The 66,303-nt window shown below is 42.8% G+C and overlaps 2 protein-coding genes across 3 annotated transcripts; both read left to right on the plus strand.

Moving 5' to 3' along the window:
- The first annotated feature begins 707 nt into the window (after nt 1-707).
- Nucleotides 708-4,930, plus strand: ABRACL (ABRA C-terminal like). 2 transcript variants are annotated; one of them, XM_082302442.1, is made up of 4 exons: nt 708-798; nt 3,132-3,198; nt 4,380-4,523; nt 4,815-4,930. In XM_082302442.1, exons 2-4 carry the CDS (start codon nt 3,138-3,140, stop codon nt 4,853-4,855), a joined length of 246 nt encoding a protein of 81 aa, XP_082158568.1. In that variant the 5' UTR covers nt 708-798; nt 3,132-3,137; the 3' UTR covers nt 4,856-4,930. The 2 variants fall into 2 exon arrangements, with proteins under 2 accessions (XP_082158568.1, XP_082158567.1); XM_082302441.1 differs by having other exon boundaries at nt 4,380-4,930.
- Nucleotides 4,931-27,956: 23,026 nt separating this feature from the next.
- HECA (hdc homolog, cell cycle regulator) lies at nt 27,957-54,532 on the plus strand. The gene is made up of 4 exons (XM_082276663.1): nt 27,957-28,269; nt 43,293-44,333; nt 47,435-47,589; nt 50,215-54,532. The coding sequence occupies exons 1-4, from the start codon at nt 28,038-28,040 to the stop codon at nt 50,377-50,379; spliced, it is 1,593 nt and encodes a 530-aa protein (XP_082132789.1). The 5' UTR covers nt 27,957-28,037; the 3' UTR covers nt 50,380-54,532.
- Nucleotides 54,533-66,303: the final 11,771 nt, after the last annotated feature.

Raw genomic sequence — 66,303 nt, forward strand, 5'->3', positions numbered from 1 at the left:
GGAGAGCCTTGGTGCGAGCCTTGAGTCTGCCTGGGGCGTTGGCGGCAGCTTCGTTGCTTTGTAGGAGTTAATGCAGCTCTCGGCTTAAATGCCTGAGTCCTTGAGAGAGGACGTAAACGTTTCTGAGGTGAAGAGGAAGCAAGAGAGACAATAGTCAATGCCACGATACAAGACAGAAAAAAATAAATTGCATTCTTTCTGCAGCGTAGAGTGCAAGGACATGGGTGCTGAATGGAAATACAGATACACTTCAACACAACTTTATCGAAAGTAAATGGTGTTAACCTAGCTCGTTCATTTTCCTTGGAAGGAGAACTGATTTTCTAGGAGAAAATAAATGTGGGGGGCCTAAGGAAAGTGGCACGATGTCACCCGGGGAAGCCAGCAGAGATGGGGCGCATGGGGCACGGTACGGTGACGGAAAGTGACTAAAGCAACACGGTGAATTATTGAAAGCTGATCCAGTGGCAGAGAGGGAGCTGCTGACGGGCTGGCCTTGGAAGGCGTTTTACCCAACAAACTCACTAGCGCCCTTGCCGCGGGCACGGCACGGGGAGAGAGGTCCCGGCAGGGCAGAGGGCGCAGCAGCCCCGGCGCGCTCCCACAGCACCGCGCAGGGGCCGAGCCCAAGATGGCCGGGAGCGCCGCCCCGGGGCGGTGGGAGCTCAGCGCGGGGGGCGGCGCGGCCCGGCGGGGGCAGAGCTCCCTCCGCCCGCCCCTCCGCTCCCGCCCCGCCCGGCGCTGCCCCGCGGCTCCGCCGGCTCCGAGCGGCCACAGCGGCGGCGGCGGCGGCATCGGGTGAGTGGCGGCGGGCGGGAGCGGGTCGGGGACAGCCGTCCGTCCGTTCTTTCTTCCTTCCTCTCCTCCCTCCAGCCCGGGGAGCCGTCCCTCCTTCCCTGCGCTGCGGGGGCAGAGGCTCTGCCCGGGCAGTGGGTGCGGCTGCCGCTCGCCCGGGCGGGGCCCGCTTCCCGGTGCTCCCTGCGCAGGCGGCGGCGGGAGTCGGATCCCGCCGGGGTGTGGGAAGGGAGCTGCGCTCTGCCGCCCAGCGCGGTCCTGCCGAGGAGCCATCAGCGCCTGCAAGGGGACAGGTCGGCGCGGTGGGTGACAGATGTGTGGGGGTGTGTGCGTCTGCTCGCAGCGCTTCGGCGCGTTTCCACCAAATAAGGAGAAGTTTAGTTTCCGTACCACGTACTGCCTTGCAGCAGTGTATTGGCATCAGAAATTAAATTAGAGTCTAATAGTTGGTGTGCACCTTTGACAGTTCCTGTGCTGAGTATCTACAGTATAAGGCAAGTAATTAAGTTTTAAAATACCGAGCATCCCAACTCCTTGCTCAGCCATGCTTCTCTGATCTCAAAAGTCTTGCCTAATAATGTAGAATTTAACTTTTTTCATTCTAGATATTGCAGTTTATATTGATGGTGTACATGTATGAAAATAATTAGAAATTAACGTGAATTTAAAGAGCTGAAGGTAAAAAAGAGCCTTTAAAATGAGAAGAACGTCTTCAAAGAGGAGCTAATTATACCATTGTCATGACCAATATCAGAACTGGCAGTCTGACAAATAGTGAGAGTGTAAGCTTTCTAATAGATGGGTCATATTTTCCTTGCTGACTTGATCTATTTAGTGCCGACTCAAGCAAAATCCAGAAGTTTGTAGGATTCACCTAGGGCAGTTGCAGCTGCGCAGCCTTGCTGCCTTGCCCTAGGTAGTGGTGGTCCATTTCCAATGTCACCTGTCAGTCTGCTGCTGTTACTGTGCACTAGTGATGAACCTGTGGTTTGGTTGGGGCTTTGCATGAAACCCGTGCTGATAATTAACCTTGCTCAATTTTGCATGTTAAAAAGAAAAATTTTTTGCATGTGAATTTTGGGTCTTAAAATCAGACTCTGTTGCAATGGGTATTTTGCCTCTTGGATGAATCATAAGGGTTCAGGAAGTGGAACTGTGTTGCTCTTACCTATTTTAATTCAGTAAGAAAGGAGGGGAAGCTTTTCTCTTAGGAAGAGTTTGTGATGCATTCAGATGCTTATTTTTTAACTCCACTTACATACTAGTGCAGAAATCCTGGTTTCTTGAACAACAGAGTGGGTTTCAGTGCTCACTGAACCCCTTTTAGCTAGCTCAGCTCCAGAAGCTCTCAGTGGCTTTTGTTCCAGGCTGCATTGTTGGCACCCGTGGAAGCTGCATTTGATGGTTTGCTTTGTCTGTGGTGCCTAGTTTCTTGTGCCTACCTTAATCCCGGTTTTTGCTTGAGGAGTTCAATGTCTAATGGTTTCATTGTGTTGATGCTGCTTTGCACAGCATAGGTCATAAAACACCGTTCAGGTGTCTGTAGTTGTTAACCTTGGACACTATAGATAGATAGTGTTTTGTGTGACTGCAGTGTTGCCATATGCTGGGCTGCCTAAGGCTAAGCTGTTGCAAGGCATTGGTGTACATTGGTGCAAATTGCTGTGTTTCAGGGCAAAGGGGTGCCCAGGACATGTTTGGAATTATTAGTAGATTTTCAGGATCACTATGAAAGGCAAAAACGTTAACTGCCTCAGGTCACTTGCATAGTTTGGATCAGTTCTGCTCTCAGGAGCTGCTGTCCTTACGGACACCATGTGTGTCTGTAACCAGCAGGATGCCTGCAGTATCTTCCCAGCACATGTAGAAAGCTGTGGTGTGGTTTAAGAAACCAAATCTACCACGTATCCCAGAGAGAAATTCAAAGGCAGATGTTCCATTTTAATTGAGGCCGTTGATGGAAAGTTGCCCCTGAACACCTGTGATGTTAAGGAGTTGCTCTGATTCTGTGGCAGCTTAAGCTCATTCTTTAAAACAAACAACCCTCCTTTTCCTTGACCTTCCCACATCTTTCATATTTTGAGATTGGCTCCTTATATTTGTGTATAGAATGTAACAAGATTGTAACTTCTGTTCTCTTCCCTTCAAATGTGAAGGTGCAGAGGCTCTTTATCTGTTCAAGACTAAAATTCTAGATTATCCTGTAGTCGTGTGTCTCCAGGCTCCTGGGATTTATGAAGTGTTGTGACATCCCTAAAGAACTGAGAACACGGCAGAACAGTGCAAAAGATTTACAGGATTCCTAATAACTTTGTAAAAATTTATTTTACTTTTAGACCACAATGAACGTGGAACATGAAATTAGCCTCTTAGTGGAGGAGATTCGGCGGCTGGGAACCAAAAGTAAGTATTGTAATGTCTCGGTACAGATGTAGTCATGTTATATCAAGCTATGAACTTGGCAAATTTAAATAAGCAGGCTCAGGTAACCTGAAAACCTACATATGCACTTAATGTTGAACTGTACAGTACCACCTATGTCCCATCCTTTAAAGTAGTTCTGTTATAAAGTTAAACATTTAAGCCTCTGCAGCAGAGAGGATGTGCACCTGAAGTCCTGCTCTCTGAATCCTGAATCAGCTGCAAGATTTACCTTTTCAATACTTGCTACAGTCACCACAGAAGAAAGTTGCACCTCCTCCTTCCACCTCCTTCCTTGGTAACTTCTCTACTTCAGAATTCATGCGTTTCAATTCTGCTGATGATTGTATTATTTGGAAGAAGTTGGTCTGTATGCCTAAAACTAATCCAGGAGTTGTACGTGTAGTTCCAAACTTCCTTAAATTTGCTTAGAAGGTACCTTTTTTCTTAAGATTGTTTTTCATTGCTAAAACTCCTTTCTTTACAAATATTTATGCAGTTTGTGGTTGTGCTACCTGCTCCTGTATGTCAGTTCTGGTGCCATTTGTTCAGTTCCACTTGTTTTTCAAAACCTAAATGGATATGTACGTCTTGCATTTTGTATGACTGCATCTGCTTTTTAGGAATAGCACAACTTAAAAATACATTTTTAAATTGTTGCTTTGTGTGAAAATTCACATTGCAGCCTTTTCAATGTGAACCTCAAATACTAATGAGTGAAAAAATTGTGAAAAAAATATTTTCATGTATGGTTTAGATTTAGGTTGGAGGAGCAGGGAGTTGGACTTGATCCTTAGGGGTCTCCTCCAATTTGAGATGTTCTAGGATTCTAGGATTTTAATTATTTAAAACTATTTTCCTCCAAACACTGTGAAGAAGTTCAATAGCCTGTGTTTGTCATAGGTTTCAGGAAGTCATCAATAAAAGTAAACATAGCAGATATGTGGTCCTCGATATGAGTCTCCGGAAGGAAAGGCAAAGTTAGATTAGGCAGGAGTTCTGCCTACTGTTATTCATCAGCATGAATATGGTAATGGGACCATAATATGGTCCCAGATAAATTGGGAAACAGAGTGGGGTTTACTTTCAATGTTCTGTATGTAACCTTATTTCCCCAGTACTCTCCTAACTTGAAGGAAATCTACACTATGTCTTTTATTTAGATGCTGATGGACAAGTGAGTGTGAAATTTGGTGTGCTGTTTGCTGATGAAAAGTGTGCCAACCTCTTTGAAGCCTTGGTGGGAACGCTTAAGGCGGCAAAACGACGGAAGATTGTCACCTACCAAGGAGAGCTGCTTTTACAAGGTGTTCACGACAATGTGGATATCATGCTGCTGCAGGACTGATGCAGTGTTTCAGCTATGCATTAATGGAATTGTTTGAAACAGTGATTTGCCACATCCTCTTAATAAGGCTGATCATTCTAAGGCATTTTAATGTATTTTGTATAGCTTTATAGTCAAAAGAAAACTGTCCTATTTTGGAAAACATTCCCTTTTGTAAGTCTTCCTAAAATGGTACTGTATGTGAGTAATGTAAAAGATGCCAGATCTTTTTCTCTCTTTTTTTTTTTTATTTTTTGTTTTTAAATCTCAGGTAATTCTCTCAAATGTCTGGTGGTTATTTTCAACATCTGAAGAAGAGGACTGGTTATTTAATGTTTACAAATGAAAATGTGCCATGAAAGTATGAAATAAAAGCACATACTTAAATTTGTGTTACTCTTACTGCTTTGGTTTCTCTTTTTATTTGCAATCTGAAATGAAAGCAAACTGAATTCCTGCAAGGAGCGTATTTCTGAACAGCTGGACTGTTCAGAAAACAGGACAGTGAGAAATAATTTTGCAGCGTGATTCAATAGAATGACTGCCCTTCGGATTGACCAGACTCTGCACAAAAAGGCATGAATGTTGAATGTACTTCATTCATCTGTAGCAGTGTCATATGCTTTCATTTTCTCATCTTCTAGACTTGTGAAGGAAGTGGGTGAGGAGCTCCCTGAATGCTCTCATGCAGAGTTAACCGGAAGTTAGTACAGCAGCTTCAGGTTGTGATTCTTTTTCTCACAGAAGTCCTACTTTCTCTGTAAGTAGGAGTGAAAGTGGGAGGGCAGGGGAAGAAAAAAGCCCTTTTGATTGTTTTCTAGCTTACTGCCAATTCTTTTCATCAGGTAAAAGTGCACCCTCCAGTAGGGAGAAAGAGTTGCTGCATGAGGAAGGCAGCTGTGGGTAAGCAAAACTGCTTCCTGCTCTGTGCTTATGCTCCACAGCTGTAGCTCTTAAAGTTGCAGGATGAGTGAATTTCCCTTAGCAGACTTTTACAAGTGCAAAATGCTTGAAAAGCATCTCCTCATTTCCAGATCCAGCAAATGTGTGCATGGTTATGGAATCTGTACAAAGCTGTGTAGTTCCAGCTGCTACCCCTTTCATCTTGTTTTGCTCTGCTTTGTGCAACAGGAAAACAACTTAGATCCTGTGTGCAAACAGATCTGGGCTGCCTCTGCCTGTGCTGGCCCCAGAATCTGGAGAGCAGGGAAGTGATATGCAGAGAAACTTGAGCTGTCTGGGTCCAAGCCAGCTGGACTGGAGGAGCAGAGCAGAAGCTCAGCACAGCTCATTGGCCCCAGTGCTCTGTCACTCTGGTGCAGCACTTCTGCTTCCAGACCTGAGCTGGCGAGTGCCTCCACCCCTGTGCTCCACAGTGCTCCATCCCTGTTGCCAGATAACCACAGATGTTTTTGCTTCTGCTTCTATTTCGCTGCAAGCCTGAGTCTGGTTTGTCTGGATTCACAGAACAGCCGGAGTATGCTGACAGATACCAAGTGCTTTGTGATTCTATGGATGCCAGTTTTGGTACTGAGGGCACCAACCTACCCCAGCCAGGAAGTAGTTCTCGGTACAAGCTCTTGACAGCTCCTTAAGTACTGAAGGGCTCAGCCGTGAAAATTTAGTAAAAACAAAACAACCAAACCAGTAAATATAAGGCTCAGTGCTGAGTTGGAGCCGAGACAGGACTAGGAAGAGACCTTTATGTCTCTCTTATTTTAGATTTATCTTAACAATACTAATAAAAGTGCTCAGGGCTTCTGGGAACACCATGTAGAAAGAGACAGAGAAACTTGGAATTAAAATAAATCTGTAACAATCAGAGGAGAATGTGGCTTGTGTACTGCCTGGGGCAGTTGAGTTTCATTTTCTCTCTGCTTCTGAAAGCAGGAGAGGAACAACAGGAACAAGGATGTATATCCAAGGATTTGCACCCAGTACAAAGTTTAATCCAGTATCTACTGGCCTCAGAATTGTGTAGGGTTTTCACTTAAGGTTATATATACAAGCACTGTTGACTTTCTAATTTTTTTTTTTTTAGAGATATTTTTCAGAGTATATAAATACTAACATTTCTTCCCATGCATAGGACCACACATCTGTTGAGGAAATAATTACCACAGCAAATGGCCTGGACATGAGATGTAGTTCCTGGACCACTTGACACAATAAGAGAAAGCTGGGGGAAGGAAATACCTATTTCTATAAACAGTAGTACAATCAGTGCTCCTCTGCAATGGGTTCATGATCTTGCCAGCTGTGGGTCGAAAGGAAGTTTGCAGGTCAGCCAGGAGCACCAGCCATTCCAAAATAGAAAGTAATTCTGACTATGGGGAAGTATGAAGAATCAGAGATTTTTGACAACAGCATAAGAGCTATCAGTAAGGCTGTTACCTGCCTGCGATAATGCCGGGAAATTACCAAAAGTCTAGCTTGACTAATTCAGTCTCCATCTTCATAAGATCTGAGAGCATGGTGGAACCTTGAAGAGAGGTTAGATGAGCTTCAGGCAAATCTAGCTAATACAATTTGTCACCAGTGCATGGCTTCAGGTGGGACTGTTAGAGTAGCTAAGGGAGTGGAGTGTGTGCACTCACACTCACTCCTCTCAGCTGTTTCCGTACAAAATCCAGTGACTGGAGATAAACGTGCTTTTCAAAGGAGTTTTAACTAAGCTGTGAAGGTGCTGAGGTGCAGGTCTGCATAACCTCTTGTGGTGGGTGGTGACATCTTAAACTTTGCAGCTATTTCTCTTGTGAGCATAGTATTTTGGGGTTTTTTTTTCTGGGAGCATGAGCAAAGTAAGGGTTGAAATACATGCAATACTGTCATTTATGTGCCTCTCACATTGGAATGAATTTTGAAAATTCATGTTGTGTTTTTCTCATTCCTCATGTCCCCTCCAAAGCTTTGCTGGAGATATTCTTTCTGCTCCAAGGGATTTCTCTTGACAGCAATGTCACTTTTGCCATTCACACCTGTGTAAAGCTCTGCCATGAAAAAAACCACTTAAAGGAAAGAACAAGAGGAAGAGAAGCAGGAAGTTCTTACATACTGAAAACTTCTTATATTGCCACTGATACTTAGAGGGTTTTTTTTAATTACTTGGATGTTCTAGAAATAGGCTGAGATTCTCCTCTGCTCCAGCAGCACAAAATATAAGTATGTTTAAACAGTTGCAGAGCTTTTGGTAAGATGACACCACATGAAGCAATTATTGTCACAGGACTGGCCTTATGTCTCCATACCAAAACACTAACCCTTAAATGATACCTTTGTATCATCTCCACCTAGTATAAAAAACAGTTCTAAAAGTTTGTTCCACAGTCTGCAGCATAATTTATGTTCAGCATTACTTGAAAATCCTTTGTCTGCTAACTCTATGATGGGAATCATGCTTTCAAGAACTTAAAAAAAGCCCAGCCTGTTTCTTTTGAAAATGGGCAAAGTCAGTAATTTTGCAAAATTCATGTGATCTGCCTTTTCTCCCAGCAGCAAAACCCATACCAGCTTAGATCTCTTAACAATTTGATTTTCAAGGCAAGATATCTTCAGTATTTTGAACTGAAATGGCATTCTCAAAGAAAATCAAGAGCAGGTTGAAGAGCTGCTCCAGTGCAATGATTTCCAGGAATCTGTGTGGCCCATATTTCCAGGTACCTCTGGTTTTACAATAAGTTGAATGGGTTATTTGAGGTTAAGTGCTTGACAGTGTTTCTAGAAAGCAGTGTTTTTAACACCTAGTTACATAAACTGCTTAATGTAAAATTATTCTAATAAAGTTTTCCTGAGGGTGGCAGTTCAGTTTAGTTCTGCCACTCTGAGTACAGCTTTAGCCACAAAAGCACTGCAGTGCGTATTTAAGCAGCCAAAGCCAGTCTGCTGGCACGTATTTTGAATAACACACCAGAAGCAGCATTATCTTCTGGCGTAGCCTAGATGTCATTGCAGATTATGCTCATCTCTGCAAAAGCACCTGAGTGACTCAAATATCAGCCTGGTAACCTAGAGAGGGAGTAATTTGACCTACAAACGCTCTCCTGCATCTTGTCAGATCAGATCCAGATCAAAACTTCTTTCAGAGAAATGCTCAGAGTCAGAGCTGAGCATTTTCCAGTACAGCATTTTCACAAATATAGCAGCATTATGTCCATGACCTTGCTCCTTTTTGGAGCTCCTTCCTGCACAGCCACTAAAAGCTGAGTGACACTGAGGGTTTTGCTGCCACCTTGCCATGTTTGAAGCTGTTCTCCAGAGAGGCCAATAGTGTGTACCATGTAATTGTATATGCATACTATGCGTACTTACTGCTACAACAGGTACTCAAAACCTGACTATTTTTTCTCAGTGGGAAAACACTCAGTAAAATGACAATTACGTTTGAATGGGAATATAGTAATCTGAATTTCCTGGTCTTTGCTAAGTCTGGTAAATGCCACAGAAGATTATATTAGTAAAATTGATCATCTGTATCTGCAGAATTAGGTCTTTTGTGAAGTTTTGGTAATAGAGGACATATTACTGCCAGGTCTTTATTAGTCAAGAGGCCTTGGTCCATCTCTGCAGCTAATGTTCTAAAAAAGCTTCCTTTAGAAAATTTTATTTTGGAGCACAGCATGATTTTCTTGGAAATCTGCTTTCAGTTTTCTTAGGGAAAAAAAAAGAAAATCAACAGCAGTTGAAGATGCTCACCACCATTCATCAGGACTTCAGCACTATGTAGCAGTTCACACTGAAGTCAAGATACAAACATGGAAATAACTGTGTTGCAGGTAACTTCAGTGGCATTGGAATATTTAAATTCTCGTATGTGACATCTTCAAGGTACCCTGGTAGCTCCAAGTCCACAGACACCTAAGGTTTGACCGGAAAACTTTGCTGGGAACCTAAAATCATGCAAACCTTCCTATACCCAGAGGCACTGCCACCTTGTCTCCATTGAACACCAAAGTGCCTGTCTCAGACATATGACCACAGGGAATCAAGACACACATGCCCGAAGTCCTCCAGGATATGTGCTGGCAAGCAGGGACACTGAGTAGTCCTTAGCTTTATACAAAAATGTCTGTAATTTTCTCCTTAAGCACCCACTAAGACACCTTTCATTATTCTGATGAATGGTTCTGGCCTGAAGGGGGTGGGAGCATCAGCAGTGGGTGGGTGGAGGTTGCTGCCAGGCCCCTGCATGGCACGTGGTGTGCCAAAAAACATGTCAGCAGGTGAAAAGAAATTGCTGTGTAGAAAGCTGTGCCTCAGGCTCCTTGGGAAGCTGGTCTGTGCTTCTGTGTCAAGCAACATCGAGGTTGAACGGCTTGCTCAGAGCCAAGAGTGGGATTCCCTAACCCGTGTCTTTGTGTTGTGGAAAACAATGCCCTTCTGTGTGCTTACATTTGCATTGTGTTCTACTCAAGCACACCCAGCCAGCTGGTCCGATAGCAGGGAACTGCTGTAGTGGGACTTCTCAGAATTGTTTTCTTCTCTATGAACACTTTTGGCAGTTTATAAAGTCATGGAATACTTCAGGTTGGAAGGCACCCATTAGCTTGTAGCACACATCAGCTTGGTTCCCTCTCAGACACCTTGCATAGCGAGAAAAAGAGCTCCCAATCATGCTTGGGACCCCATACATGGATGTGCACCATAATATGGGTCTTGAGAGATTTGTTGACATTACTGAACACATCTTGTCTTAAAAGTATAACCATATGTGGCCCAGAAAATGGAGGGTTAAAACATGGCAATACCACAGTCCCACTGCCTGTACTGAGTTTAGGCCTGTACACAACGTGCTTCCCCTACATTTTTAAAGCAGCCAAAGACAGCAGGGTTTGCATTTGGATGTAAAAGTCAAACCTTCCTCTCTGCGGTCTGCAGCCCGCGCAGTGGCAGGATGTTGTGGTGGGTGACAGCCAGGGGTGAAACACTTCTGCAGAAAAGAAAACAAAACCAGCTCATGTCAGCAGGAGCAAGAGGGAGTAAACGGTATAAACAGTGCAAACTAAATGATACTGCAAGTTCTTGCTTTATGGCAATCCAGACTACTTGTGATCATGCAAGCACATATTTTAAATTGCTATGTTTTGAACAAAAAAAGAAACATCTCTAAAACTGTCTAGAAAACTCAAAACTCCTGACTTGAGCTGTTCCTTGCAAGTTGCATGTGTTGCTGTCAAGTCTCATGACACTCTCCTTTAAATTAAAGAAACAAAACTAATCATCTTTGCATTGTTAGTTACAGATGATGGCAATAATCTTGGCCAGTTAATGGTGTCTTGAGGGTAAAATACAGACAGTTGGCATTTTATCTATTTATAATGATTTTTTAAATGGCAGCGCCATCCCTTCACTCCCACTCTGCCTCTCCCACACACACTCAGTGAGTCAGGCTGCAAGAATATCAAGAGGCTGATGCAAAAATTATATTTTGGAAAGTTCTTTTTTAAAGAATGCTTGAAGTGCTTTTTCTTTGCCTTCCTTACTTTTGTGGTCATATTTCCAAGCTGCTGTCTGCAGTACAAGAGTAATGTTTTCACTAAATCTAAAATCTTGAGGGTATTGTATGGCTAAGGTGGGGCAACAGAAGAAATAATTTTTTTATATATCAAATTTCTAGGAATGCTTTCTGTATTTTATAGAATCTTTATTTTTGCAAACATCTAGAAGTCAATGGGGCAGTTCACATGAGATCAAGCCATGTATTAGGCTGTGGCTATGAATGCAAAGAAGCAATCAGTGTGAAAATCATGAGTTATATTACTGCACTTGCTATCTATGCACGTTCCCTTCCTCAGCACAGGCAGAGTGTGAGCCACTCATGCATCATGATCCTGTGGCTTCACAACCACAGTAGTTGGGGCTACCATACCATTAAACCAGATGGTACCAAGGCCACAGCTTGGACATAAAATCATGCTCTAGACACATTTGTCTCATGGTTTATATTACCAGCTTAACCCATTACCATTACTGTTTAAAAAACCCTACCAGGCATGAGATGTGTTTCAGGTTTAAAGGTTCACTGGGGTGGTACAGGTGTGAAGGCTGCTGGATGATATGGTCACCTGGTTGCTGGAAGGCAGCAATCCAGGGGGAGAAGCCCAGGATGAAACTTCTGAGAAAACAGGAGGTTCCACTGGGTGCTCTGCCCAGTGTTGCTCGTGGTTATGAGAGGCGGCTCTGCTCCAGAGACACTGTTGCCTCTACCATGGATACAGCCATGTAGCTCCTCCTCACCTGGAGGTCCATAGTCTGAGGAGTGGGCATGATGCCTCCACCTCCGACGCCTGAGATGTGCCTTTTGGGGTGACTATCTCTGCCCTAGTTGGAGAAGGTAAAGAGTGAGTTTGTGCCTCTATAACACCAGCAGTCCATTTTACAGGTATCTATTTTCTTTTGTTTTAGTTTTTATCTCTAGGGCATGCCCAAGCAACATAACCCTTCCTGTTATACTGCAAAATATCTCCATCTTTGCATAAAGGGTAGACAAAATAACCTTTCGAATTCTTAGCCCATAAATCCCAGAAAAAGTTCTCATTAAGGCATCTGATCACAGATCCTATCTCTAGGGCTTTCCAGGTAGCACCAGGGCTTTTTGGTGGAAAATCTCCAGAGGAATTATTGTTCCTTTGATTTGTCCAATTACGTACCACTAAGCCACTCCTGACTGGAACATCTGTTTTACTGATGTAATGGTGCAAATGACAGTATCATCTAGACTTTCACTTAGTTGCTTTCCAAATATTTTTTTTGTCAGACTTTGTTTTCCACTATTACAGCAAAAAGTTTTTTAAAAATCCATATAAGACATTGGTTTGCACTGGGTTAGTGGTAAGGTGAGAAAGAGAGATGGAGAGAAATACAGTGCAGGGCTCTTTCTGGATTTCAGAAAGAATGGCTGGCAACAAGTAGATTAATAAAATAGCCCTGTTAATTAGAGAATAAAGACAGAAACATAGTAAGTAATTCTTATGTTGCTTCAAATTGCACTGCATCAGACAGGCCCTGTATGTATTTTCTCTGGGCAGAACCTTCTAAGGAAAAGTTCTTCCTTTATGGTTCTTTGAGCTAGTAAATAATTTCCTTATAAGAAAACAACTCTTTTCCCGAAGGACATTTTCATGAGAATTTCTTGTTGCATTTTCAGATGAGGGCAAGGCCAAATGGGATGGTCTAATTGCTGGTACCAAATGGGAGCTGCCCACAGGCTCCTCTCTTAATAATGAGGTGGCAATTTGTCCCATGGTCAAGGGGTCAATCTGTGCGGCACAGCTGAGGCTGAAGGCCATGCTGGATGTGCAGTGTGGCACAGCACAGGCCTGGGACTGCTCAGGTTTGCTGTGGAGTGGGTGATTGATTCCCTGATGCACAGCAGCCTCCTGGTCAGAAGCCCTACACAGATGAACCTTGGTTGATGATTCTTCTAACACTCCTCCTTCTCTCACTTCTGAAATGAAGTCATTTAATGTACCAGTGAAAATGGGAAGAAAAATTGGGAAAGTACATTCTGACATTGTTTTCAAGTAGAGTAACTGGTCTTTATGAGAACTTGAGTATTTCATGTATTGGAGTGGAATTTAAAAATTGTCCCAATGCAAATTTTGCCAAATACACATTTTCTATAATGTAAAAACTACATTGTATCACATAGAGTTAGGATATCAAAATGTACCTAATCCCACTTGGTGTCTTGTGATGTTTCTGGGCCTCCCTCTTCTTGCAAAATTTGGTCTTTCCTGATTTCCAGAGCTGCCAGGTACTCTAATTTTAGCCCATGTTATACTAACCTGGACACTTCTTTTCCACCCTGTTGTGTCTAAACTGTCAATTCACCGTCCATGGAGCAGACTGAGGTAGCTGTGGTTACAGTCAGGGAGGAAGTGTGCAGCAGTGGCAGGGTTTCATTTTGTAATATTCACTTGCTTTATTCCAAAAGATATGTGATGCCATGATGATTTTTTGCCTTTTCTTTTATACCCCTTTTATACCTTTTTACAACTTCTGTATTCTTAGTGCTTTTTGCCCACATTCTTGGACTTGTTTTTTCAGGTAAGAGACCAAACATTTTAGAAGCTTCATAGCTAGGGATCAGTGTGCCTCAGACCCCAAGGTCCTCTCCAGAACGCATTTTGTAAACTAAGGTAGAACCATCCAGGGGAAGGCTCCTTGGGGAGGGGGGCTCACTTGAGCCTCTCATAGGGGAATCTTTGATAGATATACTCATTAGTGAAACCTATAATGTTATACCCAATCTTTTTGGGGCATACTCAGCATAGGTCATATGCATCGAGATGCACCCCAGTGTGCGCCTAAGGATCCTCAAAATAAATACCAAGGTAAAATCCCTTTTCCCCTTCTAACCATGTATGAGTCTTGATTTTAAGACCAGGAAAAGGCATCACATGCGCTCTCCTTTAGTTTCCTGCCTTTATTTTTCTCAGAAGTTTCATTTCCTACATGGCGGGCCAAATAAAGAAACTTGCTTCTTTTTCTTACCACTGTTCTCCCTTTATGACAAGATCCCTGTGAAAAAAAAAAAGAATAACATTTAATTAAAGGTTATCTTCCATCATACATACACTCCAAGTTAAGGCTCTACAGAAGATGCCATTTATATTTCTAGAGTATTTAACCTCATTCTAAAGCATATCATATAAGTGCTGTATGATGAACATATATACTCATTGATAAGCATTATCTCCATGTTGGTATGCATTTCTACATACAAGTCCTTCACGAGGAAGATGGATAAGCAGGGTCTCACTCTGGATCTGTGTATGAGTTGTTGTTGGTAGTACACTATTCCATCCCTTCACAAAGGGCTTGTGCTCCCTTATTTTTGCAGGATATTGGTGGGGTAAACACAGATGGCCAAAGGACTGTAGCAACCTGAAAAATGCTGCTTGTCATCCAAGCTTGAACGGAACTCCATGGGAGGCAGGCAGCACCCATGTCACCACTCCCTGCTCCAGACCTGCAAAGGCTTGCTATGAGGCAGAGGTAGCAATTGAGCTCCTCCAGAAAAGCTCAGATATCTTTTGCAATAGCAAAAACTAATCAAGCTAAATATGTAACTCCTCACAACCTGCACATACAAGTTCAGTATGCTCTCTCAGATCATTCTTACTGCTAAATGAAGTCATAGCAAAAGGCAGGGAAACTTCTTCCGAAGAATGATTTGGGTGTGCTTTAAAGTTTGGTAAACTTAGAAATGTGTTTTATTCCTTTTCTCTGTGGATACACAATGGCTTTTAGAAGCAAGTGTAATCTTTAAACACATCCTGTCTGGTCCCGTGTCACTAATGACATCTTACCAAGCATCACCAATTGACAGCTGTTTGTTCCTAAATCCTTTTTTAGAGATTTCCTTTCTCAGCATTTCCTATAAGCACAGCACTAGATCTCAGACAGCGCAAGACTTGCATAAATAATATGTAAACTGGATGCAAGCTCCAGTCCTCAAGATTGCCAATGAGCAAAGTTAGAGGACAAGATGGTAAAGATGATAGTGTTTTCCTACTCTCTGGCTGATGTTACTTATAGGAATGAAGCTGCTGTGCTCCCACTGTTTTTCCACTTCCATTTTACCTAACTTACACAATTTTGTGAGTGTTTTTCCATCTTTTTTTTTCTGCTTATTACAGCAGGGCAGTCTTGTGGAAGCAAGAATATTGTCTCTCCAGCTTCTTTCCCCTTGCAGAACAAAGCACTCCTCCACTGTGGCATTGCACTTCACAAAGATGGTAAAATGATGTACAATGTTACTAGATCAGAAAAGGTGTTTGAGCTCAGTTTGCACAACAGCAGGTGATTACATCAAGTGCAAACTGCTGTATGATTAAACCCAGTATTTCTAAACATATGCAGAACTAGAAAGGGTAAGTTCTATTGCAAGTTTTCCAGAAGAAAGTATTTGATTTTGCAGCTTGTACTTTGATGTTTATTGAAAATGTCTCAATCAGAGCTGTAAGATTGGGCTCAATATATTCAAGGTGGTTTGAATCTTTCAAGAGCAAGTCTTTTTTCCATTTCCAAACCCAATGGCTTCAAATCATCACATTCCACCACAGATGAAGTGATTTATATGTCTTAGCAGTGCTGCAAACTGCAGTCTTCTATCCTGGAACTCTCTCCACAAAGTATTAATGTCCCCCAATGATTTCAAATCACTTCACACACTGTAAAAAGGGCTAGGTGATTAACACTCTTAAAAACTCCTTATGCTTGGCAGAGATTTACATTTAAATCCTAGGCACGTGGAAAACCAGGTTGATACCAACCAAAAGATGTATTATTTTGTACCTTTGAACGTGAAAGGTATTTCCTAAGCTTTTTTGCTCTGCTAGTCAGCTAAATGTGTCAGAGTCTGTAAAATTACACTCTGCCTCTCAACTTCAGCAAATTCTCATAAGAAGAGCTGAGAAAACTGGTGGGATTTTTTTTGGCATAAAATGCAAACTCTGCCACTATTACATTATATTTCCCTAAACTGAATACTGTGTCTCACTACCCCTTTTTCTCTCCTTTTTCTTCTCCATGGGCTGTACAGAATCTCCTGTTCAGCATGATATATTGTTTATATAGATGAGGGGGTGGCTCTGAGACCATACAAAGCAGATCCAAAGCTGCATTCAAGGATTAGAGTAAATCCACTGGATTTCTCCCTCCTCCTCCTCTGTTTCCATGATCTGGTAAAATGAGGGGACACAGAGTAAGTGCATGTGAGGTAGGATCAGTGGGTGTTGATGTGTTGACTAGAAGCAGATGGACCTTCAAGATTTGTTGCCACTGGATACAGAAGTATTTGCACAGGTGGAGTAAGAACAGTCCAGTGTGGCAATTATCCTTTTTTTTTTTTTTTTTTTAAATTCAGAACAAGTTATCCTTTCACTTTCTGGACAGAGCTTATTGCCTTCCCTAGCCAGCTTTGAGCACACACAAAATCTGTCCCCTCTATCCTTGTGCACATAAATACCACCTTCACTCATGTTTGTTCTGGCTGGAGATGGACTCCTCCAGTTGGTTCAAATTATTTTCTCTTCCTTATATTCCTTTTGCTCTACCACACTTTTGTTTCCTCATACAGCTGGAGTCCCTCCTGGTAATTTGGACCACCAGGGTTTTGATACTGAGCTAGTAAAGTCCACAGAGACCTAGCTCTTGCTATTAGCCCTCCTGAAATCTGTGTTTGCCCTGTCTCATCAGACTGGAGCTAAATTCTGCTATCAGCACATCGCTGCCACATCACTACAGTCAGTCCCACTCAAGGCTATAATGAAGGGCAGTATCAGCCACGTACAATACTTGTGGTGCAAAGTGCAAAGCTTCTTGATAAAAGGATTCCTTCCTGAGTATGTGGCTAGGGGATTTCAGCAACAACTCTGAGAGCAAACAAGCTGAATCACATAGTTCTTTTGTAGCACAGAGAATTACTGATGTGTTAGTAGGGAAAATCAAATGTCAGTTCCCCCAGAGCACTAGGTTTGTCCAAGCATCTTATTTTCTCTGCTAAGGTTTGAAGGTTTTAAAAATTATTTATTTATTGCATTTTCTTTCTTTGTCCTGTAGGGAGAGGGAAGGTCTGCAAACTGAACCGTACCTGCATGTGTATATCAAGACAGGCAATCTCATGGTCCTGCAAGCAGAGAGTCTGTAGGATGAACTGAGCTATAATAACAGGAGCAAGAAGTTTGTGTTGGCCTGCCTTTGAAAACAATAGTCAGCTAGGGGATCTGTGAAGATCTCACTGTGATGCCTCTGAGATTAAGGAAAGTCCAGGCTGTTGCTTTTATTTTTTAATGGGAAGCTTTTAATCTTCATCTGTGTTTTGGATGCACACATAGGAAATTTTGAAAATTAGATGGAAATGAAATATTAGCTGGTCTTCAAAGCTTGTCACTGTTATTTTTTGTGCCTGCTATTTTTCTAATATAGAAGCAATCAGAATCCCCTAGAACTACTGTATGTGGCTCCTCATTCCCTCACAGCAAAGAACAAGTTACAAGTAGCCAAAAGTTAGGAAGTGCGATGTGCTCCTCACAGAGAGGGTGTGAAGGATACCATGACAGGTGGGCTGCCACCTTCCCCTGTTCCAGAGGAGCTAGCTTAACTCCTATGGAGATCAGTTGTGTTGCCTGAGGGGAGCAGGATGAAAGCTAGCACACTGGAGAGCTTGGATAGCTGTTTCCTGGTCCTGGCACTGGCCCCAGCTCTTTCTGTGACAGCTTGATAACTCGTTTTTCCTGTATACAAGATGCATGTTTTAGTATTTACTTACTTGGCAAGGTGAAATGATGATTAATTTGTCTTGGTTTTTGCAGTCTGATGTACAGAGTGTGATTAGTTGCAATGTGTGCACACATTACCCCCTCAGCAGCATGAGCATGAACCCCAGCAGGAGCAGCTGCTTTCAACTCCTCCTGAACCATGGAGGGAGGTGCCTGGATTTTCCCTTCCTTGGTGCCACACAGAGGTGGTGTTTTATCTTTTATCTGAAGGTCTAGTGCAGGTATGGGTGTTTTGAAATCCTGTGGTTAACCATTCCCCAGATTCTGGGCTGGCCCTATGCATGGTGATGAAGATCCAGTGGATGTGAGCTGGCAGTCTTAAGTGGCCAATTATATTACAGATTGCCCAGGAACATCATCCTCATCCTTTGGTCAGGGCAATACCTCCCATGAAGACAAATTTCAATCTAATTGTAGCAAAATTCTTTGAGTACAATGAGAGATAATACAAAAAGTTTGTGATGATAACAATATAAATCAGCACAGCAGTCAATGGGAACACCCCACAGGCCATTCATCCATACGCTTCCATTAATAGGTGTGTGACTTCATTTTTTTTCCCTGTTTCACTGCAAAGGATTTACAGGTCTGGACATTAAATATATCTGACTTATGTAACAGAGTAGTAAACAACACTGCAATCTAAATTTAAACTCAATACCTGAGAGACCTACTCTTTCAGATTAGAGATAAGGGAATTTAGGAAAACCAAAAAAGCTCAGCCCTTCCAAGACTCTTCACCTCTTCTCAGTGTTTCCAAATACTAAATATCACCTTCACACTTTCTACCCTTTTCATCATGTGTCCGGAGCTATACTCCATAAATTTCATATGGTTTCACTAGAATTGATAGAGCTTGTGGTTCCAATACCAGCTTTGCATTTCCGTAATGCAGAGGCCTATATACGGAAAAGAGAGCAGGAGACTAAATGATCTGCTCCAGAGCCCCCAGTCTTACTTGGAGATTTCAAGGAATGATAGCAAGTTACAGAATGAAAAAGAAGTCTCCATTTTTTTTTCTAGTTTCTCATTTCTGGCTGGTAGAAGATTTTTTTCTGCTGGAAATTACATATGTACAATTCCATTATTATCATTTACAGTGAGTTCATGCATGTTTCCTGGTGTGAAACTCTGTGATATCCAAACCACTTTTCCTTTGGAAGTTGAAAAAGACTTCTTACAGCAAGAGAGACCTTTCAGCCTGTGGCAGAAACAGTGATGGCTGTGCCAAGTGGAGATGCTGATGGCAGTTGTGTACCCCCTTTGTGTTTTTTATTGCTTTTACCCGTCCTCATCCTGCCCAAGTCATCCCAAATATTTCTTGGGGCAGAAGTGTACTGAATTTTTACCTAACAGAGTCCGCTCCTGAAAATCACAAACCTCAGATGTTCAAAGCAGCAGTCAAGCCCAGAGTAATCAATACCCTCATATAAAGGGTATGTTTCTGTGGCAAAGCAAGTACATTGGGCAATCTCTTATCTTCTCCTTTTTGAGTTTTAAGATTGCCATGCAAGCTTATTTTCAACTTTTCACTGAAATTATCTGAGGTGGCCTCTTTTAGTTTAATGCTGTGCCCAGCAGTGGGGGCTTTGAGAGAGGCCTCAGTTTGCAACACCCAGCGCCTGGATTGTGTCTCCATGCAAGCAGCGCAGGGGGACCCAAGAGGGAGGAGTCAAGCCAAGCATAAGTTACGGTGTGAATAAGCACAGGGAAGATGGTGCTGGGAAAATCTCCTGGGATCTTGCTGTTCTGAGTGCTGGCGGTTGGCCATGCCAGACCCCCTTCTGAGAAGCTGTCTCCAGCTTGCTGGTTTTGCCTTGCTCAAGGAAGTAAAGTTTTGTACATTGTCTGTAAACAAGTGGAGCAGTTTACAGACAAAAACACCTGCTTCTCTTATCATTACTCTTCCTAACAGAAAATTACTATAGAACCTTGAATTTTGGCTAGGCATTGAGGTTAAAACAAGAAAAGAAGAGAAACACTAATTTAAATACCAAGGTCTGCTTGGTTCTCTTCAGGCATCCCGCGAAACTAATTTTCTTTTCCTCCTTACCCCCTGCCTGAGGCACCCATTGTCTATAATTCAGGATTCACTTGGGAATGTAATTTTTCTTGAAAGCCATCCTTCCTTGTTATTTCTGATTATTTTTTTTCCCTTGGAACATTGCCATTTTCAGGAAATACTAATGATTTCTGAGTTTGATATGATTTGGGCCAAAGCTGAAAATGAAAGAGAGGAAAAAACCAAACTGTCCTTGAACTGGGAATATGGCCTTTTCAGACAGCTTCATCTAACTGCTGAATTGCTGTATACATTTTTGTGTAATTTCAGGAGAGCATTCTGAGAAGTTGTTCTGTAAATGCATAATGACATTGATTTTTCAGTGTAAGGCTTGACTTTAGTAATGGATTTCAAGGAATTTTACAAAGAACATCCATATCATGGCCCTTATTCTAAGGAACATGAGATTTTAAACTAGGGGGGATGATTCGCTCAACATCATACCATAAATGTGTGGAATTGCTGGGAAGAGAAGGCAGATTTCCTGTAAGGAAAGTCAATATTCACAAAAAATATCCAGCAGTCCCCATCCCTGTATCTCAGCATGAACTGGTGGTTTAATTGGCTATATACACAGTTTTGAGTCACTAATACAGAGTTTATTGGAATTGAAGCTATTTCTGAGTGACGTCTCTCAAGCTTGCAGTTTCACTTATTTGTGGATTTTAGTACTGTGTTTACAGCATCCCATTTGTCTTGTTCTGTTGGCCTATAAAAGAACAAAATGTACTACTCTTCAGACCTGAGTCTATGCAAAGAATGATGCACTATTGGCAGACAAAACTGGAAAAATATGAAATAACTAAGCTGCCTTTGGCATCTACCGATTCAAGCTGGATTAGTAGAAAAAGAAAGGTCAAAGTACTGGCAAATTCCTTCTTTCATTGGAGGGATGTGAGCAGAAATCTCAGAGGAAGAAAGTACATTCTTCAATGTGGAATTTTGATAATATAACAGACTGAGCTGAGAATGAGGGGGAGGAAAATCCAATCGATTTAAGTAAAATGTAACAGACATAGAGCTATGAGTAGGTTTTGTCTCCGTTTAATAATAATGAAAAAGGTTTGAAAGTAAAGTAATTAGTTGAAAATTATGAATTAAAAAAAAATTAGTTGGAAGAGATCTGTGAATGATATCACGGCTAAGAAAATATTTTCTGAGTTTAATTTCTCTTTTTTTTACATTGTTTTCATAGAGCTGCAAATTATATCTCTTCCTTTGTTACAATACATATTGTTCAAAGCCATTTTTAAAAACCTTGCCATTAATCTTTTGGTGAACAGCAGAGCTTGAAACCAGAACCAGAATTTCCCTGAAAACCCAGTCAGTCTTGTTTGCTTTTTAAGTGGAAAATGATGGATTTCATGTTTCTGAAAGCAAATGACTGGGACCTGGATCCTCAGTCCCGGCTTCAGAGGCCTCATGACATTTAGTACGCAAATTTTTTCTTCTTTTCTATGCCATCAGTTCATTATGAACTCCTCTCCTCTCTGGGTCCCTGTAGTCAAATGCCAGAATCAGCACTGTCCTAAGACCTCCAAGCTGCCTGGAGCAGACCAATTCCTGTGATCACAAGCACACCCAGTGAATAGGCTCCCTGTTGGCTCCAGGATCTTTGTAGGGCTGAAATATACTGTGGGCTCTTCTTTGGCATCCATACATTTTTTATCAGGCACTGGCTATTGCTGGTGCCTTAAGTTACATTTAACCTATATGCTGGAACACAGATTTTGGTGGATGCTGATAGCAGGGGAGTGATTCACTACCTGGCATTATCTGACTGTACCAGTCAGCATCTCCCCTGAGTCTGGGGGGGAAAAAACCCTAAAAGTTCACACAGACCTATAAGCTATTCTGTGACAGATTTAAAGCCTGGAACATGTCTTTCTGTAAAATATACTTACCCCTTACTATACTTAGGCATGTTCTCAGAACAATCATTCGGGATTAGCTCTTGAAATAAAATTAAAGTTGCAGCAGCAGCCATAACCAGGTTGTTACCAGCAGGACCCACACTGGGTGCATGCTGAGGGTAACAGCTGGTGCAGAGAAATGAATAGCCAGCCATTGTCCCTGCACCTGGCCGGTACCAGCTCCCACAGCCGGAGATGATAAATAGGGCAACCATGGAGACGATTGGTGTATTTTTCTGGAGAGGAATGAATTAAATCATAATTGTGGCAGAAGTGTATGATGTGTAGGAATTATGTATAAATGAGATGTGATGAACAAGATCTTCCACTTTCCCCCATCAAAGAAAGCTTTTTAGTTCTCTTGTCTTAGGGACAGAAAGACATTGGGGAGAGGGTCCTTTCACAAAATGGAAAAGAGGGGAATTGCCAGACAAGGAATGCAAATGAGCCTTCCGGCACACTGGACGAGACTCTAATCCTCATTATTCTTTGTGGGTGCAGTGGAGATTTCAATTGTTGCTTTTGTTAGCTAAATGCAACTGAGACATGACTTGTACAGGAGGCCCATCTGTTTGTAAGAATGAGGATGGTGGGAGAACAGCAAGCGCTGAGCTCAGCCTGCCCTGCTGCTTCCAGCAGCGGGCATATGCCACTGCTACAAACCTCGGTGATGTTTTCAGACATGGAATGTGGAACAGATCACTGTTACCACCGTGAAGGGCTTTACCTGGTGACTGGGAAGGGACAGGTAAGCCTGCTGCACTGGCTATGCTTAGGAGGCTGGAGAAAGAAACCTTGTCCCTGTGCTGCAGCTGCCCTGGTCCCATCACTGGGAAATAAGGTCTGGAAATAAGTGGGATTGGATTTCAGCACAAGGAGAACATCATGCTCAATGCTTTGCTTTGGAGTCAGGACCTTCACCTTTGATCACAAGTGCTCAAACTCCCCTGAGTTCAAGGGACTGCATACACCACCACTTTCCTTAATTTCATGTACAGCTCTACAGAGCTTTGCAGCTTCCCTACCACAGATGTCTAAACCAATCTTCCCATTCAATTGAGTAGCAGCAATTAGTAATAGCAGAACCCATCTCCTGAGATCTTATTATAAATCTCCAAACCCCTGCATTTACACATAATTAGTGATAGCAGGATACACTAATCCCCTGCCTGTTGCTCAACCCAGGGATGGCAAATATTTCCCCGCTGGATTTTTGGAAACTCTATTGAGTTTTTCAAAAGTAAACACCACAAAAGTGGAATAAAGACTCCCCCATCCCTTCTCCTTCAACAACTGTTGCTATATCACCATCCCACAGTCGCAGAGAAAACTTGCCCATGTGTGGCTTGGAGCCTTTGCAGAAAATAGCTTCTATTATTCAAAGAATGAGTAACAGCTGACACATTATATGTTATGTTTCCCTTTTTTTCCCTTAAGAAATGGCAGAAAGAAATGCAAAGTAACAACTTCTTTGTAGTAAACACTCATGGAGAACTGGAAAAATTTCCCGGTTATTGATAATTTTGTGTTTTGCAGCTTCCCAAAAATCAGGTGTTTTTCAAAGATATGTTACATTCCCATGGAAAATCTGTACCCTGCCTGTAATCTCAGCAATAACTGTGTGAAATTGATATCTTTTTCTTCAGCTTCATCACCTACCAACTTCTGAACAGCAGCAGTCAAGGTGAGAAATGCCACCAATTTTCCCTCAGTAGTTGCAAAAGCTATGAATGTGGTGGTCTGGAAGCAAAGCTCCCAAGACTTGAAAAATACTTGTGGCTTCACAAGAGTCTGCATTCAGCCAGTTGTCACAAATTACTTCTGAGCTGAGAAGCTCCCATTTTCCCTGACAAACTTCACTGGCCAACTGTGACAAGCCTGTCTGCCACTATTCCACACCAGGGACAGAGAAAGATGCTTCAGGAAACCCAGCTTTTATATTGTATTAAAAGTTGGAAGGCTTCACATAACTTAGGGAAAATGGTAAGTGACTTCTAGGACCAGAACTACTTACAGACACTGGGTTGAAGAACCAAAATCACTTCATCTCTTGCTTTTGGAATTTGAGCCAAAGCCATTGAGGAGAGGGGAGCTGCAGCACAGATATTTCCAGGCACTCAGCAAGGGGCTTTACTAACAGGGGATGGGAGGTGAAAGTGGCACCAGTGGAAATCACGGATGGGGGCCACAGAGTGAGAGGATGAGTGACTCATTTCTATTCAGAGTGGGTATTTATGAATGACAACTAACTGGAGTCCAGATAGGAGTTTTTAGTCATCTAAAGCAGCTGGGTGAGCAGTAATCTGTTATCTGGAGAGGTGATGGTAATAGCTAGCAATAAATAAAGTACTCCACTTTATCTCCCACAAAGGATGTTTTAGTTTTATTTCTTCATTATGGGTAGTTGTATTTGATCAGCTTGAACCTGGACGTGAATGAACATTTGTTGTGGAGAACTGCAGAGGTCTGAGTTTGAGTTTTCACTCTTTTAATCTAGTTATTTCTTTTCAAACTTATGCTTACATAAAAGCACCTACATAGAAAGTTTGGAATACAGGTTATTTGTATTAAATATTTCTGACATGAAGATTCCATAATGATTCACAGTATCTTCCCATTAGCTCTTTCTCACACTTTTTGACAGCCATGGACTGGAATATCTCTCCCTCTGTCAGCAATTTAAGTAAAATGGCACTATTTTATCTTCTCCCATTTCTTGTCAATTGACCCTGATTTCAAGTGTCTAGTCCGTATCTATTGAGAAAGTCTTGTTTGTTCCTATATCATCGTGCTGATTAGGTGCAGTAATTTATTTCTGTTATTGATGTTTTCAAACTCATTTTTTAAGCTCAAAGGAGATTACACCAAGAATGAAATACTAGCCATTAGCCAATACCTGTAAACCTGAAATATATTGCTTAGGGGAATTTTTCTTCTCTGTAGAAAACAGACTTAGTACATTTTCTCAGTCTCTTGATTTTTCTATGTGCAGCTCTCTTGAAGTATACAAATGTGATGCTATTTACACTACTGCAGCTGGGTCTTAAGGTGCCTTTTATGTTCTAAATCAAAATTCAGTGAGATTTAACAATCTGAATGGCTGCAAATCAAGTATGCTAAGGTCAGCTTTCTGGGATTGTTGCTAGGTCTTTGTATAGGGAAAGAAATAAAATATAAAAACCCACAAACAAATAAGAAGAAAATGCAGTGAAAGGCAGCATGTTTTGCTAACATCTTCCTTGTTTACTTATGAAAGGAGATTGTATCTATTCTGATAAAAGAACTTCTGAGGAAGTACAATAAATGGAAAAGATCGAAGCGTGAACAGAAATCTGGTTAAGTTTTCCAAAATTTGTGTGAATGATATAACAAATTACCTGATTTTTAAAATAACCCGTTTCAGAGTGAACTGGTCACAACTACTGTGTGTACTATATATAGAAAGAAAAAGAGATACTTATTTTTGAGTTATGAAAAACAAGGCTTCTGCAAAGGATTAGATTGTGGAGATACAATTTACTGATAATTTGCAGCACAGTTTGGTGTAGACTTGCTGCACTTGTCAGAAAGATGCATCTCCAGGACAAGTCCTGGCTGATGATGTGCAGTAAGGACTTGCACACCCAAGCAAAGCCACCTCACTTCCATGGCACAGGGAGGGGGAGGGACTCTGTGGAGAGGCTGGTGGACAGTAGGGATCCTCATTACCCCACAACCAACCATGGGTCTAAGCAGGACATGTTCCAGGGGGACCGTGCCAATCTCGTTCCCCTGCCAAGGCGAGGGACATCAGGCTGCATACGTGGTAGCATCAGCACTTGCCAGCTTGCAGAAGAATTTTTTCACCCCCATTACAGCAGATCTCTGTGACTACTGAAACTGCCATGAATTACTTGATGTCTGCACTTGATGTCTGCGATCTCACACTGAGAAGGTCTTCCCTACACACAGCACAACCCTTGCAAGAGCATAAAGGCTGGCTGGACAGCACCAAGATTTGACCTTCCAAACCAGGAAGCTTAAATTTTGCAAAACTGATATTTGAGATATTACACTCCTGTACCCAGCTATGGAAGTTACTCCTTCAGCTCTTCTGATTCACAGCAAGGAGCTGCTGTCTTGGCTCAAACTGGACTATTTAGTCTGACACTCCACACCTACTCTGGACATGTGAATCAGGTCCCTATTTAACATCCATGGAGTTTTCACTGTTTTAGAGGAACTTGAAGACTTGAAAAGTTTTCCTTGGAGGTCTGACCCCCTGTTACAGCAGGCAAGCACCTTTATGTGCCTGAGAAATAGTGGAAAGGACCCTTTTCTTTTTTTCCTTTGTAAACCTACAGAACTAGGGGTAAAATTTGCTCTTGCCAAAACAGATTGAAGTCTTTCAACTGAGGTGGCTGCAATCAGGATTTGCCCAGACTTGTAGCCTCAGAAATTGGCCACACTTTCTCCATTCCTCTAGTTTCTAGATAGAAATGCAATTTAGAAGCTTCAAAACTGTGAACTAAGGTAGGCAGGACATTTAGCTAGGGGAATGCAAGACCCTGAAAAGTACATAATTTCAGAACATTTCCCCCAACACAAGGACTGTTTTAAAATATCTCTGAAAGGCTGATGTCTGTAGGCAAAGAAACTAGGCTATTTGACTTGAAACTTCATGTGATAGTTGCTTCAAGAGTATTTGAAAATACAGTGGCTAATTTTCTTCAGGAACTAAGGCCCTGGCTACAGGTACAAGATAATCCAAATGTATACCACTTCTAAAAGGAAAAGATTTGGGAACTGTTCCAGTAAAACAGTTTGCCAAGTTACGTCAGACAAAATTGTGACTTACAAAATGCAGCACTTTCCCATTAGAGAGACCTCACTTATTTTGACCCATCCACTTTGACTTGATCTGTGGAGCCCAAACAGGTCAGGCATGGTCTTGTCCTCCCAGTCACAGACCAGTAACCATAACTGCTCAATTTCTCGCATGCCTGTGTACTTCTTCCATAAGGAAGTAATGGAAACCTAATTTCCAGGATCTGGATGAGAAAGAAAAAAAGTTAATTTATGTGCAAGGAAAAGCTTGCCAAGCTCAGAATAACAGCTCATCCTAGGAGTTGGTGTAATGTTCTTATGATAGGCTGCAATTTTTTATTCCCAAATTGAATAAGCTGGTGGGTACCAATGTGAGCATATGGGCAGGTGACACCTATGAGCAGTGAGCTGCTGCTCGTCAGCCAGGAACAGGCACGTCACAAGTGCTGCTGTTTTGCAGCTGACGGGCAGCATCTCGCGTCCCTGCGTGCAGGAATCCCGTGATTATCAGTTACCAATTTTCCGCAGTGCCTCCCACCGAGCCCGGATTCCTGCAAATGAGGCTGCTGCCCCTCGACAACGCCTCTGTCGAAGCACGGTGCTTCCAGCTCTGCTCCATGCGAGCGCAGCAGTTTGAGTCTTCCTGTAGCTCATGTCCTCAAGGTTCGTCCCCGCTGTCCGTCGCCCACGGAGATAGCCCTACCAGGAACCACATAAGCTGAGAAATTCAAAGTCAGGGCTGTGCTGCTGTAAGGCTTTGTGCTCCTTAACCCGCACCCCCAAACCCCCGAGACCGCATTGTTTCGGTTTCCTTCCACTCCCTTTTTATTCCTGCACGTTCAGGTGACATTTTCCAACTGTTTCCCGCTGTCTGGACATTCACAGCGCCTGGCACGCCGCGGCGGGAGCGCGGCCCTCAGCGCACAGCCGAGGCCGGGGTTGCGGCGAGAAGCGCCCACGGAGACCCCCGCCCCCGTCGCCCGTCATCCGGCCCCGGCTGCGGGGGCACCGGCTACAGCTCCGGTTCCCGCTCCAGCTCCCGGCGGCAGAGCGCAACACGCCCCTCCTTGAAAACACAGCAGCCCCCCGCCCATGCCGACGGGAGCGGGGCTTTCCCTCTCACGATAAGCCCCGCCCGCCGCCCGCGCCTGGCTCAGCCCCAGCCCCCCCTCGCAGCGCACGCTGCTTCCCACTGCCGCCCGCGCCTGCTCCGGGAGGAAGAGGGGCGGCGGTGGCGGGCGGCCGAGAGGGACACGCCTTTCACTCTTCCCGGCCCGGCCCCCCGGGCCCCGCCGCCCACCGCGGGCGCGGCGCAGCGCAGCGCGGCCGCCGCCGCCCCGCCATGAGCCGGAGTTAGCGGCGGCGGCGCCTTCCGCAGCCGCCGCCGCCGCCCGCCCGCCCGCCCCGCTGCGGCGGCGGCCGGGCCCGCGATGCCGAACCAGAAGGGCGGCAAGGGCAAGAAGAACAAGCGTGCCAACAGCAGCGGCGACGAGCAGGAGAACGGGGCGGCGGCGGGCGGCGGAGCCGCGGCGGCGACGGGCGGCGGTGCTGCGGGCGGCGGCGGAGCCGGAGCGGCGGCCGCGGGCGGCGGCGGCGGAGCGGGCGGCGGAGCGGGCGGCGCGGCGGCCGCGGGCGGCTCGGCGCCCGGAGACGTCAAGAGCGGTGAGCGGCGGGCCGGGCCCCGCGGCCTCTCGCGGTGGCGCAGGCGGCGGAGGGGACCGGGGGGGGGCGGCGCGGGGGGACCCATGCGGCGGGGGCGCGCCCGGAGAGAGGGGGTGTGCGGGCGGGTGCCCGGGGCGGCGGGTCGGTGTCGCCTGGGCCCTGCGCGGCTGCCGCCGGCGGGATCTCCCCGAAGCGGCTGCGTGTCGGGGTGTCCCCGCCCGGTGACCCGCTGCAGGGCGGGGGCCGCCCGGCGGCGATGCTGAGAGCGGCGGGAGCCCGCCTGCCCCGCGGCGCCCGTGTGCTGTGGCTGCGGGCGGCCCGGGAGCGCGGTCCGGGGGCAGAGCGCATCCCCGGCGGGCGGGAGGCGCAGCGCTCGCCGGCAGCGGCCGCGCCGCGGCTGATTCGGAGCTCCTTTGAAAAATCCCCACTTTATTCCGTCACGATTAAAAATGGAGTCCTGCTTTTCGGTCAGTTTTGTTTGCGTTGTACAGCACTTGGGTTTGTCAGGGTAACGTGCTCACTTCGCATCAACCATTTTATGCTGCCTTTGGTCCGTGGGTTGGATTTTGGTTCGGAGCGGTTTTGGTAAGGTGGTGTCTTGCAGAAACTTGCACTGCTATTCATGTTTGTTTTGCTGCAAAAGGATGTGTCTAAAACTAAAGGGAGGCAAAGATTTTATTTCGGTTTTGCTAAGCCGAACAACCACACCTCTTAGGTCTGCTTCTAGGTTTACAAACTGCGGTGCAGAGTCCGTACTCTTCAGTTTTTTCCTTTCCCAAGCTCGATTTCAGCTTCTTACTCTCCATGCATTTCAAAAAGTAGGAGGGTGGCTGCAGCTGGTATTATGCTTTGTGGCGGTAGTTTTGCCTGCTGCTGGTAGAAACGCAGTTCCAGGTGTCTTAGTTTGGTTTTCAAGATGTCTGATTCCCATGTATTATTTAATGGAAACTTTTCCTTGGAAGTATTATCAATTAATTACGAATCACTTCAGCTCATGAGGTCTTTGCCAGACTGCTTTTTAAGAGTATTTCTCCAGAGAATCATGGAGAATGATTAGAATTTCCTTTTTGGGTTTGTTTCGGGTTTTTTCTTTACTATTTGCTTTAAGTGAGTGAACAAGGAAAAAAAAGAGAGAGGTTAACAGGAGTTAGAATATTTCTAGAGTATTTTTATCATTAACTTCAGTATGGTAATGAAATATGTCCAACATCCACATTGCATGTTGGCTTTTCTTTGGATGGGGAGAAACAGTGTTTTGAATGTTGGGGTTTTTTTTTGCTCAAGCATAAGTGGCAGCACCGGTGTGTTTCTGGTGTGGCTGTATTGCCTGGGATGATGAGGTGGTGCTCCATCTGCAGACGCCACAGGAGGTGATGCCAGTGAATGCTGGTAGTGGTACAGCTTGCTAGCTGGACGGATTATCAGTCTTCTTCAGCTGTAAGACTATGTGTCCCACATGCTTGGCATATCCTTCCCCTGTGCTGGCCAGCTTCCTCAGAAGTTGAGGCTGCCTTTGTGAGATCTAACCTGAGGCGCTGCTTTATCCTCTCTCTCCCTGCTTCCATATGACTTCATTGGTCAGAAACATCCCTTGACTCTTTCACCAAATCCCTCACTGCCCCTTTTTTTACCCCCTCACAACAGAGGTATAGCCTTGGCTTCAACATTTGCTGTACAGTGCCTGGTCAGCACACCTGATCTTTGCTTTGACAGGATCATTGCATCTCATCATACCTTTCTTTTCTGATAATCATAAAGGCTGGAGGGGTAGATGTGGTTGCTAGCTTTATTTTACACTGGCTACTGCCCATCAGGTAATCCTGAGATGTAAGTTTTGTGAATTGTATTCTCACTGTTAAGTGGAAAGCTTTCCACAGTTTTGGTTCAGGTTGTGCTACAGAATTGGGAATCTGGCTCTTGTGCAGGGAACAGATTAGACAATGGTAACAGATTCCCGCAAATCTTCAAACCCAGTGGATCTGACATGAAGCTCTGTAGTGTAGCCACAGCCCTGGAAGCAAGTAGCCCATTACTAGACTCCAGACATTTATAAGCAGCTGTGCACTTGAGGGTTGCTTAATCACTAAGCAGTTTATGGAGGATGTGGCCTGCTGCAGTGAGCAGTGGGGTTAATAGAGTTCTGAGGTACACAGTCAAGTCTTCACTGTTCATGGGAGACTATCTGGGTTGTGGATTAAGTCTGCTGGGTGCAGGGAAGCTCTTAGCTGTGCTGCTTTTGGTTCATGAAGCTGCGTGCTGTGACTCCTGCTACCCAGGCTCACTGGTCCTGTGAGACCATGGGTTTCTCTCCTTCCCTCTCTCCTCTCTCCTCTCTTCTTCTTCTCTTCTCTCTCACCGTATGCAGCCCTAGCATAATTTGTGTGTGTCTGGTATTATTGCTCTCCTACTCTACCTGTATCCTGAAAAAGCAGTAGATGATCATAATGACATAACCTGTTTTCTTTCATTAATGTGACAAGACAGAAGTATGCGGAGGTGAAAGCAGCAGATTTAACAGTTGAAAATACCTGTGCAGGCCTTGGCTTTGCATGATGATGTCAGTATGATGGAGTAATTACACAGTCACATTAGGACCCTGCTTCACTCACAAAGAGATAGTGATTCAGATACGGGTTTTTTTTAAATCTTCACACTTCCTTACGTGCTCCATGTGTTGTTTCTGCCCCTCATACATGTGCATAATGAAACAGTTTTAAATTTCCTCTGGGCTTCTCTGTGCAGCCCTGACTAGCTATGCCATGTGATAGGGAACTGCCATTACAGCATCCCTTTAGGTGGAAAGTTCTTGTTCACTTTCACATTTTTGATAAATTTTGCCTCAATCCCTGCACAATTTTCCCTTTAAACTATCAGTCAGTTTTTGGCATGATGGCTGAGAAATGTCAGCAGACTTTTCTCCTGCCCCAAGAGGGCATTTGTTTATGGTTTTTTTGGTGGTGTTTCAATTTTTGCATGTTCAGAGCTCAAACTGTGCTTGAAGGTTTTAGACTCCCACAGGGGAATCAGGAATGCAGAGAGCATAACCACTGACCAAGATGTGATGGCTTTTCTCACCTTGCACTCTTAATTTCTCAGCAGGTATTGGGATGATGCCTACAAGGGGGATTCACAGTTCCTAGCTATGTCCTCCATTCCTATCTCTTCCATCAGACCGCATGATAGATCAATCCTTGTTTGACCAAAGTGCATCCATTTTCTGCACTAAGTGATGCACAGGTCATGGAGAGGGGGATATGGGATGTGGGTGGATTAGTTTAACAGTATCACAGTGCACAGGGAAACTGAGATGTGATGTCTCCAAAAGCCTCATTTCTTAGATTACCTGTCTTCAGAGTGATTGAGTGATGTTTCTAAAAAAACTTTAATTTTCTAATTTTCTAGCTAGTTTTTGGGGTTACTTTTCATAAAATCTGAGCTGTCATCATATAAAATTATACCAGCAGCTGCATGGGATTTTGCACTTACCCCATTGATGGCAGTATTCCTCATGGCAGTAGTTGGTTACCTTCATCTGCAGACATAAAAGAGTGTAATGTCTTGTGGATAATTTGCCCAGATCATCAGAAGAGGAAAATCCACGGGGTTTATTTTTAGATCTGAGGCTCTGAGGAGGAAATTCCTATTCTGTCTCTGCCTTGCTGAGGCTGGGCACTTTCAGATCCCTGCTCCAGGTGTTTTATCCCTGTATCCTCTGAATGTCTTGCTCTAGTCTCGACATACAGTTGTTTCTGACCCTAAAATTCCTTTTTCAATTCATTTTCTTTGCCTTGTTTCCATTCTTCATCTCGTGAGTAGAGCCAAGTCCTCTTCTTTGGCTTGGTGGCCTCTATCTTAACATCTTGCTGCTTCATCCCTTGTCGTTGTCACTCTGTCTCTCCAGCATTGGTGCTGTGAGAAGACTAGAGAAAAGAAAAAGCTGCATCTCCTTAGCTGTGCTTTTTCCCTTTAACACGGAATTCATTAAAGACAGCCAAATTAAACTAAAAAACCTCCACAGCATAACTGTCTCTAAATCACTGTCTACAGTGTACTGGCCACCTGTTTTAAGATCATATTTTTTGCCCCCTTGCTATGGGTGAGCTCTTAAACTGCACAAGTGGCAGAGCTGGCGAGTTGGTGGGTTGGCAGGTGGAGCTGCTGGCAGTCAGATTTGTGTGCTTTTGAACACTTCACCTGGGTTTCAAGAATTTGTAAGACTGATTTATTTAAAAATAAAGATGCTAATGTTGGAAAAGTGTATGGAGAGGGAAATCAGTAAGCACAACAGTGACTAATGTGTTGAATGCTGTGACTGGCCAACAATTATGATTTACTACAAAAAACCACCAAATTATATCATGGACGTTGGATAGTTAAAGAGGGACAGAAAATGCATCAATGCAATGTTTAATTTAAAAATGTATTTTCAGAGAATGATTTGTTGTAGTGTTTAAGCCTGGATTAATATTTGCTGTCAAATGTTCCCTGCTGCAGAAAACATCCAATTCCAGTTTGGCACTCTAGTGATGTTCAGTATTGGCACCTTCTGATTATTTAGCCTGAGGGAGTCCCATTGGTATCAGTGAGACCACCTGGAAAATTAAGTTTCTATTCTGTTGCAGTGACTACAAAATTTAATACCTATTAATTTACTAAGGGGAAATAATTTTGCCTCGTAATACCATTGTGTTCTTCTAACTGCAGAAATCAGTTTAATGCAAATTTCTCTGTCTCTATCAATGCGAATCACGTTCAAAAGGACTTTCATGTTAGTTTTAGGATTTTTAAAACATACAATTACATGCTTTGGTAGCAAATGCAGTTCATGTTCTGCAAATCTTTGCAAATGGAATCATGTTTATGGTGTTACTGAGTAGAGTAAATACTATCCTTTCATGCAAGCAAGTACACACCCATTTAAGTTTGGGTTTTTTAAGTTACTTGCTATCAAAATGGTTATCAGTGCCCTGACAGCATTTTGTGTTCGTGTGATTAGTTATTGCTCAAGTGTAGTGCTTTCATGAGTAAGGTTTAGGCGTGCTGTTTACTCTGTTTCATACAAGGAAATACAGTTTTTGAGCTGATCACTTTGATTTGCCTGTACTCATCCCATATCTTACTCCCAGTGATCTAACAAATAGTGACAAAATGATTTCTAGCCCTTGGAGACATTTGTAAGTTTTCTTCAGCCTTGCTTACAGCCTTGGGTATTGAGACATCCTTTGATATTAAAGTACTGTCATGGCTGGCAGATGTCCATCCTTCCCTGCTTTTCTTCCTGCAGCGTGTGTGAGGGAAAAAACCAGAGGAAAACCTTGCATTCAGCTCAGAGTAAAATACTACAGCTAATCTTCAAGGTGTCTAAATTACAACAGAATTAGTAGGGCATGGGCTTTCTTTAAACTGTTTTGATAGAAAATCAGGTAATTTCAAAGAGGCCTCTTGAAGCAGTAATCTAGTCACTGGAGTGGGTAATTCCATTTGAAAGCTTGTGGGATTTCGAGTGGAGCACTAGCATTTCCTGGTAGACTTTAGTGACATTTATCTTGAGAGCATTCACTCCAACCTTTATGTCTTTGTTTCTCAGAGTCTCTCAGAGTCTGTCAGTCCTCCTTCCTGGGCTTGAGAGGGATATTGCTGTTGTTCCCATCCTGGATGCTTGCTGGGAGAGGAGGTAGCTTCTATTGGAGCCTGGCAATTGAGTATGCCTGGCACTCCCAAACTCCACTTCTGTGCTGCCGATACCCATTATGAGAGCAGTGTACAACTGAGGTCTCTGTGTGCCACACAGATGCCAGAGATGGTACATGACAGGGCTGGGAGCCAGCATGGCATCGTGAGGGGGATGTCTGTGGGAACCAACAGCTCCACACTCAGGAGCTGCTGTCTTGCAGACATGCTGGGTACTGCATCTCCTGTTTCCCACTGAGTTTTTACCAGCTTCTTTAGCCTTTAGCGTGGAAAATAAAGTACAGTCTGTCACACTGAAACTTGGGAAGGATAGACCAATGACACAAATATCCCTAGATCTGAAACTGTAAGAGGTGCTGATACCACTTGATTTACCCTGTTTTCTTTTCTCTCTTGCCTTGTACATTTGGACTGAGTCTGGTGGCTAGCTGGCTCTCAGCCTGTGCAAGTCCAGCCTGCAGTGTTTACGTCTGTGCTTGGTATTAGGGCATCTACTGCATGCCACAGTTATCTCTATTTCCAGCCTGAGCTGGAGTTTGCCACTGAAAACTTGCTAGAGCAGGTGCAGTGGAGTCTGCTTTAGTTATTATTAGAATGTCTGTTTCTTGAAGCACCAAGGTTAGTGCTCTGTAGAAATTCAAGTTATTAAAAGCTCTTGGAAGGCTAAAGTGAGAGGATTTAATGGTTGAAGTGCTTTTCTGTGGGGACAGTTCATGTACAGACTAAGCAACAGCCAATGTTCAGAACACAGTAGGGCCCACCAGTCTTGTGATGGTCACTGATCTTGGCATTCACCATGGTAGAGGTCATCAGAAAAATCCACATGACGCTGGGGAATCTTCTTAGCTGAAGCATGATTGCTTATGGCACAGAGAACCAATTGTCTTCTGAGCTGGTTAAACCAATTCAGAGTTCACCTGAGAGTATCGGGGTGCATAGTTGTCCTGGCACTGATACAGGTAGAGGCTTAGCCCTGTTCTCTGGGGATCTTTCCAGTTGGATTCAGGTGTTACAGCACAAGTCAGGGCAACATTGATCCTATACAGAGAGTCTGTACATCCCAAGCAAAAGCCAAAGCTGATGACTGAGGTGTTTTCTGTATTTGGACAACACATATTAAATGGAAAGAAACTGGCTAAGTTGGCTAGATGACAATTGTACAGATTATGGTGACTTCTACAAGACCATGTGAATTCTCATACTGGGTTTCAGCAGCGTAGGCAGTAGGTTCAGCTTGGAGCACAGATGGCTGTGTAAACAAGCCACAGAATTATTGTGCACATGTAAGTGCCTGTTTTCCTTAGTTTGTACAGTTTCAATCTTGATTTTCTGCCTTACTTTGGTGAGGTTATGGTTGAGGTGGGAGTGGGTGGTTGAATGAGAGCTGCAGATAACTGTATCACATGCTAGTTGCTGATTTCATAAACAGGCATTAGCTCAGACTGTGCTGTTAGTTAGGTGTTAATGTGGCAGGTATGTGTTAAGCCTTCATGATTTCCATCGTATCTTCCTGCTGCTGTGAAGTTTCTAGGTGTCTTTGTTGAACTTATTTTTTTATTGTGAAGAGATTGCCTTGGAGGTCAAGTGTGAAGTTAGTGTAAGTGAAGTGCATGGAGATAGTCCTAGCACCTACTGAGCCCTCTGGGAATCCTGAATTCTCAGGTGAACCAGGGTTTAGCAGCTCCTAATTACCTGAAATCTTTTCTAGGGGAAGGTGATCACTTCATGTTATTACTCAGTTATTACAATTAGTGACATCTTGCACATGGGGTAAAGCATATGAGGGAACTGGGCTGCTTATGGCTTTGTTCTCCTTAAGTGCCTTCTGAGAGTAGGTGTTGCCTGCAGCTGCGTGGTCCTGGGGGGGTAGGAGTGGGCTCCGGGTTGGCACCTGTTGACAATGTCCATGTGCAGGTGCATAATAGATGTAAAGTGGTCAGCCAGACTGGCTCCAGACAGCTCCTCCTTGCAATGCAGTGGCTCTGTCTGTTGCTCACTGAGAATGACTGCTGGCCTTGGCTTCTCTTTCCAAGAGCATGAGGGAGTCTTACGGCACAGAAGAAAGCCCCTGTTAAGGGTGGCTTACCAGGTACTGTTGTCTTGTTTTTCTCCCTTCCCTCCTGGAAGCTTTCATCTTGATCATTCGGCAAAGATTGCTTAAGAAGTTTTGAAGAGATATCAGTCATCATCTGTGAGTGTAACCAGTATAAGCCCTGAGCTGAGCTGTTTTGAAAGACTTCTTCTTACTGTTTGTCAGCTGTTATTTGTTGTTGCTGCACTGAAGATCCAAGCCTGCCTTTTGGATCAACTTGTGAAGTATTTTTTCTCATTGCATTCTTCTGCTGCACTTAGGCTCTTAGGAAGGTGGCTGATCATTTCTGTATTGCCATATTATTTGTACTGTTTAACCAGTTATGAATATGACAATACCATTTTGTCACATCTTGGTAATTTTTGGAATATTAGATTGTAATACAAGGTGCAGCAAAGCAAATACATCAGACAATTAATTCAAGTTTTCTCTTTCTGTCTGTTTTGTTGTTGTTGTGGTGGTTTATTTTCTACAGCTGCATTACAGTATTAGTGCAGTAATATTGTATGACTTCAATTAAAATAACCTATGCTGATGGCAGAGGAAATTCAGAAGATTCATGCAGATGGTTGGTATGGAGTAGCCTTCCCCAGGAATGACTCAGCTCTGGTTCAGGCTGGCAGAGTGAACAGTTCCTATCTGTGTAAGGTTGTGAAGAGAGCAATGTTCATGAGAAATCGGGGTAGAGATTAAAGTGCTTGATTTGCAAGGTATGTGTCCCACAGGAACCCTTCTGGTCTCAGTAATGTGCTGGCAACTTAGTGTGTCCTTGGCACAGATGAAGAGATGCTAGAGTAACAGTAGATGAAGAACAAGCCATAGTAAGTGTCTTGCAACCAATCCAGTGCAAAGACCTTACCCCTTTCTTGGGGATAATTTCTTTTTCCAGATCCATAACAACCTACTGTTGCCTGACAGTTGTTTTAAGATGACAGTAGGGCTGCTCTCTCTTCCAGCCGCCACCGCACTTCCCTCTTCTCTGCCCCCAGCCTCACATGTTTAACACCTCCCTTGAGTTTTACCAGAGATGGCAAATCTGTGCAGTGAGCTGAAACCTATGCTGATGAGTACAGGAAATAATTATCTGTTTCTGTCCACTGACTGAAAAACTCTGGTGCTTAATACAATGGATAATGTGGGAGCATAGCAGGGGAAGAGCGAATTTTGCTTTAGGCTTCTGCATTGAGGATTTGGAACAAATGAGAGCAGTCACGAAACTGAAGCTATGGAATCACTGTATTTGGCTTGCTGGGTGCATCTTTGGTTTTATGATGGGTGTGTAAACAAGTAAACAACATTCTCCTCAGTATACTTCACCAGAGGGAAGTTCCTCAGGCAGCTGTTGTTCTGCTGCTTTCATTTGGGTCATAAAATGGGAAGGATGGTCTTCATGAACTGCCTTTCTCTTTTATGAAAAGGTAGAACCAGTTCATGTGGGAGGATTTTTTTTTTGTTGAAAGGTATTTCTCAGATGTTCTGTTTCTATTCCTGTTCCTGGCTTTTATGGATGTTTATAAACCTGAAAAGAAAAACGGAGAAAAAGCCAAACAACCCAATCCAGCTTCCTTGCAGTCTTCCATCATATTCTCATTTTTGAAAGAAAAGTTAATTTTATGGTGGCTCTGTCAAACATAAAACACAGCCTTGTTTAAACAGTGAGCTATCTTCGCACAAATGTGCATGTATTTGGAATATTGTATGTTATTTCTGTTTTAGAAGACATTTATGTACTGCTCCTTCCAACTATTTTCAGAATCACTGTTCCGAATCACTACAGAGGAATATGGGAAAACATTTATTTTTTTATGTGGAAACATAACGTTTTGAAAGAAGCAGCACGCGCTTGTAGTTGCAACTTGACAGCCTACGTTGAAGCTGTTCTGCTACACAAAGCTGCATGCTGTCTTGTTTTGTTCTCTTAGGCTGTGAAACCCGTCTTGAAACTGAGAGTTAAATAGAAGTTCTTTTATCATTATTTTGGCATTCTTGTGAAAGGGGCTGCTGGGAGAATGGGTGTTGCTCTGATACCATGTAATCTTTCATTCTCCCTCAAGTTTTCAGTTTCATAGCTTTGGAAACCAGAAACCCGTTGAGCTGTTAGCTACTTGGAAGCAAATTATATTTAGGTGACAAACCAGCTGGGGATTACAGGTGTGGAGGGGCAGTTTGGCCATGTAATTTCTATTTACTTCCCATCATAATCTCTCTTGACAGCAATTGGTAACACTGTCATCATAAAACATTTGGACAATGATTCTAGCTAGCTCTGACTTTTTGAAGTATCTCAAAATGCATTTCTAATTACAGGAAGCATAAGGGCTTGATAACAAGAATTTTTGAAGTTCTGTAATACTGAAATAAGTGCTCTGTCTCATTTATAAAATGGTGATTAAATAACCCAGACCACTTTCAAGGGTGTGAATTGATGGGAAGGGCTCTTCACATTACCTAAAATGTGGCTCCCATACTGATCTGAATGTGGTCTCTTTTGTTCCTGAGGCATATCTGTTGCCAAGAACTGGCAAAATTGCACAAAAAATTGCTGTTTCCTGTTTCTTATTTATTCTTTATGGAGGAACATGTGGCATGGTTATGTTTGGCAGGAGACATGGGTACAGAGAAGTCTGTATTCGGTCCTGCACAGTCTGTTTTATACACATACACCTGCTGGAATTTGAAATGTTAGGCAAAACCAAATGTTGGCTTGAGGTTTTTGTATGATGCCATGAAGATTTTTGCCTTTTCTTTTATACCCCTTTTATACCTTTTTGTGACTTCTGTATTCTTAGTGCTTTTTCCCTACATTCTTGGACTTGTTTGTCAAGCTAGGAGACTAAACATTTTAGAAGCTTTTTAGGTAGGGGATCAGTGGGCCCCAGACCCCAAGGTCCTCTCCAGAACACATTCTGTAAACTAAGAGAGAACCATCCAGGGGAGGGCTCCTTGGGGAGAGGGGGGCTCACTCGAGCCTCTCATTGGGGAATCTTTGATAGATATGCTCATTAGTAAAACCTATAATGTTATACCCGATCTTTTTGGGGCATACTCAGCTGGGTGCATCTCGATGCATATGACCTGGACGTGTGTGCCTAAGGATCCTTAAAATAAATACCAAGGTAAAATCCCTTTTCCCCTTCTAACCGTGTATGAGTCTTGATTTTAAGACCAGGAAAAGGCATCAGTAGTGGAGTTTTCTGCTTTCTTAGATACAGGAAAACTACAGAAGCGTAGAAGTTTCTACCGAGACAACTTAAATTAGCCATGCTGCGCTTCTCAGTTTCTGTTGTGGAAATACTGCAGCAGTTTAATCAAGGCCTTCTCCAAACCAGCAGACTTGATAATAGCAAATCTGTATCAGTGAAAGCATGTGCTTTGACTAGCATGGCATAACGCATGCTGTGGAGCACAGCAACATGGCAGAGAGACCTGTTAGTTTTCTGGAGTATTTCCTATGCAGCTACAGTGACAGTAGTGAAATGTCAGATGAGTTCCCAGAACAAGTCCATAGAGACCAGCTTCTCCTCCTGGCAATGATGTTTTCCGGAGCAATCTCAGTGGCACCATTTAACAGTTCACTGGAGTCTTTTGCATGAGGGAAGGCTTTGGTTAATTCTGTTGCTGTCTTCAGCTGTTCTAGACCTGCTTTTGCTGTGGTGATCATGTGACCAGCCAATTCACACTATGTAGATAGAAGATCAGATGAGAGAATGTGTGGAAACTTCGTAATCATCTAGTGAACTTAAACATTGAAGAAGACGTGGCTGTCCAGAATTCGTAGCTTTGTCTTTTCTTGCTCATAGTTACGCTGTATGGGAAGTTCCTCAGGTAATCTGGCATCTGTCAGTTCTTAAGGAGAAGCTGGAGAAGATCTCATTCCACAGTACTTCCATTGACCAACACGGAAAAGGGGGAAAAAAAAGTCTGTTGAAAGTCGCCTTTATTTTAGCCTTTAGACACCCAGTACATGATCATAATTAAGTAATTGCACACATATTCTGTGGAATGCATGGGCTGTGGTGATGTTTTTTGTATTTCAGTCACTTATTTTATTAATTTCAGTTTTTGTCCGCATAGTGAAGAGTCTGTAAACTTCTTGGGGAGCTAGAGATCATACATTTTTGCATATGAACTCAAAAACATGTTCAGAGGCTAATCAAGGAAATGTTTTCCTTTTTTAGTCAGTTAACTATGCCAGTATGGATGAAACAAGTATAGTGTCTTTATTCAGTTCTAGACTTGTCTGTAGTACTTTCTTGGCTGTCAGCTATAATTATACCTGCAACTGTTAGAACATTTACTCTCTGCAGCACAGTGAGAGCATAAGTGGATTTTTGGCATGTTCTTTTTTTCGCTGCCTTCTTGCAGTGGTGGAAAGGAATATGTACCAAAATAGATGAATACAGGAAATGCATAAGTGAGAATTGTTCATATTGGAGCCTCCAGTACCTTGCCTCACAGATGCCTTCTGATGATTTGCCTTCCATGGGTTCAGTTTAACTGGCTTCTCTGAGGTAAATTGCATAAGGATGCTATAATTGTGAACTATACTTTCAGACTTTAAATATGATGAAAGAAAGACTGACAACAAAGAAAAACTTTGCAGAGGTGCTTGCTGTGGTAGTGTGACTTGAATCGAAGACTGGGAGAATGGGTGGGAAAACTCTCTGAACTGGTAAACTGACAGGTTTTGGTTCAGAGCAGGTAAGTTATCACTCACTTCTGCTCTTGGCCAGCAACATTATACTCAATAATACACACTAAAAGAGTGGAGAAAAAAATTAGTCACTGGTAGCCAATAAAATTGGTGCTTTTCAAAGACATCTCAAAACTTGCATGTTCTTAGTGGGCTTTTCAGAGACGCAAGACAACCAATAACAATATATTTGTCACATGTATAGAAGGAACGTCCAAAGAATCTGTAGGGAAGGCCTCTCTTACCTCTGTTCTCTTCAATTTGGTAATTTGTTTTTAATGACTGAAAAGTCCATATTTTGGAATGAAATAGGCTTTTTCTTCTTTAAAGGAAAGATTTTGGCAATGTGTTGCAATTTATAGGCCACTCCCTGAAGGAAAGGTATTGCAGATGAATTATTATTCAGACAGCGAAAAGTGAAGTGAAGGATGTGGCATCTTCCAGGGAATGGCTCCGGAAAGTTTTTCTGTGATATTTGTGCCTTTTTCTTCTGTATAAGTAAGTTTTAAGAACTACAGTAATCTTGAATTTACTGAAAGTAGCCTTGAAGATTTTGTTTGTTTATAGCCTTTTCCAAAAACTTGCTGGGAAGGGGCAAAACCACTAGCATGGCAAAGATCTGTTGTTGTAGAGCACCTGATTTGTGTATTGCTGCTGTAAGACTGATGATGATGGATAGTGTGTCTCTTACTGAGAGCTGGAGTCAAAGTACATGTAGCACCATAAAACCTCTCATTCTACTGCAAATTATGTTGTGTTATTTGTGCAAGCAGCGATAAGAATGAATGAATGAATGAAAAGCAATGCAACTGAGTGGTGGTTTTTTTACCTGCTCATCAGATAGAAATTTAAAGTCCTAAGGGGAAAAAACCATCAATCATGGCAGTCTCTCTCCTCAAGGCTCTGTGCACCTCTGCCGTAAGTCCTGGGGCTCTGGCCAAGACTGGGGAACTTCAGGAAACTGTGTTTTAGATGGGGTGAGGCAGCACTTGACCACAGAAGACCCTGAAGAAGCCTGCTAGTATTTGAAATCAGTCACACAGAGGTTAAAGGGCAGCCTGACAGTTCTGTTGGAGCAGTACTTTCTAGGGAAGTGGATGAATTAGGAAGACAGAAATACGGAGAAGTATTTGTAATACTTGAGTAAGCATCTAAAAAGTTCTTACAAAAACTCCAGTAGAAAATTTCCAATCCCTTTTGAGCCTCCCAGCTGCAACAGAGCAGCCAGCAATGGGAGCCATCTGTAGCCTGTGGTGCTTTGGTGAGGAACGGGAAAACGTCATTGGTTCATAAATGCAGAACATTTTATTGTAGAACATTTTTTTGTGTAGAAGCTGATATTGTTGCTGGGAGATAATTGAAGTAAACTGTTCTTTGCTCAAGGATATAGCAAAACTGCTACTTTGCTGATAAAATACCATGTTGCATTTGGATTTTTTTCACCTGTCTGTGCTGCAGAACTGTTCGGTTTATGAAATTTAGCTATCCAGAATGTCAGTGGTGGTGAGTGATATTGATGCCTTGGAGTGGCTACCTGAAAACAGAGGCTAGACAAGAGTAAGAGAATAAAAGCAGGTATTTATTGAAGGGCTTTCAATAAATGGTACATTGTGGGTACAGAGCCCTAGGGCTACACCCAAGATGGACGCTGGGTCACAGGTTTTTCACGCTTTTATAAGTTTGGTCCATTTGCATATCAGGGTTCGTTCTCCAATTACAATTTCAGGTAATGATGTAATTACCCCATATTTGCTCCCCCTGTCCAGAGGCTCAGTTTACACATTTTGGGGCCTGGGACACGAAGGTGTTCTTGAGTCCAGGCCCAGAGAGGATTTATGTCTAACCAGAATGGGAGAGCAGTGGCTAACAGGCTGTGGAGTGTTAGAATTATAGACTAAAGCAGTACAGGATCTGAAAAATATAAAAGCTAAACCCTAAGGCATCAGTATAGTCTGTATTTGCCTAAGCAATGTAGTGAAGGCCCTCCTTTCTGTACTAGAAACATAAGCTGTTTGTCTTGCTTTTCAAAGTCCTGTGCTTCCTCCTTCTCTCCCGAGCTGTTGTCTCTTTCTCAGTCCCAAAGAATAGATCAATTCCTGCCTCTCCCCATGATTGTGAAGCTGGGCTGTATTGGTTACTTGTTTTTCAAACAAACATTTGTGTGTGTTCTCCCCATGTTGCCTCTCAGGCTTCAAAGCAGCCCTCCAGGAGCATTCACAAAGCTTTCTCCTTGCTTCTTAAGGCCTTACAACAGTATCCACAGATGCTTGAGGAGGGCTAATGCTTCTGAGGTGCTTTGGTTTTGAATTTTAAACAGGCTGTAATGTCATTTTGTTTCTTTATTTGTGCATTTCCTTATCTCCTTTCACATGCTTATCTCTTTTTGGCAAATACTGCTTTTTGCACTGACCCAGAGCTAGTGCTTGCCGCCCTTTAGTAATACAGGTTGTTAGTAAGAGCTTGGTGTGTGTTTGTCACAGTGTTTAAAGAAAGTACTGCAGTAAATGGGCCATTAAGTTATTAATGTATTTGTTTTACCTTCTACAGAAGCCCCTTGTGCTACTCCACTGATCTGTAGCTTCGGGAGGCCGGTGGACCTGGAGAAGGATGACTACCAGAAGGTTATATGCAACAACGAGCATTGTCCGTACAGCACTTGGATGCACCTTCAGTGCTTCTACGAGTGGGAAAGCAGCATCCTTGTCCAGTTCAATTGCATTGGCAGAGCCAGGAGCTGGAATGAAAAGCAGTGTCGCCAAAACATGTGGACCAAGAAGGGATACGACCTGGCTTTTCGGTTTTGCTCCTGTCGGTGTGGGCAGGGTCATTTAAAGAAGGACACGGACTGGTACCAGGTGAAGCGAATGCAGGATGACAAGAAGAAGAAATCAGTGTTGGAGAAGAGTACAGGAAGGTCCATGACAGAGTCAGCAGAGGAGGCCAAAAAGGGCAGGCCAGCCAACAAGCCTCAGAAAGGCTTGAGCAATGACCTTCAGCGAAGGCACTCTATGGACAGGCAGAACTCCCAGGAGAAGGGTGTCATGGGTGGCAGCTATGCCGTTCGCTCACCTTGTGTCTCTCCTGGCCAGTCCCCGCCCACCGGCTACTCTATCCTCGCCCCCACGCATTTCAGTGGCCCGCGTTCCTCGCGATACTTAGGAGAGTTTTTGAAGAATGCCATTCACCTGGAGCCCCATAAGAAGAATATGGCTGGTGGGGGCATGTTCAGGAATGCACATTTTGATTATGGGGCAGCTGGCTTGCAAGCACATAGATCAGGACACTTCGATACCCCTGTGCAGTTTCTGAGAAGGCTCGATCTGTCTGAGCTGCTCACTCACATCCCCAGGCATAAATTGAATACTTTCCATGTGCGGATGGAAGACGATGCCCAGGTGGGCCAAGGGGAGGACCTTCGGAAGTTCATCCTTGCTGCTCTCAGTGCCAGCCACAGGAACGTTGTAAACTGTGCTCTGTGCCACAGGGCGCTGCCAGTGTTTGAACAGTTTCCGCTGGTGGATGGGACCCTGTTCCTTAGCCCATCAAGACATGATGAGATTGAATATGATGTTCCCTGTCACCTTCAAGGTACAGGTTGTCTGTCAGTCATGCTAGGTTTCATTAAATTATGGAACTGCCTTCTGTGCCCTGTCCTTTCCATTACAGATTTTCATCCCAATTCTGCATTTTTAAGAGGTTCTATAAAGCTTGAAGTAATGTCCAAAATGCTCACATGGATCAGATTGAAACACTTAGAAGGAATTACAAAAAGATGCTGCATAGAAAGATCCATGCCTTGTGTTTGGGCTTACAGCTAAATACATTCTTATCTGATTTCTAGGTAGACCATGGGAAGGTTTTCCAGCCACTCTGTTCTGCAGCATGTGCATGCTCATTTATCTCTTGTGAGCTTTACTCCCAAGATACACATCAACCTTCTAAACCTTTTAAATTTAAGCATACTGTGCTGCAGCCTAGGTAAAAGTTGTATTTGCACTGCTGATGAGGGTGAGGTACCTCTCATCTGCTTTCAGACTAGAGAGTATCAGTTTTGTTTTATAGTGAAGTAGTATTTTTTAAATGTGGAGAAGACTCTAGTCTGACCTGTGTTAACATAGGCCTGGAGAGGCTGGATGTAGTAAGAGTAAGCTTTTAATATGGTGTGTTAAACAGCAGTGTAGTAGTGAAGGTTTTAGACTTATTTTGGAACTTGAACGTGCTTGAGCCTGTCTTGATCATGTCCTAGTTCTCAGATGAGTTGAGACCAAGGCATATGTTTCTTTTTTCCTCCTAGAGAAACAAGTAAATGTGGGCCAGCATGAGCTTTAGCGCATCCCGAAAGCTGTGGCCCAGACTTAAGTTTTCAGGGTGGTGGTACATGGCTAGATGTGCCTGTCCTGCAGCCTGCTGGCAGCCAGTGTGGCTAAAATAAGTCAGAGAAAGTATCCCTAGTCTGGTGGTCAAAAGTATAGATTTACATGTTGAAAAGTGTGTTGGTGAGGGATTAACCAGAGGTATTTTAACATTCAAGTTTCTCACCTTTCAATAAAATACATTGTATGCCATGCATGGTCATAATATGTGTTATGTGACATACTTTTGCTAAGTAAGCCTTGTATTTTATTTTTTTTTCTTTCCTTGAATCACTGTGCACTAAGTCACTAAACTGTATTCATGCTAACATTATTGTTTCTGTCTTGCCTAATGTACTTGGAAGAGAAAAAGTGATAGGCAAATCTACAAGCCAGAAAAGTTCCAGGATAAACAGAATATACATTTGTGAGCTAACTATGCTTATTTGCTTTGGTGGGGAGTCACACAATATGCTTGTGATTTTATCAGTACAGAAAGCTGGTTTAGTAATAGTGAAACTCGTCATTTGTTAACATTTGCCACTAAGAATGAAACTCTGTGAAATTAATTTTTTTTAACTTAATTGCATCTTAACTGTTGGATGATATATCTGAAAACTTGTTTGGACAAGTTTCTGTGAATAATTAATTGTTAAAATTTTTGTTTCCTTGTCCTGGGTAAAATGGTTTATTACCAGAAATAGTCTTTGAAATGAAATTAAGCTTATTCCAGGCTGTTATTTTCTTTTCAGAACAGAAAATCACTTATTTTATTTCAAGCTTGTTTAAGATACCAGGTGCCCCATTTCCTGTACAAAAAATGTCCTGAAAATTAGCAATGGGGCAATGTAGTTTTTATAAAGTGCATAAACAGTGCAGAACTTCAGAGACAGTTATGTATCTTCCTGCACAACACAACTTCTGTGCGTGGAGTTGTTTGAACATCACCAGTCTCAAGTGTTCACTTTAGGACCAGAGTTTATTATATTTTCACTTTAGTTTCATCCCGTCGTGTTTTCTAGAGCTGAACATGCCAGTGTAGAATAACTCAATTTTTACCAGTTCATACTGTTAAGTGTATTTTGTATGTATATTTTAAGAAGAGTCTATTTTTTCTTGTTTTTCTAAAATAGTTGGCTTAAAAACCAAAACAAGTTAAAACACAGACTGTTAATTTCAGAAGTGTCTGGTATAGACTAATCATAAATTATTAATATTTTGTTCCCATTTGTGTAGAAGAGTTACAAGATGTATGTGTGTTGAATTACAGTTTGTGATGTGTTCGGTGCTTTGATGCTAAAGAGCACAAATTGCAATCGGAGGTGAACACACGTTAAACACGGTCCTGGTTTGTTGCTGATCTGTAACTTCACTACTGCTTAGCTCTGTCTTATATAGCAGGGCAAAATCTGGTATGTCACAGGATAAGTGCTCGGTGTCAGGTCACTTCTAATAGCCAGCTATTAAACTGCAAATCAGTTTAGTCACTATGAGTCAGGCATAATCTGGGTGCAAGGTATTTATAATTTGTGTAGGAATTTTTGGTTTTTTGTGAAAGTTGGTCTCAGATTTTGCATTGGTAAATTTATTCACATGTATGTGGTGAAAATATTTGATTTCCAAGCCTGAGCCACTTGATTTGTATGGAAATAAATGTAACTCAGGTTTTGAAAGTCATTATGCATACAGAGCCTAAGGTCATGATAGAGCTCGATATATTCAGAGTTCTGAATGGCATGTTAAAGTCTTTGTATGTGCAATATGTAATGTTTTAAAATACACTTGTTGTTAATGAACAGTCAGAAGGAAGTACATAAAAAAATTTGCTCTTCTGCCTGTTGCTTTTTGTTCTGTGGGGAATGTTAGGTCCTTGTTTCCTTCTTTGCTGGAAGATACTGGCAAGTTGTTAAATGAATCCGTACCAAGTTTGCTAATAAGCTTCAGCACTTCTCCACTTCTTATGTCAGGTGGGGATGAAGCTAGGGCAAAATTCTGGTTTTGGAAATACAACAAGTGATCTTACAGCTTAACCTGGCATCTTTTCTTGGAGGTTTAGCAACTTCTTTTATAAAATATTTTGCTAAGATCTACCAGCAAATGATGTAAGGGAGAGTGGGCAGTGTGATGACTAATTCATGAGTTCTGCATAGCTTTAGTCAAGCCCCGTGTATTTCCTATAGAGAAGCAGTTTTTACTTTATCATTCACTATTTATTAAAAAAAAAAAAAAAAAAAAAAGTGTGATTTGTATCACTGAAGGTCAGATAGCACATTGCAGAAAATGTCTGTTTTAATCTTCTCTTCTAGTCTCCTTAAGATGTGTCTTTTCTGTCCACAGGAAGGCTTATGCACCTCTATGCTGTTTGTGTAGACTGCTTAGAAGGGGTTCACAAAATTATATGCATTAAGTGCAAGTCCCGATGGGATGGAAGCTGGCATCAGCTGGGAACTATGTATACCTACGATATTCTGGCAGCATCTCCCTGTTGTCAGGTTAGTACCATACATAAGTAAGACTCATAAGGTGAAATTCCAACTGATTCGATAAAGTCAAGGTTGTGTATCTCTTCCTTTCCTCCTTCCATCCTTCTTTTCCAGCCTGTACCTATGATTGGAATACAAGAGGGCTGATGGATCTCTGTCCGTTTGTCATAAGAGGTACAATGGCCTTTAGCTAGACTAAAGTCATTGCAATGGTCAGTGGTTAATACATTTATGTTTTTAAATAAAGCTTCCTTTAAATGCACTGGTAATTAAATCTGATGCTTGATCACTAGCATCACTAGTGTCAGATACAGGTCCACATTTTGATCAGATGTTTCATGTTTTCATGTTCATAAACTGTGATTTATCCTAATTGTAGCAAAGAGGTGGCAAGGGAACAGAAAGGTTCAAAGTGTCTTTGTGCTCGGAGATTACTCAGCTCTCCTTGATCTTTGCTGTGGCTGACCCTGGGGATGGTACTCACCCACCACAGCCTGAAGCAACTTCATGTTCAGTAAACACTCACCTAATCTATGCCTTGAGAGTGGAAGATCAAGGCTTGGGGTTACACCAGAGTAGACGTGTGCCTGAGACAGCAGGATTGTTGGCATTCAAGGGAATTAATTGTCCATGTGATGGACAGAGCACTTCTGCTGTGCAGGTAGGGGTAGACAGCTGTGAAAAAAACATTTGTCTGGGAGTGACTCAGTGCTCCACTCCAGATGCTCAGACACACAGGTGGTGGTAGTAGGTCAGGACAGGAGCCTTGCAGAGATGCACCCATTCACACTGGGATCACTCCGTGGTAATGTGCATACTTTAAAGCCATCTGAAACGCCATTTTGCCAATATGCAGAATGCCAGTTTATTTTAAATATAGCATATTTACCAAAATGTGTTGCTCAAAAGACGAGTGGTACTGCTGCTGCTGGTTAAGGTGACATTGGTAGCAATTATAGCTACAGACAGATATATTACCTTCAAATTTAGTGTCTCTTGAGGTTGTAATTTTTTTTAAAAAACAGGAACTTTTAAAGGTAAAGCACTGATACTGACTTGCTATCTTCGTAGAAGTCAGCAACTTTAAATCTGAATTGCTTCTGTTGAATGTACAAGACAAGATTTAAGAGCACATTATACAAGAGCCTTAATTACATGATGGACAGTGTGACAGTACATGTTATATAAGAACTGCCTGTAAAATCATTAGCTGCAGTGACTGTGATTTCCAGATAATAAGCATTATTGTTTCACCATGATTGTTACAGATGATTCTGTGCATACAGAGGAATGACATTTAAATATGGTATATAATATAAATCCAAATTGCCTTTCTGGTTTTATTTTGAATAATTTCATGCCTTACTTCAAAATACTTAGTTCTCCATCACAAATTTGCATGTAGAATAACGAACTGCAGCCATTGTCAGATTACTAACACTTAGCTGATGTGCTGGACAGTAGAAAAGGAGAAAACACTTTGGTTTAGAATTCCATAAAAATTCATAAACCAGTAGATTGTATTTCTTAAAATTTCTGCTTTTCAAGCAGAGCAGATGGCAATGAAGCTGTTGATTTATTTCTTTTTGAGTCTGGTCTCAGCAGGGATAGTACTTTAATAATTTTCTCCTCTCCTCATCCAGGAAAATCCCTTAAATCAAGGTGGCCTAGACAATACTTTTTGTTCTTTTCAGTGGAGAGCTGAAACTTTCATTCGTGTACTGGGCTGTGAGGTTAAACTACAGTGCAGCTCAGGCCCTCACTGCTCATTTGCCACCTTTGCTGTTTAACTCCTTTACAGTCTCAAATCCCTTCTGCTTCTCTTGAGTATTCCAGAGGGCTTGCTGAGCTTTCATGCTGCCTGTTGCTTTCTTTGTATCAGATGGGCTGTGTTTCTCAGCTAGATTTCTTCTGAAGACTCACTTTTGTGTAACAGCTGAATATTAATAGCTCTGTCTGTCCTCACCTATGACCTTGAATTATTTCTCATATCCACCCAGTTAATGTTCCTTCTTTCTCAGCTGGATTTTGTAGAATAGTTTGTGTTGAAGGGATGTTTAGTTTGTATAACCTGATTTGTATTATAAATGTTTAAATAGACACTTAAAGTGACACAATACCATGTTGTGCTGATAAAGTAGATCGAATTATACATTTTTTAAGTCAAAAGATTAAAATGCTGGTATATTTTGTAGACAGATGGTGTTCAAATGTTAACCTGAACGGTTGAATTGCATGGCACAAATACATAATTTCTCTCTTCGGGGCTTCATTAATGATTTATTGAGACAGCACTCCTTGTGCTGGGGATTGAAGAATTGATTCAGAGATTAAGCAGCACAAAACCTTGATATTCTCTACCTTCCATCAGTCAGAGTGGGAGGTGACCCACTTCCCAGAATTTGGTGGTGGTCTTTAATCTGAAAGGCATGGTGTGTGCCTGTGTGTTCCCAGTCCAGGTGAGGAATGTCCTTACCAGCACATCCCATTACTGCCAGTTTTGTGACTGACCCCTTCTCCTGCTGGGAAGGACAGGGCACTGCCTTTGGCACCTTCTTTTCTAGAGGTGAGGAGCTGAGGGGAGTGTGGTTATTTCAAAACGGTTTTTTTTGTTTGTTTCTTTGTTTTTTCCAGGCTCGACTGAACTGTAAGCACTGTGGGAAGCCAGTAATAGATGTGCGGATTGGCATGCAGTATTTCTCTGAATACAGCAACGTCCAGCAGTGTCCTCACTGTGGAAATCTAGACTACCACTTCGTGAAGCCATTTTCTTCATTTAAAGTTTTGGAGGCTTATTGACGAAAGCTTTGCTTTAGTAATAGCTATTTTATGGGTATTTCAACTTTATTACATATCTTTTTATAGGATTCATTCTGTGATGAAATCTAATTTCTTTTCTAACTGAAAGAGCAGCTTCTTTGTCAGTGTACATATTAATATGTATATATACATGTTGTTAAAACCAGAATCCTCCTGACAAGATCTCTGTGAAGGTTGGAGGCTAGCCAATTCAATGGCCTTTCAATTTATCCCATGTGTGGGGTAAAGTTCAGCTAAAAATGATTTGGGTTTATTTTTTGTATAATTGTAATACAGTTTGTATGAAGGGTGTGGGGAGACATACAGGACAGAGAAATATGTCCAGTTGGAAAATGGGTAATTGCATAGGGTTGTTCCTCCAGCTTGGTGGAAATGGGAAATCCTTGGAAAGAAATGAATCTGTTACTGTTGAATTCATTCAGCCTTTTGCATTGGTTCCCAGGGGCCCAAGAGCTGGCCCAGTGTTGCTAGTCCCCTCAGCAGGCTTTCTTTCAGATTTCCCATGACCAGGGCAAACTAAGGTATCATGACAAGTGAATGTAAATAATGTGCCAGAAAATGCAATCTTGAATGAATTCTTCTGGCATCACGTCTTCCTGCCATGTGTGTTTGGTGTGCGTTGCCCTCACTGAGTTACAGTGCAGGCAATAGTGCTACTTCCAACAGGGCTGTCATGTGCCCAGCTGGGTCATCTGTTCATACCAGAGGAAGCTGGAGATCTTAAAATGCTTTATTTGAAGGTGTTTCTTCACAGATATCTTAGGGAAGGAACTGGCTGAGCTGAATGGGGTTGTGTTTGTATGTGCCTGCTCGGGCTGAGGCTTTGCTGCCTGCTGCAGGCTGCTGTGACTGGTGTGGAAGGAGAACCATGAAGTAGGATCTGGGCCCTCAGACCTGTCAGAGCTGAGAGGTACTGAGTACAAAACATCATCACTTTTTAAAACAATTAATTGCTGCACCTTCATCTTTCAAAATTGTGTTCAGTCTAGGATCTAAAAACACGGAGATGTTTTAAGAAAGCATATTTACTTTCTACATGCCTCTGTGCTGTACAGAATAGACTGCATTAAGCAGTGAATTTGTATCAGAGAGCTTGGCCCTGTAGACTCTGCAGTTCTTGTTTCTTGATTCCCATTTCTCCCTTCCCTAAATAAAAATTTTTAAATAGGTCATTAATCTTTTGCTTGGTTTCTCAAATCAGTTGAGATTTAGGGGACGTTTGGTTTTTTTGCTTTTCTCGATAGTATATTTATGAAGTGTTTGTCCACTTGAGAAGTGTCGGTTTTGTTTCTGTTTACATGGTGGGATTATTTTTTGTTTCTTCTAAAGTCTTTTGGTTTTCCAAATCAGAATCTTTTTAGAGTGTATCTGTTGAAATCGCAGTCTTGAAAATGGCCCTGATAGTCTGGCACCCTGGGAAAGAAAACAAAACGTTAGAAGCCAAAATAGTGGTTTTTTTTCCTATGTTGGACTGAGAATTACACTTTCTGCTGAATTAAGAAATTACCGTGCACATAAAACTCGAGCTGAATATCCATGTTTCTTTGTGTGTAAAAATGCCGAGTTCAGAGTTTTATTTCCTGACTGTCGTCACTGCAGAATTAGCTCCTTTTAGCATTAGCTACCCTTCCAGTAATACTCAAGCTGCACAGAGTGCTTATGTTGGCACAGGTGACCTACTGCTGGTTCGAGGGGCAGTGTCCTTAGGTGCCACCCAGCTCGTGTGGTCCAGCGCTGGTCTGAGCAGCTGTGTTAGCAGGCTGTGGTAGCCTTCACCACTGGTCCTCATCTCTTCTGTCCGTGTTCCTGGGCTTGGTTTTGGGTTTGGAGCACATTCTTGGGGTTTTGTGCAGTTGTCCTGTTTGCAACAGTTTTGGGAAAAACTGTTTCTTCTTCCAGGAGAGTTATGGGAAGGACTTTGGGAGACTTCTAACGCTGTCCTTTCGTGGCTACCATGAAGTTACACCAAGCCCAGTTACAGTGGGACCAGCACTGTAACCATTGTCTAGGAGCAGGACCTGGCCTGGGCGTACTTGGGCAGGAAGAAGGTTTCTAGCAGATAAAACCTAATTAGCTGTGCAGTGTAGACTGCCCTTGTGGAGAGCAATCAAATGATAATTTGGATTAATTTCTCCAGAAGGATGAGCCCTTCAGCTTTGATGCTGTGTTGAGCAACCTGATAGAGTGGCTAACAAGGTTGGAGTTGTGTTGCCTGGCAGTACCATGAGAACCAGACCAGGCAGACAACAGTGGCTGTCCCAGCAGCCTGAAATCATGCAGCAAAGACACAGCTCCTCTAATGAGAACAATTAAAGCATACATCTCTTATTATAGGTTTGGTCTTGAGTGCCAGTCATGAGTCTGGGGTGTCAGTTCCCACATGGGATACATGGCATTATGTGCCCACTTTTTTGTGCAGTGGTGAGGGGAGGTGTCACTGTGCAATGCACATGGTAGGGGAGAAGTGGGATCTGGAGTTGTCCTAGATACTTGTTCGCTTTCTTCACTTAGAGTAGCTTAATTTATAATTCTGCCCTTTAAGTTCTTGGATGCCTCTCTAGACCTGTATGTGTGACAATCAAAAATGAGTAGATATGGAATAAAGGGAATATAGCCAGCTTTAAAAACAAGTGTATGAGAGGTTGTACAATACATCCAAGTCAAAACCAGGAATGGAGCAGACTGAGAAAATGGGAAGGGGAAAGCATATTTAAAGCCTTAACCCTGACAAGGAATTACATACAGATTTATCCAAGAAAACAATTTAGTTCTTTGCCAGCTTTTCCTTTTAATTCTGCTGTTAAGTGAGTCTTATGAGGAAATGCCTATTTTCTTGTAAAACACATCTCTCAACTGGAGGCTAGCAGCACACGTAGTGCTGTAAAAATGATCCTCAGTGGAAACCAGCTGAGCTACAGAAAGATTCCTCTGAACTTTCACTCCAAAGTAAATTATCCCTAATTTGTGGAGGCTTTCCCTGCTTCTTGTTGGTACTGAAAGCTGCTCTTGTGTTACTGCAAAATGCAGTATTTTCTGTAACGTGCAGATTCCTATCAAGCAGTCAGCCCTCACCTTTGGCCGTGAGAGTTTCCTGGGCTTTTCAGAAGCAGAAGCTCAAATGTAACTTCTTTGGGGCCTGCTGGCTACTTTGGAGGTTAAACTAGACCACAGTTGCTCTACTTTCTGTCTTGACAAGCACTGGAAGTAGTCATGAGCTTATAAATGCATCATAAGGGAAATTACCTCCCTAGCTAGGGAGCTGCTTGCTTTGGTTATTTAGCTAGTTTATTTTTCATTACCTTTTGTTTTTCTGATGCTGTGTGTTCTTTTTAAGCTGGCCCATGGTCAGATTAAATTTGCCTGAAATGTGTTTTGTAAATGAGAATGCAGTCCTCTGGATCTGGAGGTTCATTCTACTCAAGTGCACGATACTCCTTGTGATAGTAATAGGAGTTGCATGTGCAAATGCTTTTCTTTCCAGTAGTTAACTCTCCTTTCCATAGGAGAGGCTTGCATTTAGGTAGACTTCATATTTTGGATGTGTGAAAATGATCTCATCCATCAGTAAGATGTCTACAAATAAATTTTGATAATCATAACTAACAACGTGGACATCTTTTACATGCTGATGTGTAATTTGACATTTACCAATGTTAACAGCCTGAAATTGTTGTTCTGTCTAATGCTGCAGAGTCATTAAAATTACAGTTTTATAGCCAGACCATAGACTATCCTATAGTCTATTTACATTAACATCTCCAGTAATGAGCAGTGTATTCATAATGAGTTTAATTGGAAAATTAAGGAATATTCCTGTAAGGGAGGCATCTAGCCCAATTTCTTTCTTTGTTCCTTTTTTTCCCCCCCTCTCATGTATTCCTTATTTTGCTGTACCAAGTAACCAAGGACAAACACGTTGTAAGGCCACTGGTGAGAAAACCCCTCAAAAATATACTTGTCCATAAAGGTTTCTTGTTGAGACATTCTTGGATTGCACTTTTGCAGATGGAAGAATATGTACATAGCAAATGAATGTTGATGAAATTAAAATAATTGGTTATGATATCATTTACGTGTGTTGTTAGAGAATATTTTGTTGTGAATTCTCTGTATTAAAAAGTAATAAATACCAGACAGCTAATGGTGTGGGTTCTTCTTTCCCCGTTCTCTGGAGTAGTTTCTTACACCTGCCCTTTATAGAATTACTTCAGTTGCCTTAAGTTTAAAGGGCAGAGTGAAACCAGGTTTTTGGTGTCAGTTAAAGTGAAGCTTTGTTGTTGTCGTTTTGAATCCTCTTGTACTACAGGGGTAGTGGTGGGGTGTGTGTGATGTGTCACCTTGCCAAACTGAAGTGCTGTTCACTTTGTTGACGTCAGAAATGCTTCTTCTGTAGTGCAGTGTGTCCTGCAGGAGCAGCTTCAGGAACTTCTGTCTGCTGTGCCAGCCTGTGGGGCTGCATGGAGGACGAAGTGCTGAACCCTTCACTTCTGGTGGAGTCTGTTAATGGAAATGTGCCCTCTGGTGTCTGAGAAATGTCAGATGAGCTTCTGGAGGGGAGAACACAACAGGGTAGCACTAGGGCAAGAGGGTTTCCCACATTATAACAGAACACTTCATCTCGGGAACCCAGCTGCAAGTCTTTGCTTCCTGGCTAAGTTTTTTCAGCAGTCTAACTAATAATGAAATCATCCATTTTAGTAAACCTTGCTCCATATGCTTACAGCATGATTTTTCAGCCTTTACATGTTACCACAGAGAAGTTCGGGAGGGATGCAAGTGATCAAGGCCATCTGGACATAAAAAAGGTAAAGCAAATACTGCTGGGAGGGAAGGAGTGCTGCAGCTCAGGAGACATGAGGTGGGATTTGGAGATTTGGAAACACACTCTAAAGAGCCCACTGTAGCTGTGCAGGTTTAATTTTGGAAGCAGATACTGTAGCTGGTTTGAATAACCTTGAAACTGACAACCTGTGTGTTAATTGTGAAAAGCCTTCTGGATAATTGCTGCTTAAAATACGAGTATCTGTTCATGAGATGGGAATGTAAATAAGCTGCCATCAGCTAATCGCAAGTGACTGCAGTGATTCCATGTTGATATTTTACGGAAAGGATCTTGGGTCATGGTGTAAGCCTTAAGCCAATGTTTAAGCCTTAAGCAAAGGGAAAACTAAATGAGAACTAGTATTTTAGGGAGACTGTTCCCCTAGTCTAATTACTGCAGTCTTTGGTACTGAGCACTAAACTGCATTATTTCAGGTCTGATCTGCTGTGTTACTGTGTTGCTAGAAGAAACTAAATGGCATTGTGAGAATGTAGAGAAGGGAAAAAGGGAAATAAAATCTTTTCAAGCCATTACATGATACAGTATGTAGTTAAAATAGAGGTGGCACAGGCAGATTGGATTAAGAGCATGCCTGGGCTCATTTTCCTCTTAAAGGCATCCCTGATTATGTCAGAGGAGGGGAATGAACTATTCAGGCTGCATATGTGTGTGGGTGTGTGCACCTAAAAATACATGTCCAGGTTTCACACAGAGAAATTTGTATTTGATTTCTATTCTGACAGTATTCTGTGAAACAATTTCTGTTCATTCTGAACCTGGCCATGTAAAACAAAACCTGCTTTCCAAAACAGCTGCTGCTGCAGTATTTTGTCATTGACTTGGTACATGAATATTTTTTGGTCTTAAATACATCTGTTAGTCACTGCGCTTCCTGCATGTTTGCTTTTCATTCAGTGATGTCCAACCACCATCAATGGGATGTGGAGAGAAGCTAAAGCAGCTGGTATAGCTCCTTAATCCACAGACCGCCTGATCTGAAGCTCACATGGGCTAGTGCGCAGAGCTAAACCAACTGTGCTGGCATCCAGGAGGGACTCTCAAGTCATGTTTCAAGAAGAAATTTTCTCCTTCCTCCCGTGAAGAAAATACTTTCCTTTTTGTACCTCTCTTAATGTACATTCCTGAAGTGCTGTATATGCAAGAGTTTGCATTCAGCTCCATTATGTAATGTAACCCTGAAGCTACTCCCTTTTGTTAAACATGCACTGCACTTGTTTTCTTGTGAGAAAAACACATGTGCAGATCACATCCATCTTAGGGTTTCTCTGTCCCATTTTCCTGGCTACATACTCATTTAATAGGCAGCTGAAAAAAATAAAAAGCTCCAGCTAGATCTTTTAAAAATAAAATTCTCCTTGGTTTTCCAGATAGAGCTACAGAATAACAAATCAATGCTGCCTTTGTGCAATGCTGCATGACTCTTACTGGAGTCATAACTGTGGAATGGAGTCTGTGGAGGTAGAAGATAATCTGGCCATAATACCAAGGGGACTTAAGTAATAATAATAATATATATTGCCAATTGCCAAGTACTTCAGTGTTTATTTCCCCTAATTTTCTTTTTTTTTCAGTGCCTGAACTTTTAAATGTCTGTCTTCAAATGAAGTAATACCTTGTGTTTGAAATGTGATTAATGTAGGCTCAGTGTAATTGCCTGAGACTTGTTCTGAGAAACATCCCTGCTAGCTGATTACTTGTATAATGTTTGCAAACCTCCCAATCCCCACGTGACAACCTAATCCTTTTGTATTTGTATATTTAGGAAGCATCATTCTATTGGCACAAGGCACAAGTACTAGTTGAGGATACTTGGTGGCTCTGAGCTGAGTTCTTCCTCTTCCATATATTTTATAAGACCTGGAGGCAGACAGCACCTCTTAAGATCAGAAACAAGAGGAAGATTGAGAAACTGAATCAGAATCTAGAATCAATATTTTAATAACGAGGTAATATTTTCTTTAAAGCATTAAGTGATTGCTATGGTTACAAGCACTGTCATCAGGATATTCCAGTTGCACAAATAATGATTGAATTTATCCTGCTTTTAAATCTGTTTTCCGCCGAAAAATATATTCAACTGTGTGGAAGTCTTTCCTTGCCATTGGACAGCCTCTCCATTTGGTGCAGTCACCACTGGATTGGCTGCCAGGTTGATGGCAAAAGGGGATCAGGCTGCAGACCCCGGCATATGGCTGGGTGGAACATGGAAACGGAATGGTTGGGAGAACAGTAACACAAAGTGTAATCCACTGCTTCAGGCAGTGTGGCAGCCAGGTTGGTTGGAGTAAAAAGTACAGAGTAAGGGCTGTTTCCAGTCAGAAGTTTTAAGGCAATTCTTCCTGATGATTTTGTCCTTACTTAAAAATTGGCAATGCTTGTGCCTTGTTGAGTTTAACTTCCTCTGGCTTTTAAGAGTCCCTGTTCCACTCCGTTACCTCTGCCATCCCACTCCTGCTGGAGCTGAAGGGATGCTCACAGCAGGGAGAGATCATGGACGTGGCTCCTTGCTGACCCACTGACCTGGCTCTGTGCACCGTGGTGCTTGCAGGTACAAGATGCAGTGTGAAGAGTTGGAAGCCCTGGAGAGGGCCAGCATGGATATGACTGGGCTGAATTGTTTTGCTTCTGCCATCTGTCTCGGTCATCTCTGATACACTTGTGACCTTCTGAGAACGATTTATCTAAAAGGCTGTCATGGAAAAGCAAGGCAAAAAGGAGTAGCACTTCGCTGTCCCTGTTGCTGCGTGTGAATGATGTGAGACATGTTATGCAGGGAACCTAAAGCATCATGAGCCTGCTCAAGTTCCCTTTTACCACACAGACATCTGGAGAGGGTCCTTGCTTCATTAGTCATGCACTGGAAGATTGGTGGGAGCCCACTGTTACTACCATGGTGTGTGTGACTGCTTAGTGCTCATGGAGAGGTGGGGGCCCAGCCCTGCAGCAGGTGGAGCAGGATTGCCCACCCATCTTTCTGCTTTCTGGGAAGATCCTAATAGAAGTAGGATTCAGCAGCTGCCTGTTTGTGGCTGGGAAAAATGAGAAATGAGTAGCTTGCAGCAGATCTAGGAAGCCAGGACAGGATTTTGGCAATGTAATTGTCCTCTGTCTGCTGAAGTCTGTGGAAATGGGATTGTACCTGTTTATGCCAGAAGATTTGTACTAGTGCTTTGGATAATTGATGGACATTGGAACTTCAGAGTACAGGTACTGAGAATAAGCACTGTACAAATTAGTCTAGTCATGTGTTTCTCAGATCTCATTAGCAAGGAATTCTTAATAAGAATTATAATATTAATGAGGGTTTATCTGCTAAATCCCTTTCACAGGAAGAAAAGAATCAGAAATCTGACTCATATGGTAAGGTGAGGACATTTAGCTGAAGGCATGAAAAAGGTGATGGGAGAATTAACATTGCAGTTCCTCTCTGGAACGTGTGCAGCAGAGCAGGGCTGGAGGGAGAAACGTTCTGACTCAACAGACTGGGGGAGAGGTGGAATTCGCACTCTGGTGAAGACTAGGAGAGCTTCACTCAAGCTGTTTGATGACTCAGTTTATTTGCAATATAAAATTTAGCTGGTGAGAAACCGTTGTCAAATACAAAGGACTTCCTCTGGTCTCTGTCTTGTCATTAAGGTCACTAGAACTGGTGGGAGTTAACACCCTTAGCAGTGGTCGCAGCCCAAGGCAAGGACACCGTGGGAGGGGAGTTTGTGGGTTGCAGTCATCTTTTGCTGAGGATGGTGTCTGCATGCTGGCAGTCTGCTCTGCAGGGTTGTCAGGGCCTTACTGGAGTTTTGTTATTTGTGTAGATTTTGATGTGCTTCACATGCTTCACGTCTAGCCTCTGATGAAAATGTGCTGGCAGGAGAGGAGCACTGGAGGGCACAGCTCTGCTCCTGGGTTGAGAGCAAGGCTGCCCTGTTGTCTCTTCACCACTCAGCTGCCACCTCGGCACAAACACACATCTACACCTAAAGCATTTGGACTTTCCAGGTCAGTTTACTACTGAATATTCTCTTCCCTCTGTGCTCAGCTGCTGATTAGTGGAAACTTAGTTTTGTGAGATAAGCCAGAGACAGTAGACCAAGTTTTAAACTAGGTATGTATGATCTTCAGAAAAAATACTGTGTAACTGTGAACTCTCATTTTCTTCTCATTCTTTTGATGGAGGCCAAGGCATGATAAATGTGCATGTGGGAACTTACAGCAGTTTAACTGTGTCAATTTGAAAAGGTACAAGACCCAGAAATGTCAGTACTGCACTTTTGGAAACCTGTAGTGTGGCAATGAGGACCCCAAAAAAAGTCTGCCTTTCCTCCGCTGTACTGTTGCTCTGTCTGACTGCTGTAGGTGCACACTGCAGCAGCGCAGGGGAGGATATTTCAGACAGGCTTTTAAGTCCTGGAATCAGTAGTGCTAGGTCACAGACCATGTGAGACCTCCATCATATAGTCTCAACTTTGCCTCTGTCTTTTGGGACCAAGCTAATGCCTCACAAGTCCTCGCAGTTACATAGTTCATCATTGTGACTGTTAGCTAAGTTGATTGAGCAGAAGTTTTCAAAATAAAAGTATATATCCAACAGACTTCAAAAGGGTTATCACACACATACATTGTTCAGACTTTGGTGGTTGGAGAACCTCTGGAGGATGCCCTGTAGGGTATGTTTCTGTTTAATGTATTTAAAATGATCTGGATGCAGCAGTTGAATGTCCTGCTGGCAGATTTGCTGGTAGTACTCAACTGGGAGGTGCTGATGACTCTGGAGGGAGGAGAGGCCTTGCAGAGGGATCTAGATAGATTGGAGTACTGGGCAATGATTCATGGATTGACACTCAACAAGTCCAAATGCTGGATTCTGCACCTGGCTGGGATGGAGCAACATCAGGTACAAGTAGAAATGGGGACAGGAGTGTCTGGAGAGCAGCCATGCCAAGAGGGATCTGGGGGTGTTGGCGGGCAGCAGCTCAGTGCGAGTGAGCAGTGTGTGCCCAGGCAGCCAGGAGGGCCAGTGCATCCTGGGGGGCATCAGACACAGCATCACCAGCTGGTCCAAAGAAGGGATTATCTTGCTGTATTTGATGTTGGTGCAGCCTCACCTGTTCTGGGGCCCACAATTTAAGGAGGATATGAAGGCCCTTGAATGCATCCAGAAGAGGGCAACAAAGCTGGTGGAAGGGCTGGAAGGCATGTCCTGTGAGGAGTGGACTTGGGGTTTGTCTAGTTTGGAGAAAAAGAGGCTGAATTTTGACCTTGATGCTCTCTGTAGCTTCCTGAGGAGGGGACATGGAGAGGGAGGTGCTGATCTCTTCTCACTGGAATCCAGTGATAGGATGCATGGGAATGGTTCAAAGATGCAACAGAGGAAGTTCAGACTGGGCATTAGAAAGCATTTTTTTTTATCAAGAGGGTGATCAAGCACTGGAACAGGCTTCTAGAGAAGTGGTTGATGGCCTAAAACTGTCAGTGCCTAAGAGACATTTGGATAGTGCCATTAACAAAATGCTTCAATTTTTGGTTGTCCCTGAAGTGGTCAGGCAGTTGGACTAGATGATCATTGTAGGTCCCTTCCAGCTGAACTGTTCTATTCTATGCTATTCTACTCTAGAGTGGCTTGTCAGTAACAGGCTGTAATGACAAGATAAAATGTCTTTACAAGACTGACTTAAGCTTCTTAACCTTTAAGGATTAGAAAAGACTTTTGCTTGTTTTGCTTTCTCTGTTTGAACATGGCATGCCTGGGTGTGCTTTAACCAAGTTCTTGTGCTGCTGCATTTTTCTTCTTGATCCTTGTAACACTTTGCTTGGCAAGCAGGAACAGTACATGTGGAAAGTTCATACACCTGTGTAAATGTTATTGTTTACAATTACTGCTCTGCTGAGGACTCAGAAAGTTTTGGCAAAACCTCAGGAGAAAAACTCTATCAAGCACAGGGACCTGAGCCTATGGGAATTAGTGCTCAAGTAGCTGTTGCTGTACCACACATCGTGTGGGAGCTGCAGTTGCAGAAGGATGAGGATTTTGTGTTCCCAATGGACCTGGATGAACCCACCTGCTGGCCAACAGTTTTTCCCTGCTCATCTGACACAGTTGCCTACAAAGTCATCCCCTGAGAAAAGCCAGGTCAAAATGATTTGGTTTGTTTGAGCATTTTCATAACTAAATCTAAAGCTGCCTGAGGCATTTTCACCAGGTTAGGTTAGAAAATGATCACTTGAGCTGCTGTGCTGAAAAAAATGGTGAGGATTTCTGCTGTGATGGAGTTCATGGTGAGATACTGGGAAGACTGGTGGATGACTGGGGACTGGTGGCTGCTTTACTTGGATAGCAGCAGTGTGAACAGGCAGGGAACGCACTGCTGCACTTAAACAATAACATATGTGGGTTCTCTTGTTATGAAACGAGAATGTCCCGTGCCATCTCAAGAACTGGTTTTGTCCAGCCTGGAGAAGGCTCAGAGGAAATCTTAAACTAATGATGGGAGGCTATAGAGAAGACAGTGATGCATAATGGCAAGCAGAGAGGCCAAGGACATGGGCTGCACCAAGGAAGATTAGACAGAAGAAAATAATCCACTTTGAAGAAAAATCAAATATGGGAACAAGTATCCAGAGACACTCAGTCTCTATCTTTGGAAATACTCAAAACTAACAGGACCTGAGCAACCTGATGTAGCTTAAAAATTGGTCCTGCTTCCCTGAGGAAGGGGAGGTGATCTCTAGAGTTCCCTACCAATATAAGATATTACATGATTACAATTTTTAAGAGCATCTTAAATTAGATGAAAGCAATTGGTCTTACTGAGCAGTAAATGTTACTTGCACTCAAAATAATTCACAACCACATTTACTACCCACATTTTACAAGCAGCAATATGAGGCAGAAAGATCATTCAGACAGGGTCCCAAGTATAGAGATCATGATGCAATATTTACAGAGTTCCAGATGCACCACGTGGTGTCTGCATTCTGTGTCTCCCCTGCTATCCACTGGTGCCTGTGGGATTCTCCAGGGTGCAACAAGGAACTCAGGTCCTCCACAGGGTAGAAGGGCACCAAGCAGAGCAGCAGTGTCCCTGCAGCTGTGGTGCTACAAAGCTTACACCAATAAAATGTCTTACTACAGCTCTGCAGGTCTGTAACAGAACATGCTGCATCATTCAAGATGTTACATTAATACATAAGTAAGATGTCAGTATAGTATATGTCAGTTCACTGGTAACTGTGGCTTAAGCTGTGTTTCATTGAGAATCTGTTTTGTTTTGTGTGTAACAGAGACATAGATAACAGCAAACATAATAAACTAAAGACGTGGAAGTCCTGGGTGGGTTAATGTCAGCTGCTGTTCTGCACACACAAGGTCACTGGGACCTTCTACAGAAGGAGTTCAATCTACTTTTGTCCTCGCTTTGTCTGGAATAGGGTTAATTTTCTTCCTAGTAGCTGGTACAGTGCTGCGTTTTGGATTCAGTATGAAAACAATGTTGCTAATACACTGATGCTTTAGTTGCTCTAAGTAGTAGTAGTTTTTATTCTAAGTCAAGGAATTCTCAGTTTTCCATGCTCTGTCAGCAAGCAGGTGCACAAGAACCCGGGAGGTGACATGGCCAGGACAGCTGTCCAAAGGGGTATTTCACACCTCAGAGTGAAATGCGCAGTATATGAACTGTGGGGAGTGGGCCAGGAGCTGCTGGTTGCTGCTCAGGGATGGGCTGGGCATCAGTCGGTGGATGGTGAGCAACTGAACTGTGCATCACTCATCTTTCTTGGGTTTCTTCCCATTTCACACTTGTTATCTCCTATTTCATCACTATTATTATTATTATTATTGTGTTTTAATCTATTCCAGTTGTTAAAGCGTTCTTATCTCAGTCTATGGGTTTTACCTTTTCTGATTTTCCTCTCCATCCCACTGTGGGGATGAGGGTAGTGAAGGTGTGGTTACATGGTTTTTAATTGCCAGCTGGGGTTAAACCATGGCACCGTCCTGAGGAGCCATCTGAACGTACCATGCTGTTGTGTACCATGCTTGTAAACTGCAGTTATTTTCACCTAAAGTGTTGTGGGTGTATTTAATGATGCAGAAGATGACAAGTGAGAGAAATGGGTTGACCAAGGCAGGTGCAGAGAGCTGCTGCTAAGACATCTCTCATGGTGGCAGGTTCATCTCCTTCCGACCCTGTGTCAAGCCTATTTCTGTCATTAAGACTTTTCTGAACAGACTCTCTAGCTGTGCAGAATAGCACCAGTTAAAGCTGTGGGTTTGTGCCATGGTCTGGCAGTCTAGCGATGGTCTAGAAGCACAAACTTAAAACTGTCTCCAGTTGATGTAATTCAAATGTGACCCTGGATTTCAGGAGGTAACACTGCATTACCAACCCGCAGAGGCTGCTTCCAGTAAAAATGACATGGACTTCACTGCTTTTCTTCCTTCTGTGAAAAAAATGCCTCATTCTTTTGACATTTTATTCAGCTTCCAGTGTAACAGAAGCAGAGTCTTGTGTTCTGGGATGCTGTGGTTTATAAATACTGATTTAATGAGATTTTGTAATAAAAGAAAAAAGAAAAAAAAAAAGAAAAGAAAAGCAGGAAGGAAGGAGAAAGAAAGATAAAGAAAGAAAGAAAAATAAAAAGAAAGGAATAAAAAAAGAGCAAGAAAGAAACTTAGTACATGCATATTGCTGAGTCATTTTGCCAGTTAGCCTCTACCACAGTGACTGGGAGCAGAGACGTGATCCTTGAAGTTTGAGTGATCACCCTGCTGCTGGCACTTGACCTGTTCTCCTCTATGAGATCCCAGGGTGTCTGTATGGTGTGTGAGAGCTTTCTTTGTGTGCAGTTCTGAAGGCTGCAGCTGGTCATTATCATTGTGTGTTGGATAGTGTGTCTTCCCCGTCTTTTTGTGTTAGGGGTCAGACTGAGATTTAAAATACAACTTTCCAAATTCTGTATTTGGTCCAGGAAATGTCTGTTAAAATAGTGAATGCAAAGGCTACCATTAACTCTCAGAACAGCATTATACTCCAGAGTTAACATCCAAATTTGTGGATTCCTTTATGAGCAAAGGATGGGTGGAGTTCAATTAGCAGTTATGGTGACCAGAATTGAGGTCATGTTTCCAGAGATACCGTCAGAACAAAAACCCAACGGGATCACTGCAGTGATCTGAGTTAAAATTAGCTCTTCTTGGTGATTGTGGTGGTGTATTTTTAACCTGAATTGTTTGAGTGACCCAGTTCAAACGCAGCCATGCAGGAGCACACTGGTGAGGGCAGCGGGTGCAGCATCTGAGGGGGAGTGATGCCTTGAATGGAGGCACGGGGGAACAAGCTGTAACTCATGTTTCTGCCAGAGCTGGCATTTTATTTTTATTTCTCTGGAAATTGGTGGAAACACATGGGAACAGATAGCATGATGACTAGCACCACTTCACTCTCCCCTTGGGACTTAAGGTTTTTTCCTAAGTAGGTTTGGCTGTGACACTGGAGGTGTGCTCAGCTTGCAACTTTGTTTTTCAGAACCTGAACTAGCTGGCTGTGTGCAGTATGAAGCTTTCCAGTGTCAGCCATAGGGCACTTAAACTGAGAAACAGAAATTCCAGAAACCAAATGAATGTCAGCAAATGCTGATTTTAAAAAAGCTGTTGCTTTTTTTTTTTTTTTTTTTTTTTTTTTTTTTTTTTTTTTTTGTTATTGTTGTTTTTAATAATGATTCCCAAGGGATGGATTGAAATAGGGTCTGGACATCACAGTGCCCAACTTTAGTATTGCTGACATCTGAAAAAAATCATGGAATGATAAAGCTAGGAGGGACCTTGAAAGATTCCCTGTCTGGGTGAGATCTGTTGCGGTCCCCGTGCCCAGGTCACGCAGGCCAGCTCTCATAGCCCTGTTATTTCGTAAGGGTTCCTAGCTCTGTATCCACAGCACATCTCACTGGACTGGCACATGGGGATTGGGCCTCAGAGATCTTTCCAGCCCCCTGGTGTCTGAAACATAACCCTTTCTTTAAGGGGTTCACAGTGTTACACACAGTATGTCTTTTATCTCTGGGCTGCAAAGTCAGATGCTGCCACAGCCTGCCACTTGAGGTAGCGCTTTTTTGGCCTAGAAAACTGCCCAGCTTTGCAAACTGGAAGTGCTGCTTAAGAGTCATCTGCCAGAGGAGCTTTTCATGGCCTGAGTGTTGCTGATGTGCAGGGACATACGGATACTCAAAAGCCTTCTGCTCCTCTCAGCTTTTGAACTGGGTGAAGCAGTAGCACCACAACCCCATAGTAGGGCAGTTTTGAGACCCACAGCAGCAAAATATGTTGAGGTTTTTCTTCTTTTGCAAGATCAGTTTTCCACAAGGTTAAACCTTAAACCATCCCAGAGCTGGGTCAAGAGGTACCAATGCCCAAATAGGAGAGAAGACAGTGACACCCAGCAGAAGTGGGAGAAGTCCTTTGGTGGTAGCTAGACTTCAAGAAATAACAAATATCCTGCTGCTCACAACAGTAGTTCACCTAGTCCTGTATTCTGTCTCTGTCTGTGGCAGTAGGAGAGTCACGCTTTAGGCAGTGCTGTGTTTAGGTAGCAAGTGAGCACAACTTCGGTGCCCCTGAGTTGACCTAGCAGCTTGCTGCTGCCAGAAGGACTATTCCCACTTTATCTGTCAGCCCTCTAACAAAAGGGAAAATAATCCTTTTTTTCTTAGTTGAATAAATGTTCTGTTGGGCTATTGAGTTAGATCAGTTCATCAGAGAGCCTGACAAGGGCCGGAGCCAGCACAGAGGAGGGTCTGTAGAGCCATAAGCTTGTGAAAGGAGCAGGACATCCCCTGGTGTAGAGACAGAGCTGTTGGAGCAGCTCAAACAGTATTGTCAGCCCTGACCTAGATCTCATGTTAAATGAAACCTGAATTGAATCATATTTTGTTCTATTTTTAACAAGGTCTGTCCAGCAAGCTGCAGCATGCAGCATAGGTTTAGACCAGCCATTAGGTGGGAGAAATGTGAGAAAGAATGAAGAGCTGCAGGAAGTCAGTGAACTGGTTAAAGAAATCATAGAATCATA

Source organism: Coloeus monedula (assembly GCF_965178545.1).
Source record: "Coloeus monedula genome assembly, chromosome: 2".
NCBI classification, from domain to species: Eukaryota; Metazoa; Chordata; class Aves; order Passeriformes; family Corvidae; genus Coloeus; species Coloeus monedula.

Bases quoted from the DNA above. Each gene is read 5' to 3' on its own strand.
- HECA (XM_082276663.1), top strand. From the start codon at position 28,038: ATGCCGAACCAGAAGGGCGGCAAGGGCAAGAAGAACAAGCGTGCCAAC. The intron at 28,270-43,292 runs GTGAGCGGCGGG...TACCTTCTACAG, and splicing joins GCCCGGAGACGTCAAGAGCG to AAGCCCCTTGTGCTACTCCA. The intron at 44,334-47,434 runs GTACAGGTTGTC...TTCTGTCCACAG, and splicing joins TGTTCCCTGTCACCTTCAAG to GAAGGCTTATGCACCTCTAT.
- ABRACL (XM_082302441.1), top strand. From the start codon at position 3,138: ATGAACGTGGAACATGAAATTAGCCTCTTAGTGGAGGAGATTCGGCGG. The intron at 3,199-4,379 runs GTAAGTATTGTA...TCTTTTATTTAG, and splicing joins TCGGCGGCTGGGAACCAAAA to ATGCTGATGGACAAGTGAGT.